At 47.1% G+C, this 71,706-nt stretch overlaps 1 protein-coding gene across 1 annotated transcript; it reads right to left on the bottom strand.

The window, feature by feature from the left end:
• Positions 1 to 18,545: 18,545 nt before the first annotated feature.
• Positions 18,546 to 66,794, bottom strand: LOC102932174. The gene is made up of 18 exons (XM_043548985.1): positions 66,243 to 66,794; positions 63,187 to 63,435; positions 62,038 to 62,286; positions 60,566 to 60,772; positions 47,581 to 47,823; positions 46,424 to 46,672; positions 44,943 to 45,149; positions 42,373 to 42,502; positions 42,062 to 42,288; positions 40,004 to 40,080; positions 37,926 to 37,987; positions 34,165 to 34,385; positions 33,307 to 33,351; positions 29,376 to 29,635; positions 25,513 to 25,638; positions 24,976 to 25,117; positions 19,853 to 19,894; positions 18,546 to 19,310 (listed from the first exon to the last, which is right to left on the bottom strand). The coding sequence occupies exons 1-18, from the start codon at positions 66,523 to 66,525 to the stop codon at positions 19,015 to 19,017; spliced, it is 3,315 nt and encodes a 1,104-aa protein (XP_043404920.1). The 5' UTR covers positions 66,526 to 66,794; the 3' UTR covers positions 18,546 to 19,014.
• Positions 66,795 to 71,706: the final 4,912 nt, after the last annotated feature.

Genomic DNA, 71,706 nt, shown 5'->3' with positions numbered 1-71,706 from the left:
CAGCTCCGCAATGGGATCCCCCGTCGCTACTAAGGCCTGGGCTGGGACCCGGTGGAACAGGGTGGGCCTGGGGCCCCCAACACCTGGCCCCACACAGTTAGCCCTGTCGGAGCCCCTTGCATGCTGTTGTGGCCGAGGCTGGACGAAGCAGCCACGGACACTGCACAGCCAGCTCACAGCAAAGGGTTGGGTCCCTCTAGGGCAGACTGGTTTGGGGCAGCATGCGGGGACACGGTTCCCTGCCCAAGGTCGAGGGCAATGTGGGGTGGAGGCTGCCAGTCTGACCCCCAGCAGAGCTACACTAGTCAGGCGCACAGGACGCCATGGGGCTGAAATGCTCAAAGGTTTTTCTTCACGGACACATAGCAGAGCGGGCTTGACAGAGCTGGGCCGGGAGAGGGGAAGGCTGCACGGTAGGTGACAGGCGTCGCAGCGAAGCAGGCTCTGGAGAGACAGCAGGGTCGGGTGTCTCGTGCACATCAGGATGCCCTTGGAGAGACTCTCTCATCGGCACGGGCTGTGGGCTGGACACAGAGGGCAGTGGGAGGTGGCTTGGGGAGTTCTTGCGTCTTCTCGTAGCTCGATGAGGAGAGAAGCAGCACGTGTCCTTACGCTCTGTCATCAACGCCTCATGATGTCCATCTAGGATGACATTTTGCATACATTAGCATATTTGCATAAATTCTCACACACCAGAAGCACATTTGCATCCCCAATGTATAGTAACTCTGTGACAAACTTACAACTGGGGAGACAGCTGCTTTCCTCTGCAGGGAGCCTCGTCTGTGCAATGGATGCATGTGAATAACTATTTCACGTTTCTATGCCATACATCCAGTATTGTTCCTGTCCTCCAGGATGACCTGTGTTGTGTGTTTTTACACACACACACACACATAAACTTTGTGTATCTATGTTATTTAAATAACAAAATCCTGCATAAATAGAATGATCTCCCAAAATTATAATCATGGCCAATGATCAGCTTATGTGTAACATCCATTTATCCCACTGTTATCAGTGTAGACTGGGGTTCTCAGATTGTGGGTCGGGACCCCAAAGTGGGTCACTACCCCATTTTAATGGGGTCACCGTGGCTGGTGTTAGACTTGCTGGGGTGCAGGGCCGAAGCCGAAGCCTGAGCCCAACCATCTGGGGCCAAAGCTGAAGCCCAAGGGCTTCAGCCCTGAGTAGGGAAGTTAAAGTTACATGCCCCCAACCCAGGGCAGAAGCCCTTGGGCAGCTTTGGCTCCCCTGCCCAGGGCGGTGGGGCTTGGGCTTCGGTCCCCCATCCTGGGATCATGTAGAATCATAGAAGATTAGGGTTGGAAGAGACCTCAGGAGGTCATCTAGTCAAACCCCCTGCTCAAAGCAGGACCAACCCCAACTAGTAATTTTTGTTGTCAGAAGGGGGTCACAGTGCAATGAAGTTTGAGAACCGCTGGTGTAGATTGTGAACACCATGGGGCAGGGACTGTCTTTCACTACGGGTATGTCTCCACTGCATGGTAAACCCAGGTCTCTGGGACCCAGGCTTTCAGACTCAGGGTGTTCAAGCCTGCACTTGAGCATCCACACTGCACTGAAAACCTGGGTTTACAATTGCTGACTGCACAGCTGTGCTAATGTGTCCATACTGTGCTACACAGATCCTCTGACTCACATCTACAGCTTGACCTGTGTCCACCCTGCAGTATGACAGGGCTTGGATCCAAGTCACAGCAGGACTCGGGCTATGACCCACCCATCTAGCAGGGTCCTGGGACCCAGCCCGGAGTGCTTGCTGACCTGAGTCAGACTGATGAGTGTGGGGATGGAAGGGGGGCTTAGGCTCAAACCTGAGTCCGAGCCTGGGCTTAGCATGCAGTGCAGATGTACCCTGTGTGTCTGTGCAGTGCCTGGCACAACAGGGTCCCTATTTTCAGTTGCAGCCCCTATGTGCTAATGTAATTAAATAACAATGTTAGGGCCAGTTCTGAACGCACTGATCACTTTCTGCTTTCACAGGAAACCCTCCCACCCTGAGCCTGGCCTCTGAAATGCCAGGAGACTTGATAAATTTCTCCTGCAAACCTGTCAAAAGGGCAAACCATCATCAGCTAACAGGACAGCTCATGAGATTCGGTGGCTTGATTTCAGACAACAACACGTCTTACACAGCTGAAGACCAAGGGTAGGTACAAAAGTCCCAAACCAAATAGCCGGTGAATGTTCTCAGGTAGCTGGTGTCTGTGTATTTCACACACCCAGGCAGACTTACCCCAGGAGAACTTTGGGTAAGTCAGGAATGAGATACAGGCCTTTCATCTCTAGGATACTGGATCCAGCCCAGGCACCAGGGCAGGGGACTGGTCGGCTCAGGGTGGTGGGAAACAGAATACAGGACCTTTCCTAGCTAGGGGGTGCCGGCTCCATCCAGCTTTCCATCTAAGCAAGTTATTCCATAATCACCTCACAGGGGGCTCTCGGAAGCAGCTGGTGCTGGCCCCGTTGCTGGTTTATGGATCACAGGTGTGATCTGGTCTGGCAATTTCTATGTTCCTACATTATCTCTGGTCAGAAATGTGGCTGGGAAACCATTTAATTCTAACCTGGGGTCCATGCAGTCACACAAGGGATGGACTTGGCTCCTGGTCTCCCACCTGCCCCCACGGACCTGCTGTATATTGCAGCCCCCTAGCACCTGCAGGTGCCTCTGGGCTCTCTCTAACCTGGAGAATCTCTGAGCAGAGATCCCTGTAAATTGGGCTCTGCTGCAGCTGCCACCTCTCTCCAGAGAGAATGGCAGGGCCCTGCCCGGGAACAATTAACTAGCCAAAAAGCAGGTAAAGATGCTGAGCCCCCAAAGAAAGAGGGAATCTACTCACCAGCTCGGCTTATACACGAGTGTCTGAAGCTTTGCAACCAGGTCGTTGTGGTTGATTCCTCTGAGGACGTTCATGGCCACCTGAAGAGCCGCCCCCGTGGTGTAGTAATTCACGATCAGGTCACACACCGCGAGGCAGTTTGCCTCCTCCAGCTTCCCCTTGGGGATTCTGCTACAGCCCTGGGGCACCTCCGGAAGGTTGTTTAGTTCGGACTTGAATTGCTTAAACTCCTCTTTCCCCAGCTCATCCAAAGCCTCCTGCAGGGCATCTTTCAAGGTCTTGGGCATCGTGTCTTGGCTATTTGCTGAAAGTGGAACTGAGCTCTTCACTGAGTCTCACTTTTTATCTCATTCTCTTGCCCCTTCCCTTTTGTCCTCTTTCCTGTATTTTTCCACTTCACTCATCTGTGTCCTTGCCCTCCCCACTCTGGACTTTTCCCCTCTGGTTCCCCCTCCGACCCCTGCCCCACATCCTCCCTGCCTCTCCCCATGGTCTCAGACTCCTGGGACTCAGAGTTGAGTAGAGCAATGAGAGCTTGTGGCTACAAAAGTCAACCCACTTCCTAGAATCATGGAACTGATTGGGACAGATCAGGCTACTGACAGTCTGTGGATGCATCAACACACTTTAATCACAGAGGGAGAGGAGAGAAGCACTTTTAGCAAACTTTCAAATTATTGTAGGAAATCCTCCCTTCTCCTTTCATTTCTTCTCTCTTCCTCTTCTCCCCCACAAGTCCCTGGCACATACACGCACACGTTTCCCTCTCCCCCCCTCCAGAAATCCCCAGCATGTACACACACATGCATGCTCACACACTTCTCCATCCAACTTCCTAACTATTTCACTGATTTATTTAGATATAGATGAGCAGAAATAAAAGAAAGGCTCATCCAGCATCCCTGGTACTTCTGCCAATTTTTTAAAAGATACACTAAAATACCCAGTTCCCTGACACCAACTCTAATACTGAGTGGTAATATAAATGTCTGAAATTAATCAACCACACACACAATCCCCAGAATCCCACACCCAGTCTGGGCCAGTGTCTATCACCTCACAAACTAGGGAGAAAAAATATTTCTTGAAGCATGCCCCATGTTACGTGCATGGCACACACACACAGCAAAGTTACATAAAAATATGCAGTACTCTTGCTGGAAGGCTGCAATGTAGCATGACTTTATTTCTTAAAATTCAGAATAATAACACACAGAACCAAAACCAGAGAGAGACAAAGCAGACTGCTCCCTAAGGCAGAGGAGTACAACACACTGCATCTTGATCTAGGCTGGCTTTGTGCAGGCTGACTCAGATGTCATGGTACCCTCCAGAGCCCCCTGCCTGCAAGCAGGACCAGAAAAACCCTTGAAACTTAGCGCACGACTTCACTACTGCGGTAAATTGGCACCACTGCCATCAATGTAGTGGCATCGATTTAGTGGGTCTGGTGAAGACGTGCTAAATCGATGGGAGAGCGTCTCCCTTTAACGTCTGTAATCCACCTTTACAAGAGGCAGAAGCTGTGAAACCAGGACAGTGTCTCCCACTGTCATAGCATGGCATGGACACTGCTGCTGGTCAATCTAAGGTACGTCAATTTACATTACGTTATTTACATAACTGAAGTAACATACCTTAGATTGGCCTACAGTGGTAGCATAGACCAGGCCTCGGTGTGACAGCTTATAATTTTAATATGGTTTTCAATACACCACATCCTGCAGTCTAACAAACTTGAGCTGTTAACAGACCTTGCTTCCTCCTTAGTCTTTTTCATATTAAAGGTGCCTCCGCTGACAGCAATTGCAAATATTTTTTCTGCGGCAATCCTGTGAACACTGAGCACTTTCAGAGCATGGTAGCAGGGTCCACGTGGCCAGCTAGTTTGTGGCAGGCTACTGCATAATAGATCTACACCCCAGTTTGCCACACACTAACTGTGTGTCCAGGCAAGCCCTGGGAGTATGTAGCACTAATTTAAGGGTAAAAAGGAAATCCCTGGAATCATGGTGTGGCAGGGTGCTGCTGGAGAAGCCCTAAATCCGCTCCTGGCACTCCAGCCCCAATCAGGGAGAATGGATTGGGGCTGGGTGAACTGCCCTATGTGTGCCTGGTAACTGACCACACCTGCCAGCCTCATTAGCAGGAGCTATAAGGCTGGAATAAGGAAGGGAGAGAAAGGGGGGTGGAGACTAAGAGTGGGAGGTCAGGCTCAGAGGGAGTAGGGGACCCCTAGTCTGTTGCTGGTGAGGCCTTTGGTAGGCCAAGCAGTTGTAAAGCTTCTATATAGTTGGAAACTGGTAATGGGAAACTGATCACGAATAAAGAACACGGGTGTTGCACCAGACTGAAGTGTCCCTGATTCAAGGAGGAGAGGGGCCCAGGGGCCGAATCCGGAGTGGCGCAGCTTGCACCCCATTACAAATGGAAAGATCTGTTGAAGGAGTGATCAGAGAAATAGAAGAGGACACTATCAGAAAGCCCTGTGAGGGTGAGATATCAAAAAGAGGATGCCAGTTTTTAAAGCCGCAGAGGCTGAGGTGGTATGAGACTGACATAAAGGTCCTAAGATTTGGCTAAGAAGACCTCATTAGAGACCCCAGTGAGCAGTTTCAATGGGGAGGAGACATCAGAAGCCAGATTGGAAGAGATTCAAGGTTGGACCCATCTCTCCATCTTTTTAACACTGACAAGAAGCCACTGATACATCCTTAATAAAATGCCAGCATTGCACCAAAATAACCCGTCTCTTTTACCCTCCACACCAATAGCAGCATCTCCCAACTAGCCTCAACCTGGCTAACGCCAGCTCTTGGATGAAAGGCAGATGAACTGTGGAAAAGATGAAGTGGTAATGGCAGGAAGAGGCAAATATGTTGAATACCTAGTAACCTCATTGTGATGGAATACATCCTGTATTCACCCCCTTCACGCTATTATAATAAGCTTTAGGCAAGGTATGCCTTGTAAGGTGTCAGTTGGAAATTCATAATTTGCTGATCAGTATTGTCCTGAAAAAATAAGTGTGGCAACATTGTATTTAAGATTATAATATTCCTCTGTATGTTGTTAAAAATATGTGTTCAGACTCATGTAGCACCAAACTGGTCAAACGGACCAGGATATGTGCTTGCCTTAATTTGCATTTAAGCAGTAAACAGAGTCATCAAGCAGGAAGGGAAAACAAGGCAATTCAAACAGGTGGAAAAAAACATGCTTCCACATAGACTCTTTGTCTCCTCATTCTCAGCTGGAAATGTTTTTCCAGATGGGGCCGGAACTATAAAAAGGAAGGACAAAACACCTAAAGAGACCCCTCTTTCTCTTTCCATACCCACTGCTTTCTCTGCACCTGAAAAGACAAAAGGAAACAGCCATTAGATTTTGGGGGAGGGGGTTCCTGCCCTGAAGAGTTTGTTCAGTAACCTTGCTGGAAGAATGTGGTGAGAAATTTTGCCTGAATCTAATATAGTTTGTTGTTAGTCACAAGTAAGCATTTTATATTTATTTTTCTTGTAACCATTTCTGTCTTCTATGCCTCATTACTTGTACTCACTTAAAATCTCCCTCTTTGTAGTTAATAAACTTGTTTTATTGTTTTATCTAATCCATGTGTTTAAGTTAAGTGTCTGGCAAACTCTCTATTTAAAATAAGAAGCTGGTATGTTATTCCCTTAAAGGAATAATGGACTTGAAATATTTGTACTGTCCAGGAGAGGGCTGGGCAGAACAAGGATGTACATTTCTGGAGGGAAATCTGGGACTGGGGGTGTGTTGGGGTCACACTGCAGGATAACTCAGGCTGGTGAGAGTCAGAATGTAGCTGGCAGGCTGCAGTTACACACAGACACTCAGGGTGTGGCTTGCATGCTGGAAGACTGTGAGCGGCCCAGGTGGGAGCTACTTCAATGAGGCATTGTAAGGCACTCAAAGTTGCTGGGCAGGGTGACAGCCCCCTACCCCCACTAGTCTGGATTGTACCTCACTATATCAAACCCATCACTTCACTATCACTGAAATCACTCAACAGCCTGGCTAGGCTTTTGCACATTCAGGGAGCAACAGCCACAGACATTTCTCTCTGGCCTCTGGGACTCACCAAAAGTCTGTGCACCCATCTGACCAGGCACAGACCTGGCCACAATGTTTGATAGAGACACAATCTTGTCCATGCTGCCAGGCATAGAAGGAGCAGGCACTTAGACAGAGATTCCTTGGAGTTGTGTGCAGAAGGGTCAGATTCATATCAAACTTGCCAAGGGGAACTGAACATGAAAGAGAGAGCAGAGAATTACCAGCACAAAGAACATGAGTGAAATACAGTTTAGAGAGAGAGATTTAGATAATGATATCAGGCTGGAGTCCCATGAACTCCAGATCACCACTTGTGACACCATGTACTAATCTCTAGATACCTCTAACAACAAAGAGAAAGAACGGTCACACTGGTTATTGCTTTCATTTTCTGCTAGTTTATTGCATTGTTATTCCTTTGTTGATTGCTGTGTGCTGGTTCAGCAATCACATTTCCCGTATGAGACCCATTTAGCTTTTATCCTGATCTGATAACCAGTTTCCTTCAACCCAGCAATTTAGTTATTTCAGTGAAACTATCTGTGATGAGCTCAATAGGGTCAGGCATAAAGGCCTCCCTTGGCACTAAGAATCTGCCATGGAGAACTCATCTAATCAAAGGCTAGGTACAGATCCATCCCGTGGGCCCCCTAACACCCTGTGAGATCCAGACTACCCTGGAGATGTGGGAGAAGTTGCCCATCACAGCTGTCTCTCTCTCCTCATCTGAGCTAGAGAAATATGCCAGGCTAAACCGCTATGCGGGCTCCCTACAGCATGTGTAACATGCTGTGTGTCCATGTACAAAAGTGGCCCTAATGGTTCACAGGCATTAAATCCACTCCTTGGATAAAACTTGTTTTGACAAGCCAATCACTGTGCAGTCCTGCAACGTGGTGCAGTGCCAGGGCAGAGGGAGGTTCTAGTGTAATAACCATAACATTGCAAACAGCCCTCCCACGACCATTGCACCATGCACTGAGCATTGCTTAGGCGACCTCTCTGGCTTACTCTCTGCACTCCACTGCATAGGGACATGATGGCCACAAGCCATTTAAATGTGCAAACAGAGCTGCACATGCCACCGAGCTCATCTGTGTGCAATTTTTTACAGCCAATTTCCTCTTCTTCTAGCATTGGGGTGATGGTCTTATTGTATTGGTGGCATGTCTGAGAGGAAGTGTCTGAATCAGCCAGTTTGGCAATTTTAGAGCTGTGTCTACATCGGATTAATTCTGATACAACTTCCTAATGTTGATCTTGAAATTGCTGTACCATGGAAAGCCTCTGTATGTGCATCCACCATGAGCTAGGAAGGTTGTGTCATGTCTTCCCCAGACCAGGGACAACGTGGAATACTTAACAGTAGCAATGGTGATTTGAATGGACCACAGGTAAGAATATAAGAGCTTCCATCCTGGGTCAGACCATGGCCCATCTTGCCCAATGTCCTGTCTCCAACAGTGGAGCTTCAGGGGAGTGTACAGAACAGGGCAATTATAGAGTGAGCCACCCCAGTCTTTCACTTCTGGCTTCTGCTAGTCAAAGGTTTAGGGTCACCCTAAGCATGTTGTTGCCTCCCCAAACATCTTGGCTAATAGCCATTGATGGGCCTATCTGATGGGATATCCTCCCCACATTTGCCCAGAAGTTGTCTACTACGAAGGGAAAGGTGCTGGTGGTGTGGAAGAGGTGAACCTCTCCATGACCCTTGGGCATATGCAGAGACAGCAGATCAAGGAGCTGTGCACTAGCTACTCGCCGATGTTCTCAGCCACCCCAGGACTGACTGAACGGGCATACCACTCCATTGACACAGGTAATGCTCACCCAATTAAAGTCCAACCTTACCGGGTGTCTCCTCAAGCTAAAACTGCTATAGAACAGGAGATCCAGGATATGTTACAGATGGGTGTAATCTGCCCCTCTAACAGTGCATGGGCATCTCCAGTGGTTCTAGTTCCCAAACCAGATGGAGAGATATGTTTTCGCGTGGACTACCGTAAGCTAAATGCTGTAACTCGCCCAGACAACTATCCAATGCCATGCACAGATGAACTATTGGAGAAACTGGGACGGGCCCAGTTCATCTCTACCTTGGACTTAACCAAGGGGTACTGGCAAGTACCGCTAGATGAATCCGCCAAGGAAAGGTCAGCCTTCACCACCCATGTTGGGCTGTATGAATTTAATGTACTCCCTTTCGGGCTGCGGAATGCACCCGCCACCTTTCAAAGACTTGTAAATTGCCTCCTAGAGGGGTTAGGAGAATATGCAGTCACCTACCTTGACGATGTGGCCATATTTTTGGATTCCTGGACAGAACACCTGGAACATCTACAAAAAGTCTTCGAGCGCATAAGGCAGGCAGGACTAACTGTTAAGGCTAAGAAGTGTCAAATAGGCCTAAACAGAGTGACTTCCCTTGGACACCAGGTGGTCAAGGAACTATCAACCTCCTACAGGCCAAAGTGGATGCTATCCAAAAGTGGCCTGTCCCAAAGTCAAAGAAACAGGTTCAATCCTTCTTAGGCTTGGTCTGTTATTACAGACGATTTGTACCGCAATACAGCCAAATCGCTGCCCCACTGACAGCCCTAACCAAAAAGAAACAGCCAAATGCCGTTCAGTGGACCAAAGAGTATCAGAAGGCCTTTAACCAGCTTCATAGAATCATAGAATACCAGGGTTGGAAGGGACCTCAGGAGGTCATCTAGTCCAACCCCCTGCTCAAAGCAGGACAATCCCCAATTTTTGCCCCAGATCCCAAATGGCCCCCTCAAGGATTGAACTCACTACCCTGGGTTTAGCAGGCCAGTGATCAAACCTCTGAGCTATCCCTCCCCCCCCCGAGCTATCCCTCACTTAAAGTGACACTCATGTCTGACCCTGTCCTAAGGGCCCCAGACTTTGACAAACTGTTCCTAGTAACCACGGATGCGTCCGAGCGTGGTGTGGGAGCAGTTTTAATGCAGGAAGGACCGGATCAAGAATTCCACCCTGTAGTCTTTCTCAGAAAAAGCTGTCTGAGAGGGAAAGCAACTGGTCAGTCAGTGAAAAAGAATGTTACGCCTTTGTCTACGCTCTGGAAAAGCTTTGCCCATATGTTTGGGGACGGCATTTCCACCTGCAAACCGACCATGCTGCACTACAGTGGCTTCATACCGCCACGGGAAATAACAAAAAACTTATTCGGTGGAGTTTAGCTCTCCAAGATTTTGATTTCTACATCCAACACATCTCAGGAGCTTCTAACAAAGTGGCTGATGCACTCTCCCATGAAAGTTTCCCAGAATCAACTGGTTAAAATCGTCCTTGAGATGTGGAAAATATTGTTAGTCTTTATATACTTGGTAATATATTTAGAGGTGCATGTGTCTTATTAACTCTGTTTTTTCCTAGAGCTCCAGGAAGAAATCCCAGCCAGCGTTTCACCCTATCTGTGATTTGGGGGGCGTGTCATAAATATAAAGGGAAGGGTAAACCCCTTTAAAATCCCTCCTGGCCAGAGGAAAAATCCTCTCACCTGTAAAGGGTTAAGAAGCTAAAGGTAACCTCGCTGGCACCTGACCAAAATGACCAATAAGGAGAAAAGATACTTTCAAAAGCTGGGAGGAGGGAGAAAAACAAAGGATCTGGGTCTGTCTGTGTGATGCTTTTGCCGGAGACAGAACAGGGATGGAGTCTTAGAACTTAGTAAGTAATCTAGCTAGGTATGTGTTAGATTATGGTTTCTTTAAATGGCTGAGAAAATAGCTGTGCTGAATAGAATGACTATTCCTGTCTGTGTGTCTTTTTTGTAACTTAAGGTTTTGCCTAGAGGGATTCTCTATGTTTTGAATCTAATTACCCTCTAAGGTATTTACCATCCTGATTTTACAGAGGTGATTCTTTTTTCTTTCTTCTATTAAAAGTCTTCTTGTAAGGAAACTGAATGTTTTTTTTCATTGTTCTAAGATCCAACGGTTTGGGTCTGTGGTCACCTCTGCAAATTGGTGAAGATTTTTACCAAACCTTCCCCAGGAAGTGGGGTGCAAGGGTTGGGAGGATTTTGGGGGGAAAGACGTGTCCAAACTATGTTTTCCCAGTAAACCCAGATAAAGTTTGGTGGTGGCAGTGGAAATCCAAGAGTAAAATAATTTTGTACCTTGGGGAAGTTTTAACCTAAGCTGGTAAAAGTAAGCTTAGGAGGTTTTCATGCAGGTCCCCACATCTGTACCCTAGAGTTCAGAGTGGGGAAGGAATCTTGACAGGGTATGTTTCTAGTGGGGTCCTGCAGGTAGCAGTTCTTGGTCCTACGCTATTTAATATTTTTATCAGTGACTTGGAAGACAACATAAAATCATCTCTGATAAAATTTGCAGGTGACACAAAAAGTGGGGGAGTGGTACATCATGAAGAGGACAGATCATTGATACAGAGCACTTTGGACTGATTGGTAAATTGGGCTTAAGCAAACTATGCATTTTAATATGGGTTCCTGGTGCAGCACTGTGGCCAAAAGAGATAATACGGAATGCATATCTATGGGAATCTTGAGCAGGGTTAGAAAGGTTATTTTATCTCTATCATTGGCACTGGTGTGAGCTCTGCTGAAATAGTGTCCAGTTCTGGTGCCCATAATTCAAGAAGGAGGCTGCTATATTGGAAAGGGCTCAGAGAAGATCCATGAGAATGATTAAGGTATTAGACAACCTGCCTGCTAATGTTCAATCTATTTAGCTTAATAAAGAGAAGGTTAAGAAGTGACTTGATTACAGTCTATAAGTATCTACATTGGGAACAAATATTTAATAATGGGCTGTTCAGCCTAGCAGGGGGAGAGCATTATCTAACATGACCCAATGGCTGCAAGTTGAAGCTAAACAAATTCAGACTGGAAATAAGGCATACATTTGTAACCATTAGAACCACTTACCAATGGCATGATGTTTTCCCCACCTTTATTCAAGGAAACTTGTGTATCCTGTCAACAAAGAAAACACACTAGAAAATCCCTTATTTAGCAACAATTTCTCTTTCAGTGAGAAATTGACAGGAGAGACCCCCCAAATCTGTGGCTGCTTGCCTAGGAAGCCACAGGGGCTAAGAGTGTGAGGGAATGGCTACTAATTGGTGTTGGGGTCTGAACTATTGTAGTGTGTGGCTGAGGGATAACATGGGATGGATAGAAAGCTGGCTAGATTGTCAGTCTTAATGGGTAGTGAACAATGGCTCTGTGTCTAGTTGGCAGCCAGTATCAAGTGGAGTGCCCGAAGGGTCAGTCCTGGGGTCGGTTTTGTTCAATATCTTCATTGAGCTGGAGGATGGCATGGATTCACCCTCAGCAAGTTTGCAGATGACAGTAAACTGAGAGGAGTGGTAGATATGCTGGAGGGTAGGGATAGGATACAGAGGGACCTAGACAAATTGGAGAATTGGGCCAAAAGAAATCTGATGAGGTTCAACAAGGACAAGTGCAGAGTCCTGCACTTAGGATGGAAGAATCCCATGCACTGCTACAGACTAGGGACCGAGTGGCTAGTCAGCAGTTCTGCAGAAAAGGACCTAGGGGTTACAGTGGATGAGAAGCTGGATATGAGTCAACAGTGTGCCCTTGTTGCCAAGAAGGCCAATGATATTTTGGGCTGTATAAGTAGGAGCATTGCCAGCAGATCAAGGGACGTTATCGTTCCCCTCTATTAGGCATAGGCATCTGGAGTACTGTGTCCAGTTTTGGGCCCCACACTACAAGAAGGATGGAAAGAGTCCAGCGAAGGGGAACAAAAATGATTAGGGGACTGGAACACATGACTTATGAGGAGAGGCTAAGGGAACTGGGCTTGTTTAGTCTGCGGAAGAGAAGAATGAGGGGGGATTTGATAGCTGCTTTCAACTACCTGAAAGGGGGTTCCAAAGAGGATGGCTCTAGACTGTTCTCAGTGGTACCAGATGACAGAAGAAGGAGTAATGGTCTCAAGTTGCAGTGGGGGGAGGTTTAGGTTGGATATTAGGAAAAACTTTTTCACTAGGAGGGTGGTGAAGCACTGGAATGCGTTACCTAGGGAGGTGGTGGAATCTCCTTCCTTTCTCCCAGTCTTCTGGAACTTCCCAGTGCTCCAAGACTGATTTAACGCCACCTCTGCACACCGCCATCCTGCTGCGCATGCATGAGTTTAGATGGGGGCAGACCCCCTGCAATATTTGCATTGTGAGTGTGCTCCCCGCCCCCCACACACTTCCCCCGGTTCATTATTCTGGGGGTATAAGGAGCAGAAACCATGGAGTTTTCCAGGGGATGGAAAGGCTGCTGTGTCGGGAATCTTTGAGCATTTAGCTACATAATCCTTGGCAACATTTACATCCTTTGTCAATATCAGTGATGGGGGTGGTTGGGTGAAGGGAACTCCCGTGCACACATCGTGAGGATTGCCCACCAGTTGAGTGAGTTTTTGACTGTTAAGGGCATTGATAGAAGTTTGTTTAGATTGTGTCTTCTAGGGACGTATACTGTTCTCTCAGCCATCCTTGAAGACAACACATGTGGATTCTCACACGCCTTACAACAAAGGTGCGCGCCCCTAGGTGCCTCAGTAGTTGGAGACAGGTTCTGGCCTTCATGTCCTGATGCACTTCCTGCTGCACCTCTCAGTCCCTTTGCCTCTCCTCCAGCATCCGACATCTCCATCCTTGTCCTTCACTCAGCTTTTGGTCATCCAACCCCCTCCAATCCCTGTGTTCCCAGTCACAAGCTGCAGTGGACTGGAGAATCTTGGAACATCTCCCTGGACTGCTTCTTTCGTCACATGAGCTGGGTCAGGTGTTCATCGGGCGTGGAGGGGGCACCTCTCAAGGGCACCATGGCAAAGGCTGCCGATAAAAACAGACAGAATCATCATTAGATTTACAGTCAGAGCAGCAGAGGGAAGATAAACCTCAAAACTCCCTTACGATATTCTCACAAAGATCTTTATTTAAAAATGCAAATTGTCACTTTAGCTTTGGGACAGCCCATCACAGTGCACCTCTGCAACTCAAGCCATAGTGAGTACGGAGGAGTATGGGAAGATGGGAACCTATTACATGGGAGGTTTATATGCTGGGAGCCCCTGGGCATGAGTATAGGGAAAATGCAACGAACTGAATATTGCCACTATTTTCACAGGCTGTCATAAATATAAAGGGAAGGGTAACAACATTTATGTATGCAGTAACATCAAATCCCTCCTGGCCAGAGGTACAGAATCACTTACCTGTAAGGGGTTAATCAGTTCCATTAACATAGTTGGCACCTGACCAGAAGGACCAATGGGGAAAGAAGGTACTTTCAAATCGGGGTGGGAGGAGTTTTTGTGTGTGCTCTCTTTGTGTTCCCTCTTGAGACAAAGAGAGAGACCAAGCAGGTAATCCAGCTCCTACTGAAATGATACATCTAAATTACAGAAATTGTAAGTAATAGCAAGGAAATGTGTTAGATTATCTTTTGTTTTAGCTTGTGAATTTTCCCTATGGCAAGAGGGAGGTTTATTCCTGTTTTGTAATTTTGATGTTGAGCCTAGAGGGAGTTCCTCTGTGTTTTAAATCTTTTTATTACCCTGTAAAATTACCTTCCATCCTGATTTTACAGAGGTGCTTCTTTTACTTTTTGTTTTGTTTTGTTTTTTATAATAATGTTCTTCTTTTAAGAACCTGATTGGTTTTTAGTGTCCTAAAAACCCAAGGTCTGTGCTCACCTTGTTAAAGGGGGTAAAGGTGCTTGGGGGGATATTTTGGGGGGGGGATAGGGCTCCAAGTGGCCCCTCCCTGAATGTTTGTTTAAATCACTTGGTGGTGGCAACAATACCATCCAAGGACAAGGAAAGGAATTTGTGCCTTGGGGAAGTTTTTAACCTAAGCTGGTGGAATGTAAGCGTAGGGGGTCTTTCAGGCAGGTCTTCACATCTGTACCCCAGAATTCAGAGTGGGGAGGGAACCCCGACACAGGCAGTCGTGATTTTAGCTGATATCTTGCTCCTGAGAGTGACCAAAGCTTCAGAGAATGCAGCTGCTGGTAGCACCCGAACCTGTATGCTGCTAGCCCGTTTACTGCAGTGTGCCGGTGGACCTCCCATGCTGAGTGGCCTGGGAATCTCTCCTATCGTGGCGGAAGAAAGAAGGCTTCCATTCCTCTAAACGTTTGGTGGAGGATTGCACAGTATCTCCATGGAAGTTTCATTGAGATCACTCAAGGATAAAATGGCCCTCGCTGTATAGATGAGCATAGTACTCTACACGGAAAGAATTGTGGTTCCCCAGGCCTAGCAAAACCAGGAAAAGAAAGAAATAGCGAACACCGCCTCCAGCTCTTCTTTCTACCTCGCTCTGCGCACAGGCCAGTGATCTGTTGCGGACTGTGTAATTAGGGCTGCTACGATAACCTTTTTGAATTCATTTCCAAGCATATAGTAGTTGAGTGAAGTGGCAGCTCTAATACATTCCAGAACGTTAATTCTAATTGTGTTCCCAGTGCTCTTTTTAAAAGTAAAGTGATGGGTAAAAAGTTGATGCCTTTCTTCTCTAAATGCAAGGATGGGTGCTGTTTTTATATAGGGGAGTAGAGAGGGGGGAGGGGAGCTTTCAGGCACCAAAATGCGGGGGACGGGAGGACAAGCTTATAAGGAGTAAAGCACCAGTACACGTACCTGAGCTCCCTTCACCTTCATCCCCGGGCTCATCTGTGCTCGCGTGGTGGGACTGGCTCAATTCTGGCAGAGTTTCAAGCAGCTCCTAGCAGTTTTTGGATTCCCCTCAGCTTCTCCCCCATCCTCCTCCTCTTCCTCGAGGTGCATTGGCCAGCTCTTGCAAAGTGTCCCTGGTCCGATTTGGGGTGCTGGTGGGCTCCCAGCCAAGTATGGCGTGCAGTTCATTGTAGAAGTGGCATGTCTGCCACTCCTTGGCTGGGCTTGCACAGCCTCTTCTCCCTTGAGGCCGAGGAGGTGCAGGGCTTCTGTCCTGGCCCAGGCCAGTGCGTAGCTAGTAGCTCTATTTGTGCTGAGCTGGCATGATGGGATGCTTGTAAAGGTGGGCTAGCAGGTGGGCTTGTCAAGGTGAGCAATCAGGAAAAGGCATTTCCAAAAAGACTCTGAGGTTTTTCAAAGGGACAGAGGAGGGCTTCTGCTCTCTGTGACCCCTGGACAATGGATTTCACAATGGTGACCAGAATGGCCACTGTCATGGGGAGAACTAGGGCATTGTGGGACAGCTTCTGGAGGATGGTTCCAGTCAACATAGGTAATGCAGTATCTACACTAGCACTATGTCAATGGAAATAGGTCAGCTCTGGCTCTGTCATCTGGGGAGGTGGTGTTATTGCATCAATGAAATTGGGTGCCTATGGTAGCAGGAGACAAATGCAGGTGTGGACACATGTAAAACTAAGCCAAAACAAGCTGACTTACGTTGACATAACTTTGTAGTGTAGACCAGGTCTATGTATCTTACATCTACACTATTACCTTTACCAGCCAAACTTGTAATCTCATGAAAATAGGTATCAAGTTAGTTCGACAGGACCTATATTTCACAAACCCAGTGTGATTAGCATTAATTTTATTACCTTAATTTAATTTTTTATTTATCAAGTCCCATATCAGCAGCACCATTATCTTGCCCAGGATCGAAGTCTGGCTGATCAGCCTATATTTACTTGGGTCACCCCATTTACCCTTTTAAAATACTGGCACAACATTCTCTTTCTTCAAGTCTTCTGGAACTTCCCAAGGGTTCCTTAGCCAGCTCTTTTAAAATTCTTGGATGCAAGTTATCTGGACCTGCTGATTTTAAAATGTCTGACTTTAGTAGTTGCTGTTTAATTCTCTGTTCCCCCTTCCCTTAAACTCTTTTCAGCCTCCACTCCCATCTACAACTTGCAGTTTAATCAGTCATTGATTTTATTATCCCTCTTCCTACCTGAATACATTTTATCTCTATTTATCATTCCACTAGTGTTAGGGGGCTTATTCCTTCACCCACTTACTTCCCTGGTCCTTCTCGCATGAACAGAGAGCAACAATACCCGAAGTCCAAAGGTGCAAACAATTTGATGTTTATTGGGGTGAACTTCCAGCAAGCATGATTCCAGTTTCCTTCCTTAGTATCCTCCTTCCCAGCTCTGACACCACAGAGCCTTACACCTGTGTCCCTGTTCCCATTTCCCCCTTTAGCCAAACAGGATTCCAGTTTCCCCACTCCCATTCCCTGTTCCCATCTCCCCCTTTAGCAAAACATGATTCCAATTTCCTTACCCCCATTCCCTGTTCCCATCTCTCACACACCCACTCACCCCCTCCCACCCACGCCCACTCACTTCCTCATTGACTACAGATTATATAGTAAAACTTGAGTTCTGCTTAGCTATACCTTAACCAATCATTTTCCTGAAATTTAACTAACCAGTCCTAACATATTGTAACATGATTATGTAACCAATTATATCCCACCACGTTAATTACTTTACACCCAGCAAAATTAATTATACAGCAGACAGGAACAATCACAGAACCAGACAGAGATTATACAGACAAACAATAACAAAGTGGGAACTATAATGACAAAACAATACAGAAGTGAGGATTTCACATCCCAGTATTGATAAGTGAGTTCGTGCCAGACAGGATGCTGTTTCCTTTTACATTTTCTAGGCACTTCCCTTTCTCTGGAGGTGATAGGCATTATCAGGACAGGATTGTATTCCTAACAGCCCAATAGCACCTTCTTTCAATGTGACTAGTTTGGAATGTGAGGATGTGACCGGTCGCTTCCTAGCTTATGGCTGCCTCTGCTGCTTAGCCAAAGGCCTTAGCCTAAGCACAGGGCCTCAGACTGTCACAGTAAGAAAAGGCCCTTACACCGACAGACAGTGATTTTGATTCTTTCTTTTATACCTCTAGAACTAGCCAAGTGATAAGAATACACCTAAATTCTTAGAGTACAGGCCTTTACAGACAGGCCTGAATATCTATATCCTAACAACTAGTAGCTCTGCAGGGTGTTAAAGTGAAATCTGAGCCTGAAGGGTCAGAAAAATTTGAACTTGGAAAGGAATTGGGTTTGTATCCAGTTCCCAGGGGCTCCAATTTATGAAGAGAGAGGAGTTTATCCTCTGATCCTGGCTGGGATTGTGTTTAGAATGGGGAGACCAGGGATGTCAAGGTTCCCCCACACACACTCTGAACTCTGGGGTACAGATGTGGGGACCCGCAAGAAAGACCCCCAAGCTTATTTCTACCAGCTTAGGTTAAAACTTCCCCAAGGCACAAATCCTTCCTTGTCCTTGGACGGTATCGCTGCCACCATCAAGTGATTTACACAAAAATTCAGGGAATGGTCACTTGGAATCCCTATCCCCCCAAAACCCCTTCACCCCCTTTCCTGTGGAGGCTTGAGAATAATATACCAACCAAATGCCTTAACAATGTGAGCACAGACCAGACCCTTTGTCTTCAGGACACTGAAATCAATCAGGTTTTTAAAAGAAGAACTTTATTTATAAAGAAAAAAATAAAAGAATCACACCTGCAAAATCAGGATGGAAGGTAACTTTACAGGTTAATAAAAAAATTTTAAACACAGAGGATTCCCCTTTAGGCTCAGCTTCACAGTTACAAAAACAGGAATAAAACTACCTCTTAGCATAGGAAAATTCACAAGCCAAAACAAAAGATAACCTAATGCATTTCCTTGCCCTACTTACAATTTCTGTGGTTTTAGATGGATTATTACAGGTATATTTTCAAGAGATGTTATACCTGCTTGGCTTCTCCCTCCATCTGGAGAGCGAACAAAAAAAGAGACCAACAACCAAATCCTTCCCCCCCAGATTTGAAAGTATTTTCTTTCCTCACTGGTCCTTCTTGTCAGGTGCCAACTCGGTTATTTGAACTGCTTAACCCCTTACAGGTAAGGCAAGTCAGTATAGCTGACAAGGAGGGATTTTATGCTTGTGCATACATAAAGGTTGCTACCCTTCCCCTCTATTTATGACAAGGGAGGATGCAGAGATGGAGACACAGTGGGATCCCCTGTAGAGGGGAGGCTGATCTTCCCCCCCGGCTCATTCCTGACTAGCCCTTGTTGCCCTGCGAAGTCTCTCTGCCAGGTCTCTCTGGTTGATGGCGTTCAGCACCATCAGGGTCACCTTCACCCCATAGTGCTCTTTATAGCGACGGATCAGTAGGTCGGTGATCTCCACAGGCTCTGCTTTCTCTAGGTCACATTGATGTATATGGGTGTATCCCTCCTCCAGCTCAATGTCAGTCAGTTTGCTCTTGAACTCCTTCAGCTCTCCCTTTCGGAGGTTTTTCAGGGTGTCCAGGAGGCGATCTCTCATTGTCTTCCCTGTGCCACCTCCTAGAACATGGGCCAGCAAAGTATGGTCCAGCCACTCCCCACCCAGGTACCATTCCCCGCTCTCTTTCCTCCCTGGCTCTCTCCCTCCCATCCTGCATCTACCAGTAATCCTTGGTATCTCCCCTCAATCCCCATGCTCTCGGCTCTGCACTCGGTGTCTCACAGCCACCGGTCAAGTCTGTGTGGCTCCCCTTTGCTCACCCCTCCCCACGCCGCTGCTGTCCCCTCCCACAGAGACCTCCCTAACTCAGTTACCTTGACTGTCTTCCCCTCCTCGCTGGAATAGCTTCCAATGCCCAAGCCTCTCTTCTTTCCTGTCAGAATCCCCCTCCGCCCCCCACACACACAACTTGATGTCCACCCACTCCCTGCACCTGCTCTGAATTAGAATCCTGGATCGGGGCAGAAGTACTGCCTAGTGGTTACAGTATGGGGGGTGGGTAGGAGTCCTGGTTCTGCCACTGACTCGCTATGTCTTTTTTCTTCTGTAATTTCTGTCCTACTAAAATGAGGCCTCTGTATATCAGGGGAGATGAACTGACCTGTGTGGTGTTCTGTTGATGGTGAACGGTGCTCAATGTCACCTGGAAGGGAGGAGGAAAGAAGAGTGAAACAAACTTTTTATCATAATTTTCTGTTTACTCTGCTCGCCTCACACCACACAGGCACTTGCAGATCTGATTGGCTAAGCCATGGCAGTGTGATTATCGTTACAGTTGAGAGAATGATACACCAGTTAATGAGTTATTCAGATTCCCCTGAAGGATCTGTTACTGGCCACGGTCAGAGACTGTACCCAGATATCAGACTCAACGGGTGTGGCAATGCCTGTGTTCTTAGACCGCTGCTCTGTGTCCCCCCCACAGAACATCAAATAGCAGAAATTTACACACTTAACACACTCCCTCTCACACACACTGCTCTGGCATCTGGTGAGTGCAAGTTGCCGTGTGCACCCAGTGACATGTCTCTGTACAACAGCATTATGTCACCGATAACTGTGCCCAAGGTGTCCGCTAGGCTCGGGTTTTTTAAATCTTTTTCCTTACTACTTTTTCAAGAAATCTACGAACAAACCCACTGTAACAACGCATGTATTGTAATTAAAACAGCAATAAGTGATCTCAAGATGACAAGCACACACAGCTATTGCTTCAGGCGTTTAGTGTCTGGTTATTATTATTGATACGTCAAATGCCCAGTCCAGGATGATAAGCTCAGTGCATTGTAAATGTCTGTAATACTGTTGGTCCTTTGGCTGAGCAGAAAGCTGTAATTTTGGGCCCTGCAGGGTAGTTTCAGTTTGGTTGAGTGATCAGTGATAGAAGTCCGGTTTATTTTTCCTGTCATCTCTTTATTCCCAGAAACAGACACCGCGTCCTGCTTCCCTGACCAGCAGGAGGAACGTACAATTCATGGGCTTTAGCAGACATCCCCAACCAGACACTCAGCCTGGTGCCCAATAAGCAGCTGGCTCGTCTGCCTCTGCTTCTTTACAGGGTCACCCCGCAACTGCCTCTCTAATGGCTAACTCACTACGACCCCTGAACATCCAGCACCAGGTCGGCTTCCAACTCAGAGTGTCAGCGCTTTGGGACAGGGACAACACCTAGCACAGTGCAGTCCTGGTCCCTGAATAGGGCTCCTCGGCACTTCCTTAATACACCTATAAATTAATGTACTGCACCTAGCACAATTGGGTTCTGGGCCATGACTGTGGGTCTCAGGCAACACAACGAATAATAATGGGTTTGCCCTGCAAGCTCCCGTCTGCGCTACAAAACATTCTCAGTTGCTCCTGCTATTAGGTAAGAAGGCAAATGCTTAGCTGCCCCAATGGTCTCTGATGGTCCTGCACCCCTGATGGCAGCCATTAGCATCACTCAGCACCACAGTAAGTTTTAGAAATGATGTGTGAAATCCATTGTACCACAAACATAGTAATGCCTTGCGGGGACACCCAATTTCAGTGTATTTCCCCCATTTTAGTATTTGTATGCTGTTAGCACGTAGGAGTCAGATGGATGAATATCTTCAATACCAGGCAAATTGGTTGAAACTACAGTAAAGAACAGAATTATCAGACACACAGATGAACACGATTTGTTGAGGAACAGTCAACATGGTTTTTGTAAAGAGAAATCATGCCTCACCACTCTACTAGAATTCTTTGAGGGGGCAAAAAGCATGTGGACAAGGGGGATCCAGTGGATATAGTGCACTTAGATTTTCAGAAAGCCTTTGACAAGTTCCCTCACCAAAGGCTCTTAAGCAGAGTAAGCCGTCGTGGGATAACATGGATCAGTAAACTGGTTAAAGGATAGGAAACAAAGGGTAGGTATAAATGGTCAGTTTTCAGAATGGAGAGAGGTAAATAGTGGTGTCCCCCTGGGATCTGTACTGGGACCAGTGCTATTCAACATATTCATAAATGATCTGGAAAAAGGGGTAAACAGTGAGGTGGCAAAGTTTGCAAATGATGCAAAATTACTCAGGGAGTCCAAAGGTCGCTGCAAAAAATTACAAAGGGATCTCACCAAACTGTGTGGAAGGCAGATGAAAACAACAAAATGGCAGATGAAATTCAGTGTTGATAAAAGCAAAGTAATGCACATTGGAAAACATAATTCCAATTATACAAACAAAGTGATGGGCTCTCAATTACTTCTTCTCACCCAAGAAAGAGATCAGGGGTTCCTTGTGGAGAGTTCTCTGAAAACATCTGCTCAATGTGCAGAGGCAGTCAAAAAAGTGAACAGAACGTTAGGAACCATTAGAAGAGAGAGAGAAAAGAAGACAGAAAATATCATAATGCCACTATATAAATCCACATTATGCCAACACCTGGAACACTGCATGCAGTTCTGGTCACCCCATCTCAAAAAAGATATATTAAAATTGGAAAAAGTACAGAGAAGGGCAACAAAAATGATTAGGGGTATGGAACAGCTTCCATCCGAGGGGAGATTAAAAAGACTGGAATTACTCATCTTAGAAAAGAGACGACTAAGGGGGGATATGATAGAGGTCTATAAAATTATAAATATTGTGGAGAAAGTGAATAAGGAAGTTTTTTTTTAGCCCTTCACATAACACAAGAACCAGGAGTCACCCAATGAAATTAATAACAGGTTTAAAACAAACAAAAGGAAATACTTCTTCATGCAACGCACAGTCAACCCTGTGGAACTCCTTGCCCGGGGATGTTGTTGTGAAGGCCAAAACTAGGGTTCAAACTGGGTTCAAAAAAGAATTTGATAAGTTCATGGAGGATAGGTCTATCAATGGTTATTAGCCAAGATGGTCAGGGATGTGACTGGGTGTCCCTAAGCCTCTGACTGCCTGATGCTGGGACTGGACAACAGGGGATGGATCACCTGATAATTGCTGTTCTGTTTATTCCCTTTGAAACATCTGGCACTAGCCATGGTCAGAAGACAGAATATTGGGCTAGATGGACCGTTCTTAAGTTCTTACAAATTGAATTTGAGTCAACAATGTGGTGCAGTTGCAAAAAAGCATGCCGGGGCATATTAACCAGAATGCCATCTGTAAGATACAGGAGGTAATTGTCCCACTCTACTTGGCCTTGTGAGGCCTCCGCTGGAGCCCTGTGTCCAATTCTGGGTGCTGCACTTTAGGAAACATGTGAACAAATTGAAAAGAGTCCAAAGGAGAGCAACAAAACCTGAGCTGTTAGGAAAGGTTAAAAAAAACTGGGCACGTCTAGTCTTGAGAAAAGGAGGTGGGGGGACTGACAACAGTCTTGAAATATGTTAGAGGCTGTTATAAAGCGGACAGGGATCAATTGTTCTCCATGTCCACTGAAGGTAGGACAAGAAGTAATGGGCTTAATCTGTAGCAAGGCAGATTTAGGTTAGATATGAGGAAACAATTTCTAACTCTAAGGGTAGTTAAGCTCTAGGATAGGCTTCCGAGGGAGTCTGTGGAATCCCCGTCACTGGAGGTTTTTAAGAACAGGTTGGATGAACCTGTCAGGGATGGTCTAGGATTCCTGGGCCCTGTTTCAGTGCAGGGGGGCTGGACGTTATCACTTCTCAAGGTTCCTTCCAGCCCTACATTTCTATGATCATCCCCGGAAGCGGCAGTTGTCTTGTCAGTAGCAACGACTGGATGATTTTAAAGCTTTTCCAGAGCTTTTCAACAGGATGCCTGAGCTTCTCAAGATTTCTCTGGAAATGGTCCAGGACAAAATTTATAAACTTTGATATTGTGCAACTGGCTGCTCAAAACAGAGCACCTCTCTCACCTAAACGCTAGCTCCTGTTCCTTTAGGTTTGTAGAAGTCACAGTTTCAGGGCTAGCTGCACCTCTGTCCCCTTTCTGGCTGCTCAGTGCATCCTTCTTAGGGCTTGTGCCTTCACCTTTCTTGGGATGGAATCATGTGATCCTTCCATGCTTAGGCCAGGCCCTGGTCTACAGCACCCTATGTCTCCACCATTATTGCCCTGCTGGGCTTCCCTTCAGGAGCCTATGACTCATGGTTTATAGCGACCAGAGAGTCTTCTTAAAACAAGTATCAGAGGGGTAGCTGTGTTCGTCTGTATCCACAAAAACAGTGCGGAGTCCGGTGGCACCTTAAAGACTAACAGATTTATCTGGGCATAAGCTTTCGTGAGTAAAAAAAGTGTTTTTTTACCCACGAAAGCTTATGCCCAAATAAATCTGTTAGTCTTTAAGATGCCACCGGACTCCTTGTTGTTTTCTTAAAACAAAAGTACTGTTTGTTTATTTAGTAGGAACGAAAGTTTCACTGAAAAGGATTTTAAAACTACGTGTAGCCTACAGGCATGTCTATTTTACCTCAGAAGCATGTCTCTTTCAACAAGACAACTTGGTCCAATAGTAGATATTACCTCACCCACATTGTCTCTGTCTTTTACCTAGAGTCCTACTAACCCATAATGGTTACCTAGGCAGGCCTAACTTCTCCAGACAACCCCAGCAGACCCTGGGGTCTCTGTTTACCTCTCACTCTCCTCCTGAGAGAATGTCTCTCTTTGAACCTTCCAGGGTCTGTGTTCTCCTCTCTTTGCAGGGCAAAGGCTATTCTGTGTAATCTGGTCTGATAGGCTCAGCTCTTGACATAGCCAGTATTATCGAAGCTAACAGTTGTGCCTTTGAAGTCGTTAAGTGTTTGCTGAGAAGTAGTTTTCAGGAGCCATCCTCCTCTACCTGAGTGCCTTTCCTGGATAAACTAAGTCAATATATAAAAACAACGAGGAGAAGTCCGGTGGCACCTTAAAGACTAACAGATTTATTTGTGCATAAGCTTTCGTGGGTAAAAAACCCACTTCTTCAGAAGCATGTGGGTTTTTAAAATAAATTTGTTAGTCTTAAAGGTGCCACCAGACTCCTTGTTGTTTTTATGGATACAGACTAACACGGCTACCCCTCTGATACTTTAAGTCAATATATGGTTTCAGCAAACACCACAATAACCAAGCCACCATACTGTATCAATACAATATTACAAGGCAGCTCCAAGTCCATCACAATAGGACACGGCTGGGATGCATCCCCCCCACCCCCCGCTTTGGTCTGCACCTGAGTTTTGCACTGACCATCATCAGAAAGTGCCGAGAGGGGTTGTCTTACACAAACCTCTCACCCCTGCCAAGATCTTCTGCTGAGCTGAACCTACCTGGTCTCAAAAAGGCTTTCCAGATCAGTTGCTTATCACTTTGGTTCACCAAGCTGAGGTCCAGTCTGTCCACAAAGCCCTGGGTGTAAATCTCCATGTATGGATGTTCATCCTGGGGATCTACATAACAGAACTCCAGCTCCTGCAGTGAAGACAAGGTGCTCCATTAGGGGTGACCCTGCCAGAGCCAGCAGAGCTGGGAATCAACAGTGCAAAGGATATCCCAGTTACCAGTAGAACCTAGCTCCAAGCTTCAGTCATCTCTTGCCTTGATTATCGAAACTTCCTCACCTCTCTCCTCCAGTGCATCCAAACGTTGCTGCAAAATTCCTTGAGCACCATATCCTGCAGCACTATACAGGGGCGCTGGGGCCAGCACGGACTGTGAGGGGAGAGCGCCCCCTACTATACCTCCCACCCTGCTCCCCGCAGCACAGCGCCCCCTAGTGCCATGACTAAGTTGCAATGATGACTTCAGGAGAGGGCCCTGATATTTTTAGGCCTTCACTGAAGCACAGAAGATAATTTTCCACTCACCTCAGGTGTTATCTCTACCCTTGATGTGCTGGATACAGTATAATGGGAGCCACAGGTCAATGGCTTGGTTTTAGGAGGTTTGCGCACACGTATTGATTTGTACCTCCTTTCATTATCATCAATTACCTGTAAAGAACAAGCAGAGTCATTTCTGAGATCCAGGCAGACAGGGCCACAGAAGACACATTGTGTAGGGACTACCACAGGGGCAGGAGAGTGCAGGGTCCTGATTCCCATTTTCCTCTACACAGCAGTCCTCGGAAAGAAGAGCCTATTGTTATGACGACAAGGGAAAACAGTGCCATGAGAACGGCCACTGAGGAGCAATCTTGGTACAATGTTAATTGTTTATAATTAAGGCTAGAATTTTGGCACAGGTATTTTTATTAAAAGTCTCAGACATGACGTGGGCAATAAACAATAAATCATGGAAATGGAGCTGACGCCCAATACCAAGGCCCAGCCCTGCTGCCTGGGGTTGAACCAAAGCAGACATCTCTTAAAATCATGGTCTCTGTGACCAATTCATAGCCTTATTTCTAATTAGGCTTGGCAAAATTCATTTTTTAATTTTGACAGATAATATCAATATTTATTTTTAAGCATTTTTTTTCTATTTTTATCTACTTAAAGTTTCACAGTTGCGGGACATTATGGGGACATCATGGGGATATCAGGCAATGACGGGGCTGGCCAGACAATAATTATTTAATGACAGTAGAGGCTGATTTTCAAAAATGTAAAGCTTTGTAAGTGGTAAAACACAAAGTGCTCACCTCACATGTCCAAATATACAAAGTCAATAGCCTCAAATCAAACTCTGAAAAATTCAGAATCAGCATTTCTCTTACTTTGCCTATCTGTAATTTTTGATTATCATCAATGGAAGCATTTTTTGTCAGTTTGTGTTTATATGATGAAATCAACGTTTACTGACATATATACTGATGAAAATCGAATCCTCCCAAGCCTAGTTATGTTTGCTCTCCCTGATATGAAGAGATGGATCTGTTCCCACCTGCCCAACTGCTTCTTTGTTCAGTTAATGTCTGCATCCATAGAAAATTTAAATGAGGGCAAACTTTTGACAAGCACCTAGGTGACCGAGGAGCCTAAGTAACATTTTCAAGAGTGAGTTGGGCAGTTAGGGCCAAATTTACACAGGTGTTTAGGTGCCTAGACAAAAGTGCCAGGTGGGACTTTCAAAAGGGACAAAGCAGGTTAGGCTCTTTACTGCTATGGAGTTAATCTTCAGTCTAGCAGACAAAGGTCTGATATGATCCACTGGCTGGAAGTTGAAACTAGACAAATCCAGACTGGAAATAAGGTATACATTTTTACCAGTGAGAGATATTTAACCACTGGAACAATTTAGCAAGGGTTGTGATAGATTCTCCATCACAGGGCATTTTTCGTTCAAGATTGGGTGTTTGTTTGTTTAAAGATGTGCTCTGGTTCAACCAGGAATTATTCTGGGGAAGTTCTCTGGCCTGTGTTGTACTGGTGATCAGACTAGATTATCACAATGATACCTTCTGGCCTTGGAATCTATGAAAGTCAATGGGAGTTAGGCACTTTGATAAATCCCACAAGGCACCTAAGTGAGTTAGGCACCTATCTGCATCTTTAGGTGACTTTTGTAAATCTGGCCCTAAGCCTGGTCTTTTTGCAAGTGGGACATAGGTTCCTGTCACAGGGGGACAAAGCTCCATTAAAGAGAGTCTCAGTTCTCCCATGACTGAACAGGAATGCCCTGGCTAGGCCTGATTAGCAGTTGGTAAGCACCTGGGGTCAGGTGATAGAGAGGGAGGCTTGGGAGCCAGGAAGGAGGGAGGCCGACCAGAAGTAGTGAGCTCTGAGTGGTGGAGACTCAAGCCAGAGGAAGGCCCAGGGGAGCTCCCTCTTTTGCCACCGTTCTGCATAAGGAGAAGTGACCTGGGAGAGAACCCAGGAGGAATGGGTACTTTCTATAGGCCCAGGGTGGGCAAACATTGTTTGTGTTAGCCCTTTGTTTGGGCCCTTCGGACTCTAGCATGGGACTCCTGGGGTAAGAGTGAGAGCCCTCCAGTCTGAAGGAAGGTGTAGATTCATAAAGAGCCTGGAGTCACAGAAGGTGGTAGAGCTGGAGCCAATGGTATTGAACTTTATTTTGTGATTTGAGGCATCCATATTAATAAGTTGCCCCGTGCTGTGGGTGTTACTAGCCTCAGAGAATGCTGGAGAAGTATTCTGAGAAGGGGAAACTGAGGTGGGGTGCCTGCAGGACCAACCTATGCCATGAGGGGGTGCTCTGAGATGGGGACCCTACGACAATTCCTAAGCCTCTTGAGTGCTTCTGAAAACTTTACCCCCAGTCCTTACTCCTTTGGGGTTTACATCATCTTAATTTTTTCCCCTTTCCAGCTAAAATTCTGGTTAGAGAATGAACCCGCAAATCTCCAACAGATATGATGTCATCTGATTTTTCCCTAATTATTTTACAGCTGGATGTTACATTAAAGGTGTAAGACAGGTCTCAAATTCCAGGAAAGAGTTGTCTCCGTCTGTTCTTCAGTTATGAACAGCACAATACCAGCTGTAGGCTCCTGTCTTTCAATTTGTTATCCTCGACTTTCATTTCTTTGATTATGCTGTCTGGTCTTAATCTGAGGTGCCCTTAATATGTCCTCCTGAAGGAAGAAGACAGAAAAATTCTAAAGCATATGTGAATGTGTCAGATTGAAACATTACAGCTCTAAACGCGTGAAAAAAATTATTTCAAAATGGGACTGATGTTTAAGAATCAATATGTACAAAACAAGCCATTTTTGAAGTTCTAAGTTTAAACATTTTAGTGTTATTGGAATACAAGGTCTGCAGGCATAATTCATTCATTCCATTTTTTTATTCAAGGTGACCTGCAAATGGAGGGGGGAAAAATAGCTCTATTTTTTGCCTCCCCCCACCCTTTATGATTGCTAACAAAGGCCTGAAATGGTTTATTTAAAATTCTATTTGTTTGGGTTTTTTATTCTGTGATGACTGGACAGCAAGTGTAGGTGATGACATCAGTGTGAAAGATGAGCTGTTGACAAAAAATTTACCCAGATACATTTTTAAAAATAAATAAATAAATAAAAAGGGTTTACTTTGAATGACTAATTTTTTGAGTAACCCTGTGTTAACGGTTTCAGAGTAGCAGCCGTGTTAGTCTGTATCCGCAAAAAGAAAAGGAGTACTTGTGGCATCTTAGAGACTAACCAATTTATTTCAGCATAAGCTTTCGTGAGCTACAGCTCACTTCATCGGATGCATTCAGTGGATGCATCTGATGAAGTGAGCTGTAGCTCACGAAAGCTTATGCTGAACTAAAATTTGTTAGTCTCTAAGGTGCCACAAGTCCTCCTTTTTTTCCTGTGTTAAAGATTCAACACACTCCTCTTTTCACTTAAGATCATAGCAGCTAACAACAAGCCCAGCTTAAACCTCCCAGTGATCCTCCAGCAAAACCAGTGAAGACCAGACTTGACATTTCTGAAATATGTAAGTTATAAAACAAACAGGAAAAAAACTGATAGTAAATGGTCTTATAAGAATTCTTTATATGTCATTAAACACCTCCCCCTGCCCCCCTAAATTTAAAAAAAAAATCCCTCACAGGTCACCTTTAACAGTCCACCCATATCACTTCCTAGGTAGAATATCATTTTTCAGAGAGTAAAAAGCATATAGAATCCCATGGAATTTAGAAACAACCTTGGCTACCCTTCTCTTTGTGCAGCTATCTCACAACCATGCATGTTACAGGACGTTCTGAGTTATTCCAGGTTATGTGCTGTACATTAAATGGTGAATCTGGCTCCCTCTTGTTGAGTCTCAGTTACCTTTTTCAATGCAAGGATGTCAGGTATCAAGTAGAGGTGGAGAGTTATATTTTCAGCCCTGAGTGCCCGGTAGAGCAGTGTGACACTGTGGATTGGACTAGATAACAGAGATATTCCTTTTCTGAAAACAGCTCCCACCCAGGAGAAGCTGGGGTTCTCCAGCACGGCGTGGAAAGGCATCACTCGCGTTGGCTTCTCCAGTGTCATCCTCCCATCAACGAAATGGGCGATTCGCATCTGGGAGACGTCAGCCTCTCCCCCTGCAAATGGATGTCAAATTGAATGAGGTTCTGTTTTACCTGTTACATGACAGCACTGCCCAAGGTTTAGAGCAAGGGACGAAATCCTAGGCTCTCTTCTCAGTTATGTGGGGGAAGGGAGCGGGAGACTAGGAGTCAGGACTCTTGTCTGTTGTATAACTACTCATTGGTGCATAGTTACTACAATCAAACATATTGTAAAGGGCCTCCACTGCCTTTCCAGGAGGGGACTGAGCTGCTGATGGCCGGGTCAGCTGGCTTACAGGAGAAGTGATCTGCACGGAGTATAGTACTTCCCCCCTTCTGCCCACCATGGAGCAAGGGGGGAGGAGAGGGACTGAACAGTGACTGAGTCCCAGTCTGCTTCCTGATCTTGCCCTGGGGCAGCACAATGACACGCTGCCCTTTTATTCAGGGCTGGTAACTCCATGATCTGGCCCTCGATAAGTCCATGCCCTGCATTTTTTTTTTAACAGGGGTAGTGAATAAGAATTGGGTAGCATCTCTTTAAACCAGAGGTGGGCAAACTACGGCCCTTGAGCTCCTGGCCGGGGAGGCTAGCCCCCAGCCCCTCCCCTGCTGTTCCCCCTGCCCCGCTGCCACGTGGGCAGCAGGGCTGCGAGCTCCTGCCGCTCTGAGCAGCATGGTAAGGGGGAGGGGGAACAGCAGGGGAGGGGCTGGGGGCTAGCCTCCCCGGCCAGGAGCTCAAGGGCTGGGCAGGATGGTCCCATGGGCCAGATGTGGCCCGTGGGCCGTAGTTTGCCCACCTCTGGTTTAAAGAGATGCTACCCAATTCCTATTGGCGCAACGGTTGGGTAGGGGGCCCCCCGGGGGCAGTCAGGGGACAGGGAGCGGTTGGATAGGGCGGAGGTTCTGGGGCGGGGCGATCAGGAGTTGGGGAACTGGGGCGGTTGGATAGGGCATGGGAGTCCTGGGGGGCCTGTCAGGGGCGGGGGAGTGGATAGGGGCTGGGGGACAGTCAGGGGACAGGGAGAAGAAGGGACTGGATAGGGGATGGGGTCCCATGGGGCGGTTAGGGGTGGGGGTCCCAGGAGGGGGCGATCCGGGGACAAGGAGCAGGGTTGGATGGGTCGGAAGTTCTGAGGGGGGCAGTCAGGGGACGGGAAGAAGGAGGGGGCGGATGGGGGTGGGGGCCAGGCTCTTTGGGGGGCACAGACTTCCCTACCCAGCCTTCCATACAGTTTTGCAACCCCGATGTGGCCCTCGGGCCAAAAAGTTTGCCCATCCCTGCTTTAAACCATCCGCGAGCCACACAGTTCTCCTCCTCTCCTCTTTTGCCGAAGCAACCAGAACCTGACACAGTAACCGTGCATGCACATAGCTGGGCTTTGTATAGTTATTTATATAAACAGACAGAGCCTAGCTGCACACGCTCACTGGACACTCTGTTGCTGTGTTAGGTTCTGGTGACTTCTGCAGCAGAAGAGTGGAGGCCAGGTGGTTGGCTCTCCAACTATTTAAAGGGATAAAACCCAGTTATATCCAAGCTGTATCCAAACAAACCCAGCTGTGCCCATGTGGTTTCCTTATATTCTCAATGTTGTGTAAAGAGCAGACACAAACAGGAAATAAATGTCGTTCGGGGTTTCTGACTCCCACTTTTAAGAGAGAGATCAATGACTTTCTAATGAGAGAAGCAGAGCAGAAGATACAGCCTTTGGAACCCGCGCGTTCACCTCCCTTAATTAACTATCCCCCTCCATCCCCAGCAGTCTAGCCCTCCGCACATCAGTTACTTGGTTGCCCCCCTTAAATTTAAGCATTTCCATTGTGCTCTCTAATTCTCAAGTTCTTAAAAGCAGAGGAGAGAGAGAGAACTGCTCCCACCAGCCACCCAGCTGGCTGCAGTTCTCCGAAGGGTAATACAGTGAGGCTCTGCCTCTGCAAAGGTAGCCCCAGGCTTTTACACTGAAGATTGGGGATGGGGGTGGGTGAAGGCCACAAACATGGGGAGCAGGAAGTAATTTGTGGGGCTTATCTGCATCTCTGCACACGTGCAGGCAGCAGGCACAGGGTGCAGTGCAGTGTCTGGAAACACCCAGAAGAGGGGTGTGGTGGTTACCGAGCAGCCTCTGGACCTCTTCTTGGGGGTGGTACAGAAAGCCACCGTTTATGGGGAGGCAGTTATGCATGTCTCACATACCCTCACTCTGAGAGCTGAGCCCATCAGAGTGATGGGGAACATCATCACCTCAGCTCCCCATGGCTGCAGTTCACCAGTCCCGGCCAATGGGAGCGCGGGAAGCGGCTCCTGCAGGTGAAGGGGCCGCAGGGACCTGCTGGCCGCTGCTTCCCACAGCTCCCATTGGCCGGGATTGGTGAACCGCAGCCACTGAGAGCTGTGGGGGGTGGGGCCGTGCCTGTGGATGGTCAACGCCAGCAAAATGTCTCACGGCCCACAATCAGATTACCCTGATGGGCCGAATGCGGCCCGTGGACCGCAGGTTGTCCACCACTGCCCTAGAGGCTCGGAATTGAGGCCGTCGAGGGCGACGGTGCTGTGAAGAAAGCGGTGTGTCTGATTACGAACGGAAAATGTGAACCCGGAGTCGCACCCTGTGCATGGCAGCAGTGGGAGGCGAGAGTAGCTCTGGCTGCTGCATTGCCCGCTTCCCTGCCGGGCTGTGGCAGCCTCAGGCAGAGCCAGACAAGAGCCAGGCTGGCACACTCTGAGCCGAGGGGAATGGCCCTTTGACAGTCTTCAGATAACGGGTGCAGCCCTCAGGCTGAGTATGCTGGACACTGTGGTGCGATGTCCACCCCACCCAAGGCCCGCACAGGTCAAACAGGGCAATTAACCTTACAGGCTGCACCTGAAGGAGAGCCAGGGACTCTGAAGAGGCCTCATGGTTGATGAAGCCAAGCTGGGGAGGAGCTGGGTTAGGCCTATGAAGACAGAGGAGGGCAGCAGGGAGGAGCTCTGCAGTCAGTCTGTAGACAGGAGCGGAGCTGGCCAGGTATGAGGAGTTCTCGGGGGAGAGTAGACATGGGACTACAGACTCTGGCAATAAGCTGAGAGGGGAGACATGGGGAGCAGAGGAAGTTCCAGGGGAACACAGAGGACGGCCAGCACAGAAAGGTAGGAAACAGCCTAGGGAAACAGCAACAGGGTCAGAGCTTGGGCAGACCATGCCTGCTGAGCAATGGGGCCCATGTTGAGAGTTCAAGTCTTCTCAGGCCATGGTTTCTAGCAGCACTTACTGCAGAGAAGGTCTGGGGCAATCTGAAAACTCCCTGCTAGTTGGCATTATCCAGCTTTTTCTTTTTTTCAGTAGTGCTTTCTCACATCCAAGCAGCCACTTACTTATGCTGTATGGTCCATGTGATGTGAGTGGGAATTGCCTTTAATATTTTTATGAATGACATGGTGTGATAATCAAACTATTTGGCATGGCATTGCTACCCAGTGAGTGCAGAGTGTTAAAACGTTCCTCCTGGGGCAGAGCAGGAGACACGAGGTGTTTGTGTCATGTAGCTGTCTGGGGTGGCATGAATGAGCCAGCAGGACTGGCTGGAACAGTCACATATCAGGCAAGGATCTGGGAAGCCAAGGGGAACCCCAGTGACTGAACGATTAACACTTAGGCTCAAGCAGGTGGAACATGTGAACTTGGGGTTTTGTTGCAGCTGAGGACAGTGGAGTCACGCACCTGTGCTAGGAGCAGGGCTCAGGGACCCAGCAGCACTCACCTGGGCTGAGACAAAGGAACAGAGACGGGGAAAGGAAGTGAAGAAGGTTCCTGCAGCACCACGGCTCAAAGGGCAGCCCTGGCTTTGGCCAGTCTGGACTATGTCTTCACTTTTGCAACTCTGTACTAACTCAAGGACTTCCCCATGCTGTGTTCCACTGGACTATTTCAACCTACTCTGTTGTGAACAGGCTGCCTAGTGTCACTGCAGATACTTGCTGACATGCACTGGTCCCTGAAGAGGGTAAAGGTCCCTGAACAGGTGTCCACCTCAGTGGGACTCGCCAGGCAGAGCTCACAGTGAGGAACAGGAGGGCTGGAGCCCAGAGGCCCAGTTTTGGAGGCACTGGGGCCCCATGGCCTACCCTTTTGGAAAAGTATGAGCCCTGGGGGTCTGGCACACTGACGGGGTTCCTCTAAGGGACAGTTTACAGGCCAGGGCATAGCACAGACCATATTGGTGACAGTCCATATACACTAACTCCTGGTAAATGGGAGCACAGTACAGTCCATAACAACAGAGCTAAATCGAACCACCTCATCCAATTCTTTGTGAAGTGTCAGACACGGCTTTAGTGCATGATCACGTTGGACCCAGCAATTATAGTAGCTTGTTATCTACCAAGAACCAAAGGACTCAGTCCTTCAGCTCTTTGACTCTTGCCCTAGGTTCTTTTTCCCTCAGGTGCTGGACGTCTTGGATTCAGTCTCTGCTGATACTTATGGTGTTTGTGAGCATTTGCAGCCATGGTTTTGTTACAAGATCACAGAGATCTATGGGTTTATAGAGCTTTTATAGTCATCATTTGTCTGCCATACCTGCGAGGCACATGAAGTGGGGGAGGTGCACAGCTGCCACAGCCCCGGCCGGTTCCGCCCAGATGTTGAACAAAGGGCCGGCGATCATCCACTGCTGCATATCCAGTTCAGTCTGATAACGCCAGGATTCATATTCGTATTGGACAGTCACTGCTGCCCTCACCTCGAACCCCAGTTCAGTTTCAGAGCATCTGAAGGAGCCTGCCTGGTGGAAGCGAACCCTGCACATCAAAGGGAGAGGGAAGAAGAGGGTTAAACAACACTAAATGTAATGTGCCCATCAGTTTTATCATTCCCATGGTGTGATGGGCTGGGAAACAGAGGCACAGAGACTACAGGCCCCGCAGAGTGAGTGGTTGTGCGGGGACAGGATAAAAGGGGCTATTTGCCCTATTTTTTTTTAAAGAAATATTTATTTTGCTATCCAACTGAGGTGCCCCCAGTATGGGTACAGGGCTCATGAACTGTAATGCTCCACACACACTGAATTTTTATTTGAGAGAAAGGTGACTTAAATCACATTGCTGGGTATAGAATGCAGGAGTCCCAACTCCCAGCCCCCCACTATAACCACTAGACCCTAAACCACAGAGCCAGGGACAGAGCGTAGGACTCCCCCTCCAATCCTACCCACTAGACCCTCCTACACTGATTGTCTAAAAGTTAACTTAGAAAAGACACTGATTTTAGCTTCTAACAAGTCCAATGGCAGAATCAGATCTAGACAATGTACAGCTAAACATAAAAAGAAAAGGAGTACTTGTGGCACCTTAGAGACTAACCAATTTATTTGAGCATGAGCTTTCGTGAGCTACAGCTCACTTCATCGGATGCATACTGTGGAAATTGCAGAATATCATTATTATATATACAGACACCATGAAACAATACCTCCTCCCACCCCACTCTCCTGCTGGTAATAGCTTATCTAAAGTGATCATCAAGATGGGCCATTTCCAGCACAAATCCAGGTTTTCTCACTCTCCGCCCCCCCACAGACAAACTCACTCTCTTGCTGGTAATAGCCCATCCAAAGTGACCACTCTCACACAATGTGTATGATAATCAAGGTGGGCCATTTCCTGCAGAAATCCAGGTTCTCTCACCCCCCTCCAAAAAGCACACACACAAACTCACTCTCCTGCTGGTAATAGCCTATCCAAAGTGACCACTCTCCTTACAACATGCATGAAAATCAAGGTGGGCCATTTCCAGCACAAATACAGGTTTTCTCACCCCCCCACCCCCATACACACACAAACTCACTCTCCTGCTGGTAATAGCCTATCCAAAGTGACCACTCTCCTTACAACATGCATGAAAATCAAGGTGGGCCATTTCCAGCACAAATCCAGGTTCTCTCACCCCCCCCCGCCCCAAAAAAAAAAAACAAACAAACAAACAAAAAACCACACACACAAACTCTCTCTCCTGCTGGCAATAGCTCATCCAAACTGACCACTCTCCCCACAATGTGCATGACAATCAAGGTGGGCCACTTCCAGCATAAATCCAAGTTTAACCAGAAGACCGGGGGGGGGGGGGGGGGGGGAGTTGGAAAAAACAAGGGGAAATAGGCTACCTGGCATAATGACTTAGCCACTCCCAGTCTCTATTTAAGCCTAAATTAATAGTATCCAATTTGCAAATGAATTCCAATTCAGCAGTTTCTCGCTGGACTCTGGATTTGAAGTTTTTTTGTTGTAAGATAGCGACCTTCATGTCTCCACAGGATCCATCGTCTACAGCCAAGCTCTGCGATACAACTGCATTTGCTCCAACCCCTCAGACAGAGACAAACACCTACAAGATCTCTATCAAGCATTCTTACAACTACAATATCCACCTGCGGAAGTGAAGAAACAGATTGATAGAGCCAGAAGAGTTCCCAGAAGTCACCTACTACAGGACAGGCCTAACAAAGAAAATAACAGAACGCCGCTAGCCGTCACCTTCAGCCCCCAACTAAAACCCCTCCAACGCATTATTAAGGATCTACAACCTATCCTGAAGGATGACCCAACTCTCTCACAAATCTTGGGAGACAGGCCCGTCCTTGCCTACAGACAGCCCCCCAACCTGAAGCGAATACTCACCAACAACCACATACCACACAACAGAATCACTAACCCAGGAACCTATCCTTGCAACAAAGCCCGTTGCCAACTGTGCCCACACATCTATTCAGGGGACACCATCACAGGGCCTAATAACATCAGCCACACTATCAGAGGCTCGTTCACCTGCACATCTACCAATGTGATATATGCCATCATGTGCCAGCAATGCCCCTCTGCCATGTCCATTGGTCAAACTGGACAGTCTCTACGTAAAAGAATAAATGGACACAAATCAGATGTCAAGAATTATAACATTCATAAGCCAGTCGGAGAACACTTCAATCTCTCTGGTCACGCAATCAGAGACATGAAGGTCGCTATCTTACAACAAAAAAAACTTCAAATCCAGAGTCCAGCGAGAAACTGCTGAATTGGAATTCATTTGCAAATTGGATACTATTAATTTAGGCTTAAATAGAGACTGGGAGTGGCTAAGTCATTATGCCAGGTAGCCTATTTCCCCTTGTTTTTTCCAACCCCCCCCCCCCCCCCCCCGGTCTTCTGGTTAAACTTGGATTTATGCTGGAAGTGGCCCACCTTGATTGTCATGCACATTGTGGGGAGAGTGGTCAGTTTGGATGAGCTATTGCCAGCAGGAGAGTGAGTTTGTGTGTGGGGGGTTTTTTTTGTTTGGTTGGTTTTTTTGGGGGGGGGGGGGTGAGAAAACCTGGATTTGTGCTGGAAATGGCCCACCTTGATTTTCATGCATGTTGTAAGCAGAGTGGTCACTTTGGATAGGCTATTACCAGCAGGAGAGTGAGTTTGTGTGTGTGCTTTTTGGAGGGGGGGTGAGAGAACCTGGATTTCTGCAGGAAATGGCCCACCTTGATTATCATACACATTGTGTGAGAGTGGTCACTTTGGATGGGCTATTACCAGCAAGAGAGTGAGTTTGTCTGTGGGGGGGCGGAGAGTGAGAAAACCTGGATTTGTGCTGGAAATGGCCCATCTTGATGATCACTTTAGATAAGCTATTACCAGCAGGAGAGTGGGGTGGGAGGAGGTATTGTTTCATGGTGTCTGTATATATAATAATGATATTCTGCAATTTCCACAGTATGCATCCGATGAAGTGAGCTGTAGCTCACGAAAGCTCATGCTCAAATAAATTGGTTAGTCTCTAAGGTGCCACAAGTACTCCTTTTCTTTTTGCAAATACAGACTAACACGGCTGTTACTCTGAAACCAGCTAAACATAGTAATGCTTCCATGACCATTTTGACAGTCTTTAGTGTATTATGGGTTTGAAACATCTCCTAAAGTTTTTATAAATCTAAACAGACCCTCCCCCCAGAAAGCATGTGCTTGTAACTTGGGCCAAATTTAGGTGGGTTTTCAAAGGAACAGCAAAAACCCCTTACCAAATTTCAAATCCCTGCTCTAAAGCATGGAGGTGCTAGAGCTTCTCAGGGAAACGGTAAGAATTTTTCAGCATGGGCTAAACAACATTTCCCCCTACTTTTATTTTCAGAAACAACTGAACCATTTAGCTGAAATTTTCCCCCAAAATGTATGCTTCAGTTTAAACTTTGGCAAAATTCTAAGCAACTGAAAACAGGGTCTCATAATGGAGAGTGTCAGGCAACCTTAATTCTAGGTGTCACGATCAGCTCCACTTAAATAATGCCCCCAAGCTCTGACCTGTACGTTTTCTGATTCTCCTCCGGGTCTGGCAAAATCTCTGGTTGTACTTCTGCAAAACCCTAAAACAGAGACACTTGTATTAACTTGACTCCAATAAGGATTTTCAGCTGGATAGTTCTTGTGACAGGAAGAACTTGTTAGCTAGACATGGAGTCCTGTACAAAACCTTCAGCATGCGACCTGCCCATGCTACCAAAACTCTCTTCTAAGCTTGGATCATCTTGCATCTTGATTGCTGTGAGCTCATTCCCTCCAGTCCATTCAAAGAGCTGCTACCAAGTACTGCATTTTCCTGTCTATCAGGGCCAGCATTTGCTATGGGGCACTGGGGGCAGTTGGCCCCCTGACTTTTCATCAGACTATAGGCTTCATTCTGGTTTCCTCCCCCTGTTCTCAATGAGAGGCTGTCATAAATATAAAGGGAAGGGTACACACCTCTAAAATCCCTCCTGGCCAGAGGAAAAATCCTTTCACCTGTGAAGGGTTAAGAAGCTAAAGGTAACCTCGCTGGCACCTGGCCAAAATGACCAATGAGGAGACAAGATACTTTCAAAAGCTGGGAAGAGGGAGAACATCAAAGGGTCTGTGTCCGTCTGGGTGAGGCTTTTACCGGGGACAGAACAGGAATGGAGTCTTAGAACTTAGTAAGTATCTAGCTAGGTATGTGTTAGATTCTGATTTCTTTAAATGGCTGAGAAAATAAGTTGTGCTGAATAGAATGAATATTCCTGCCTGTGTGTCTTTTTGTAACCTAAGGTTTTGCCTAGAGGGATTCTCTATGTTTTGAATTGAATTACCCTGTAAGGTATTTGTCATCCTGATCTTACAGAGGTGATCCTTTTCTTTTTACTGTTTCTTCTATTAAAATGTTTCTTTTCAAGAACTGAATGCTTTTTTCATTGTTCTAAGATCCAAGGGCTTGCGTCTGTGGTCACCTATGCAAATTGGTGAGGATTTTTACCAAACCTTCCCCAGGAAGTGGGGTGCAAGGGTTGGGAGGATTTTGGGGGGGAAAGACGTTTCCAAACAACGTTTTCTCAGGAACCCAGAGAAATGTTTGGTGGTGGCAGTGGAAAACCAAGGGCAAGGGGTAAAATAGTTTGTACCTTGGGGAAGTTTTAACCTAAGCTGGTAAAAGTAAGCTTAGGAGGTTTTCATGCAGGTCCCCACATTTGTACCCTAGAGTTCAAAGTGGGGAAGGAAACTTGACAGAGGCTATGGATTGTCCTTGAGCAAAGACACCCTCTTTTAAGATAGCCACCACCTTCCATTGTTCCCAGTGGGAATGAAGACAAGCTGTCCTTATAGAAGATGGTGACAGCAATCTGCAGTAAGAAGATGTGTCTTTAAAATCAATTAGGTTCAATCTAGAAATATAAACTCTGCTTAACTAATCACAATTGTATTGGTATTGTGTGGCATCACTCCAGGGCACAGTTAAAATTATTTGGGTGCCTTAACTGTGCATTTCCAAATCTTAATATATTTGGCTTTCTTGTAGATATAACCTTAACTCTGAATGCCCTGGGTTTGCAGTGCTTGGCTTTGGAATAGTTACATGTCTGTCTGGGTTTTTTTACCCTTAAGTTACTGACACATACTTAACATTAATTCCATCTTAATGCAGTTTTTGTCTGGGGAATTTTCTGTGGGGTTTCACTGATTGGCAATTTAATAACAATTTCATGTCAGTTCTGTTGAGGATAGACTCCTTCTTGCTCTCTTTTCACTGTATTGACTTTACGGGTTAACAGGAGCAAAAACTCGTTGTTACACCAGTCAGCAGTTCTGGCTTTGAGACACATGGGGACCTGCCCTGTCAAGGAAGAAAGGGCCATTTTTACATAGTCTTGAGGAGAAGCGCAGCTAAGTCATTTGTAACCTCTCAGATTATTCTTCCATTTCCTCATCCCTTGTCCCCAGCATATAAACACAGGCAATGTAGTTTCCTCTGAGTTAAACAATGTCCCATTTGGGGGCATCCACATAGCACAGACACACTGACAGTGTGAGCTAGTGCCCAGACACCACAATGATGGGGACAGAACACACAGAGAACAAACACAATCCCCTACCTTCTCTCTGCGACAGAAGTCACATTTGTCCTTTCCCCAGGAGCCTGAAGTGGCATCTTCACTCCTGCGTCTCACTCCTGCAGAAGGGAATGTATGAAGTCAGGGCAATACATCCTGAAGGCAAGACTGTCCCCAGCTCTGGAGAGATGTGTGGGGGCAGGCCAGGCACAACAGAATCCTTACGCTCTTAGATGCCTAAAAACCGAGGTTAGCACCACCACAATGTTACCCATCACTCCATAGTTACCCCTCCTCTGGTCCTTTCCATTCCACAACTAATCCCTCGCCCGTCTACTTCCCCCTGTCTCCAATGCCAGTTTCTGCTCAGCAAGCTTGTCTCACACTGTCTGATCCTGGGGAACATACACAGAGCATGGGGGATGCGCCGACACCACCACCAACAACCATAATAATGGTCCTGGGTCACTGGAATTGACTTCTGCAATTCAGTTCCTAATCTCCATGTCTGGAAGTCTTATGAGGCCATGAAAAGTATTTAAGAGGTGAGTTAAAGCCCATTTCACCAGCCCAGTCCGTGTAGTAGCATATTATATACACACACACATAGACAGACAGATGGGCAAGGGTGACTAATGTTAAAATAATGGCCAAATCTGTGATGGCATGAGACACTTGAGACCTTTTTTATTTCAGCTCAGATGGAAGCTAATCCCATATTTATCACAAATATAATATTACTCATGGAGGAATTCTGTGCCACTGTGCAGGCACGGAATTCATGACTGCTGCAGAATTTTTATCCACAGAAAGTACATTCTGCTCAAGAAGTTCTGCCTTTCGCCCACCAGAGGTAGCTGTGGTGCCAGAACAGCTGGCTGCATTCCTTAGAGTAGCCTGCCCATGCAGCCAGGTTGGGAAGCAGAGTGTGTGTGGGGGGGTGTCACATACTGGGGTTCAGAAGGGTTAGTGGGGGGAACAGACTGGGGCATGGACTCAGGAGCTAGTGGGGTGACAGCACCGAGACAGGGGCTGAATGGCAGGGGGTCTCCAGGCCACATGGGAACAGGAGGTAGAGAACGCCAGGGCCCCAAGGGGATGGGGGGTGCAGGGATACAAAGGGACAATGGCAGATGTGCCTGACTGAATGGGAGAGGCTCGGGGTCAGCCAGGGTCTGCATGAGGGATGCTCCCCAACTCCTTAACAATCCCCCCCACCCCAAAATGAAACTGTTCCATACTTCTCCCATCCACACCCAACAAGCCTCCAGATTCACTCCCAGGCTCCTTCCCTCTCCCTCAGCTCCTCCTTTACCCCTGACTCTCCCAAGCCTTTGCACTGCTTCTGAGGGGTGTGGGAAATATGTTTCTGTATTGTAGTTTAAATGAATTACTCAAAGTTCTGTATTAATATGCCTAGTAAGGAATCTATTTGTCAAAAAAAATTCTGAAAATTTTGATTCAGAAAAGGTGAAATGTTTTATTTTGGAATTTTCAACTGAAACTAAACATTTGAATGTTCTCGAATCAAAATGTTTGATATTGTTTTGTTGAATTGACCCAAAACACTTTGTTTGGAGTCAGTTCAATGTCAAACTGCATTTCCCTGGGGTGGTGCACCGCTTCATTAAAGCTAGTTATCTAATGTCCTCATTTTCCCCTTTGGGTTGGGATCCCTAAGCAGGCTACATCTGGAATGATGCGGTAGCCATGTGACTCCCATAATGCAGCAAGCTGCAGGATAAGCAGGAAGATGGTGTGGCATCATGGTAGATGTAGCCTGGCCAGGGAGCCCAAACCATAGTATGAATGGGGGCCCGAGCTACCACTAAGGTAATGTGCTATAACCAGGAAATACAGCTTCATGTTGAACTGACTCAAAACATTTTGGGTCAGTTCTACAAACCAAAATATATTGATTCAGGTCCAGCCAAACCAAAATATTTTGTTTCAATTTTCCCAATGGAAAAATCAAAACATATCAGGAAATTCAAAATGTTTCCCATGGAAACTTTTCAACAGAAAATGAAGTTTCTGCAAAATCATAAATAATTCTGATGGAAAATTTCCAATCGGGTCCCATATATAAAGGTTTCTTACTCTTGTGGATTCTCTCATGTTCTGCAAAACTGGAGCTGTCGCTGAAGCTCTTCCCATATTTGGGGCAATCATTGGGCTTCTCTCCTGTGTGGATTCTTTGATGGCAGATGAGGTTTGATTTCACACTGAAGCTCTTCCCACACTCACGACAGTTGTAAGGCTTCAGTCCCAGGTGGAGTCCCTCATGTCGAGCGAGGTTGGAGCTGTAATTGAAGCTCTTCCCACATTTGGAGCATATATAGGGCTTTTCTCCTGTGTGGAATCTCTGATGGCGAGCGAGGCTGGATCTGTCACTGAAGCTCTTCTCACATTCACCACATTTGTAGAGTTTCTCTCTAGTGTGGATTCTCTGATGGCGAGCAAGGTTGGAGCTGTCATTGAATCTTTTCCCACATTTGGGGCAATCATAGGGCTTCTCTCCTGTGTGGATTCTTTGATGGCCTGGCTAGAGACATGGGAGCTCAGCACCATGGGGCCATGATGCTGTTGCCCCCACATAGCTCCCCAATACAGAGGACAATGTGGAGGAAGAGAGAGGAGGGGATAAGGCAGTGGCATCTGTGATGTGCTGTCCTGTCCTCCAGTTTGCCCAGTGCCTTGGCTGCCCTTCCTCTGGAATGTAGCTTGGCCCTTGGAAGGATGAAACAGGGGGTCCCGGTGCTTCACGGGGCCTAGCTAGAGCAAGCAAAAAAGAGCACAACCCCGAGGGCCTAGATCCCCCAATCCTATAGGCCAGTGCGAGTGACTCCTGCTAGGCTCTGTGCGGGACAGTGGGGAACAAGACCTTGCTGTGGGAGGGGGGACACTAGAGGGCACTGTCCCATGGGCCCTACCCTTGGATCCCGACACCTTTGTCATGGATTAACTCAGAGACACTGTTACAAGATACGCGTCCCTGGGGAACTGGGACCAGAACTGGGTAAGACCAACTAGCCTGGGATCCCACCCGCTGCCTGCCACCCCAGATCGGACTCATGGGCCCAACTAGCCCAGTATCTGCTCTCCCCACACAACAACCCAGACCAGAACAATCGGCCACTGGTCAATCAGCGAAAAGGAATGCTACGCCATTGTGTACGCTCTGAAAAAGCTACGCCCATACGTTTGGGGACAACGTTTCCACCTGCAAACCGACCATGCTGCGCTGAAGTGGCTTCATACCGTCAAGGACAATAACAAAAACCTTCTTCAGTGGAGTTTAGCTCTCCAAGATTTTGATTTTGAAATACAACACATTTCAGGAGCTTCTAACAAAGTGGCTGATGCACTCTCCCATGAAAGTTTCCCAGAATCAACTGGTTAAAATCATCCTTGAAATGTGGAAAATATTGTTAGTTTTTATATAATCAGTACTATATGTAGAGGTGCATGTGTCTTATTAATTCTGTTTTCTCCTAGAGCTCCAGGATGAAATCATAGCCAGTGTGGAGCAGGCTGTCCAGCACCGTCTGTGATTTGGGGGGCGTGTCATAAACATACAGCTATGGGTAGCATAAAATCCCTCCTTTACCTGTAATGGGTTAAGAAGCTCAAATACTCTGGTTGGCACCTGACCAAAAGGACCAATAAGGAAAGAAGATACTTTCAAATCTGTGGGGGAAGGTTTTTGTTTGTGCTCTCTTTGTTGTTCTCTCCGGGACAGAGAGGGACCAGGGCAGGAAAAATACATCTTCTAAAGCCATATCTGAAATAAGCAGCTAAGATTACAAATTGTAAGTAATAGCAAGGAAATGCGTTAGGTTATCTTTTATTTTAGCTTGTGAGTTTTCCCTATGCTAAGAGGGAGGTTTATTCCTGTTTTTTGTAACTTTAAAGTTTTGCCGAGAGGGGAATCCTCTTTGTTTTAAATCTTATTACCCTGTAAAATTACCTTCCATCCTGATTTTACAGAGGAGCTGCTTATACTTTTTCTTTATACTAAAGTTCTGTTTTTAAGAACCTGACTGGTTTTTAGTGTCCTACAAACCCCAAGGTCTGGTCTGTGCTCACCTTGTTTACCTATTTGGTTGGTATATTATTCTCAAGCCTCACCAGGAAAGGGGGTGAAGGGGCTTGGGGGGATATTTTGGGGAAACAGGAACTCCAAGTGGTCCTTTTCCTGAATCTTTGTCTAACTCACTTGGTGGTGGCAGCGATACCGTCCAAGGACAAGGAGGAATTTGTGCCTTGGGGAAGTTTTTAACCTAAGCTTGTAGAAATAAGCTCAGGGAGTCTTTCATGTGGGACCCCACATCTGTACCCTAGAGTTCAGAGTGGGGAGGGAACCCTGACACATCCACTTGCTTTAAACCTAGTGCTGAAATGCAGCCACTTCTGGGATGGGACGTGGCAGCTGGCAAACAGCCTCACTGAGACACTGCAGAACAAGGAACTGGGGACAGAGAGTGAAAGCCAATCATGAAGTGACTAAGCTTTCAGGCCGAGCACAACCCTCATTAGTTCTGTGGAACTGCGGTTGCGAATAAAGAGCAAATACGGTGGCCCCATCAGTATAGTGAGGACAGAAGCTGCTGAACAGAGTTTCCTGCTGTCCCTGGACCTTGAGCGCAGCCCCATCTGCTTGCCCTGCGCAGGCTCTTTCCAGCAGAGGACAGGGCTCTGTGCCCTGGAGCTGTGGTGAAGGGCTTGATGGGGTCTCGGGCTCTTTTCAGAGTCACTATGGCCAGTGAAAAGTTAAAGCTACTGGGCGATTTATAGCCCACCTGCAGCTCCTGCCCTGGCACTATCCTGCTGCTTTAAAATCTGCGTGCAGGCCCCTGTACCACAGTGATGGCTGAGGTATAAAAACCCGGAGAGCAGAGCTAGTGATCCTGTCGGGAGGGGCTTGGGGTGCAGCCCTCTGGGAGTGCAGGGGGAAGTTATGGCCCATATTTGATTTTACCCTCTAACTCTTCACTGAGGCTTTTGTTTGCTGCCTTCAGCACCGGGTAGGGTCGGTTCTGGTGCCACGTACCATAGATCGTTATCGGTTCACCTTGCTTCTGCAGTTCATGTTGCAGCTTGACCCTATGAAGCACATCTAGGACTGCGTCAACGGAGGAGGTGCGTTGAATCAGCTGCTCCCGGTGCCGATCCACAAAATGTTCCCCTGAGCAGAGGGACATAAAAACACCCCACTGAAACACGGGGTTTGGGTGCCAGGCTCTTTCAGCTTGTTCCTAGTGTTGTTGAGACAGAGCCCTGAGCTGGGGTTGGGGCAAAGCTGCCCTGCCCCAAGGGGAGCTCCTGGACAATCTGTGCCTCGAGGTGGAGGGGGGGCTGAATTCCTGAATTCCTGGTCAGCCAGGGCCAGGGTGCACAAAAAGGAATCTGGGACAGGAAGTGAAAGTGAATCATGAATCTACTGTTGTGGAACTGCAGTTGGGAATAAAGAGCAAATACAGTGGCCCATTGGTACGGTGAGAGAAGAAGGACCTTTGGCTGCAATGGGCCAATACACATTTCAAAGGGTTTGTCCAGATGGCCAGTCAGTGTGTGGCAAACAGGCATAAACCTACAGCACACTAGCCTGCAACTCTCTAACATAGAGGTTCCCAAAATTTTTAAGATGAACCCCTTTCTGGAGATTCATGTCACATGCATGCCCCCCTTTTTCTAAGGGGAGAGGGGTGCCCTGTACCCACAAGGGGTGTCTGGTACCTGCCAGGGTTGGGTACTCACCATGTGGCAGTTGAGGAAGCCTTCTGCTCCCTGCAGTGGTAGGGTGGCCTTGGATGCCTGGACCCAGATCCCTGCCTGTCCCCCCACCCAGCACTCTGTGCATGGGAAACAAACAGGGCTGAGCTGAAAGGCCAGGTTCAGGAGGGGAGCAGACAGCTGCACCCACTGAGTACTGGCCCCTTGTGGAACAGAGTTCCCTGCTGTCCCCGGCCCTTGAGCGCAGCCCCATCTGCTTGCCCTGCGCAGGCTCTTTCCAGCAGAGGACAGGGCTCTGTGCCCTGGATCTCCAGTGAAGGGCCGGGGTCGGCAAGGGGCTCTGGTGGCAGGACAGTCACTAGTCCTCTGGTGCCACTTTCCACTTGCAGAGTCCCTGGTGGCCTCCCCAGAAGAGAAGGGTAACTGCAGCTGCTACGGCAGGGCCAATGCCTGCCCCTCCCCTGTTGGGTTCTCAGGGTGGCCAGCGCTGGACGAGGAGGCTGCCGGGAGCAGAAATAGGTGCGGTAATGGCAGATGTTGACACTAACCCACAGGCTCGGTGGCCCGCTGAGGTGAGTCAGTGTGGGGCTGGCATCAGCCACCTGGTGTGGCCACTCACCCCCTGAATGTTCCTGCACTCCCTCCCAAGGCGGGGGGGGGGGGGGGGGGAAATGTGCCCCACAGTTTGAAAACTCTGCCCTGAGGAAAGAGATTATAGTTATCTACCTTCAAGCTCAGCAACAAGGGCTCTGTTTGTTATCCACAGCACCTGCTGGAGCTGGTCCTTGTGCTCCCTCCCCCAGCTCAGCACCAGCTCGTACAGCTTCTGCATTTTCTCCACATTGGACCTCCCGGTGCTGATGCTCTGGTATTGCTCAGGGGTTAGCGTGTGCCCCCGAAGTAGCTTCAGGACTCTGTCCACTTCTGGGACTTGCTGGATCAGCTGCTCTCGGTGCCGGTCAACAAAGTGTCCCCCTGGAGAGAGACATTTTGTTAAAATAAATGGCAATTGCTGATTTTAGTGCTCCACAGAGAAGTGGGGGGCATGCGGGGCCATGGCTCCACCTCCTCCCTGCCCCTGAAAACCTCTCCCAGGGTGAATTGTCCCCCAGAGTCACACAGAGAGTGATTCTGTGATTCCCTATCCCTGGGCGGGCCCTTCCCCTCTCTCTGGGACCAAGGGTTCCTTCTCTCCCCTCAACTCCTTCTTCACCACAAGGAATCCAGATCCTGAAAGAGACATGAGCAGGGATGGGGGGAAATGTCACTTACCCAACAAAGAAGGTAGGAGGTCCCAGTTAGAGAGGAGGGGGAAGGTAAATACAACCCCACCACTTACTCTAGACACCACCCACCACTGCCTGATTTAATTCACACCCCGGCTCTCTTTAGTTAAAGAGATTGGATCTGAGGTTTTGGTCTGGACCAAACTTCACCCCCTCCCATATTCTGGAGGGGTTAGAATCTGACTGAATGTTACAAATAGCCCCAACCCACATAACAAGCCAAAGCAACCCCCAGGGGCCCAGTCCCCCAATCAGGAGTGTGTGTGTAGTTCCCATGGATGGGAAGGGGAGCTACCTGCTGAATTGAGCAATGTGCAGCCCAGCTCTGCACTGCGCAACGAGAGCCGGCTCTGTCTGGAATGGACCCCACAGCAACAAATACTGAAATAATCTCAGCCCCGGGGCGAACGCTGCCACAGGCTCACAGCACATTATAGTGTCATGGGGGTGGTGTAATAACCCGTACCCAGCTCTGATGCTGCAGTAATGGGCACAGGATAAACAGCCAGAGACATGATCTAGTGTCGCCCTTGGGATGGGATCAGGGTTCATGATGGGAAGCATGCAGAGCTGATTTCCCTGATGTCATTTATTTACCCTCCAGCTCTTCAACCAGGTCTTTGTTTGTTTCCTTCAGCGCCCAGTAGAGCTTGTCCTTCTGCCCTTTGTCCCATCTCAGCACCAGCTCGTACAGCTTCCTCATCTTCTCCTGACTGGTTTTCTCAGCTCTGATTGTCTGGTATTGCTCATTGTCCAGTGTGAACAGCCGATCCCAAAGGAATCTTCCCCTGCCAGTAGGTGGCGCCAATTCTTGTTGAGGGCAATTGAGATATTGTTGCTCTGAAATGTCATTGAAAATAAATCCTGAACTAATGTTTTTTGGGATCATGTGTTTCTTGGCACAGGGAAATGGGTGGGGTGGTCACCTTCGCCCTCCGCACTTATCCCCCACCTCCACAACTCTGCCTTCTCTGTGGCTGGGGAGGAAACAATTAAAATAGTTTTCCCCATAAAGCACGCCCCCCCTCCTGCAGTGAATCCCCACTTAGTGCCCAACTGGACCAAACCGGTGCTAGCTCTTGGGATGTGGCAGGCAGCATAGATCCTGCAGAGGAGGGGGAAGCCCAGGAACTGTAGCCCTGCCTCCTCCGGATGGGTGGGCACAAAGCAGGGAGGAGACCAAGAGCTCCCCCCCCACACACAAATCACACAGACATGCACACATTTAAAGGGTACTTTGAGGAGTGAGGGACGTCTCCAGTGGATACTTGTTGCTCTGTGTGCCCCCAAAACTCTGTCAGTCCAAATATGACTCCTCTGGTTCCTGGTCCATCCCCACCCTCACCTTTTTTTGGTCGTTTTTGGTGCTGTTTGGCCACAGCCTTAAGCAGGGCTTGGGGTAAAACTGCCCTGGCCCAAGGGGGAGCTCCAAGACGGATCCTGCCTCGAGGAGTTACCATCACTTCCCCAGCTCCTCAGTGCACAGAGGGACATGCTGGGCACACTGTCTGTGTTGAGAGTGAGGTGTGTGTGGCATTTGGTTGAGGAAGGGCAGTAGGAATGTGGGAGGATCGAGGAAGTGGTGAGTAGGTCTGTGGTAGGGTGGATGGGTGTGGATAGAGGAGGCAGCGGAGACAGAGGAGGGAGAGGCCTAGGTTAGGAGAGAGAGAGAGAGAGAGAGAGTTTGAGAAGGAGGGGAACAAAGAGCTGGGAATGAGGCAGTGATCACTGGGGATGGGGAGGGAGAACCTGAAATAGTGCAGAGATACTAGGTGACTTTTGCTCTGTGAATATCTGAGAGGGACAGAAAAGATGGGTAAGGAGGGAGAGAACTACAGCAAAGGGAAAGACAGAATAAGGGGAATGAAGGGAGACAGGCAGAAAGAGGGAAGATACGGTTACTAACCTTGTTGTAACTGTTGTTCTTGGACATATGTTGCCCAAGTCCTTCCACTGTAGGTTTATGTGCATCCAGCACACAGCTGTCAGAAATTCTTCCCTCAGGGGTACCCCTCAGGAGAGCATGAGCACCCTGTGTAGTCTCACACCACTATGTGCAGTTCAAAGGGTGGAGTTGCCCCCAACCTCCCTCAGTTACTTCTTTCTGGAAAGATTCCTGTAGAGAGGGGAAGGAGGGCAGATCGTGGAATGGCCATGGGCAACACATCTCAAAGATCAACAGGTATGAGTCGGTTAGTAACCATTTCTTCTTCCTCAAGTGACAGTACATGTCCATTCCACTGTAGGTGACTTGCAAGCAGTTCAAACTGGATGTAAGCTCGGAGTCTACTTGAACAGGGATTGGAGAATCACACGGTCCAATCTGGCATCGTCCCTGGATTGCTGAGAGATGTCATAGGTAGAAACTTAAGTATGGACTTATAACCAAGCTTCCACCTTACAGATGTCCAAGATAGGCACATGAGTGAGAAAGGCTGCAGAAGCTGCATGAGACTGGGTGCTTGAGCTAATACCCTACTCAGGGGAGTCACATTAGCCAAATGGTAGCATGAAAAAATGCTAGCTGAAACCAAGGAAGAGATTAAATGGGAAGACATTGGATTGCCCTTCATTGTGTCTTCAACCGCAATGAACAGTTGCAAGGTTGATCTAAATGCCTTAGTTAGATCAAGATAAAAATCCAAAGCTCTTCCAATATCCAAATATTCCCCATCTTTATGTTTATGAGGCTTTAGAAAGAAAGCAGGTAAGTAAACTGCTTGATTAATATGAAAATTGGAAAGTACCTTAGTAAGGAACTTTGGTGATGGTAAAGGTAACTTTGTCTTTAGGGCAGTTCAGATATCAGAGCCCATAATTCCCCAACTCTCCTAGCTGAAATAATCACTATCAAACAGGCCACTTTAATTCAAAGGTTTAGCAGCAAACAGGACACCAGTGGCTCAAAGGGGGGATCCATCAGGTTTGCTAGTACTACGTTCAAGCCCCATGGGCAAATTGTGTCCTTTACCTGTGGATATGACCTGTCCAGACCTGTTGAAAACCTGATAGACGTTGGGTTGGAAAAAGTAGGAGGGTTTTACCCACAGCAGGGTGGAAAGCCAAGATAGCCGCTCGATGAACCCTGATGGAACTAACAGTCAACCTTGTTGTTTCAGGAACCAGATGGAGAATATTTTCCATTTTCCCAGGTAAGTTCTCCTAGTGAAAGGCTTTCTACTATTTAGAAGCACTTCCTGGACCTCTTTCGAGCAACATCTTTCCAAAGGCATCAAGTATGAAGCATCCAGGCAGTCAGGTGGATAGCATGCATCTTGGGGTGGAGGAGGTGCGCGTTGTCCTGGGAAATGACATCTGAATCCAGTGGGAGAGACAGTGGAGGTCTGACCGATAGGCTTAGCAGTGCTAAGAACCAGTGCTCCTGGGGCTATGCTCGGGCTATATGAATGAGATGAGTGTGGCCTCCTTTGAACAAAACTCTGGGCAAGAGTGGAATTGGAGGGAAGACAGACAGCAGGCTGTTTGGCCAGGGTAGCAGGAAGGCATCACTCAAGGAACCCAGGCTGCATCATGCTCAGGAACAAAACTGATAGCATCTTCTGTTGGCCCTTGTTGCAAACAGGTCCCCTTGGGGAATCCCCCATAGTTGAAAGATGGAACTGGCCATGTCTGGACAAAGTGACCACTCATGGTGCTCAGTGAATGACCTACTCAGCTGATCTACCAGTGTATTCTGCACCCCTACAAAGTAAGCAGCTCTCTGGTGAATGGAGCTGGTTACGCAAAACTCCCAAAGGAGAATTGCCTCTTGGCATAGTCAAGTGGACCAGGCACCTCCTGTTAGCACCAGTAGATTCCTTCTCTCGACTTGTAGAAGGAAGGCCAAGTAAGCTAGCCAGATAGTCCCTAATTCCCTGACATTTATATGAATTTTCAATCTTGGGTCAACCAAACACCTTGTGTTTAACGGGATGCAAACTGAGGTTCCCAACTCAGACCAGAGGCATCCATAACTAAGGTGAGGACTGGCTATGGCAGAGCAAAGGGGATTCCCACACAACCTTCTGGGGGGTCTGTCCACAAAATGTCCACTGGTATATGATCCACCATGTCTAAATGATGACAGACCAGTGGATGCTTGCCACCTCTGAAATTTCTTAAGGTGGAGCTTGGGGTTCTGTTTTATATAGTGCACGTTGCCATGTGACCCAGGAGCTAAAGGCAGTTTTGCACAGTGGTGACAGGATATGTCTGTAGATCTATAGCAATAGCTTGCAATGCTGGGAATCTCGAGGGTGGCGGGAAAGCCTTGGCCTTCGTTGAATCCAGGTCCGCTCCAGTGAATATTATTTTTTTGTACAGGATTCAGGATCAATTTCTCCAATTTGACTAGCAGCCCCAATGCATCAAAGATGGACTAGATAACAGCTACGCTCGACAGTACCTGAGACCTGGTCCAGCCTCTGAACAGCCAGTCATCCAAGTAAGGGAACACGTCTACTCAGGACCCTCACAGGAGCATCGCAAGGAGCTACTGACAGGCCAAAGGGTAGCAATGTGCATTAGTAGTGAGATCCACTCACCATGAACCTGAGGAACTTCTGCTGGCTTTCTTGATCACCACATAAAAGTATGTGTCCTTTAAGTTGAGGGCAGCACCCCAATCCTCTCAGTCTGGAGAAGGAAAAGTGACCATCCTGAATTTTATTTTCTTTAGGCACTGGTTTAGCTCTCTTAGATTTAAAATAGGTCTGAGACTCTCTTTTCAGTTTCAGAAAAAGGAAGTAACAGGAATTAAATTATTTCCCCCAAGCAACAGGGGAACTTCCTGCATGGATCCCACTGTGATGTTGGCAAACCAGAGGCTACTCATGACTGTTGTCAGTTGTTGCCTGCATGTGTGTTCTCTGTGTGTGCTGCACCGGCACTGGGCAGGTAGCCAGCATGGCTGACCTCGGTCAAACTGACCAGGAAGACCGCAGGCTCGGTTCAGTTGCAAACGCTCTTGGTCAGGTTTATTGTCAACAAAGCACGGTAACAACACCCTATAGATTCCACAGGGATATTAAAACACGTATGCCCATTACAATGGACCAGCTCAGTGAGTGGCAGGACTATCCTCTCCCCACTAGGCCAGACAAAGGATTAAGGACAGACATCCCAACTTTTATAGACTGAGACAAACAACCTCGGATATACAACTAGTCGGGGTGTCCTTGTGCTAGCGTGCTGGAATGTGTTTACATATTCAGTGTGTTTTAGGACTGCTAGCAGTATCAATGCCAAGTTCATGTACCAGACACTGAACTTGCAGGCGAGCATCTGTTTTTGACAGGGCCTGACCTTTGCTCGAGCATAACTTTTGCTGACTTTGGTTCAGGCTTCAGGTCTTGAACCAGCCCCATGCTTCAGGCTCTCTCTTTCTACTACAATGCTGAAGTCCCAGGCCTCACTGAACGCTTACAAATGCATAGCTGGAAGCCAGGCCAATTGACCTGTGTATTAGTATAGATCAAAATAATTGTTAAATGTATGTTAATGTGTATGGTGTCTAAGCTTTATAAAGTTAATGAGATTTTGCATGCATTGTTTTCACTTGCCTGCATTTTGTTAATATTTTGCATTGTAGATGACCCCCAATATCTAAATAACCCTCCCAATGTGAAAGAAGTCTTGTGTACTGCAAATGAAGGGTTCTTATCAGCAAGGCAATGCATCGTGGGCACTTCAAAGGGAGTGATCATTGTTTAGGGCATTCAAGTTCAAAGAGTCCAAAAGCATCCCTCTTTCACGGCCATCAAAGAAGAAACCGTGAGTTAGCTGTCCTGTCAGATTGTTCTAAGAGAACAAATATAAAATATGGATACAAAGGAAAATCCTTCATCTTTGCACTGCTTGAATTCTAACAGGGCAGAATAATTGAATGGGAAAGTAGAGGTCCCCAGAGCTATTCGGGGTAGCCCTGAGAGACTTTTGGGAAACTGGCCGATTACTACATCTCTGCTACCATTTGGAATAACATATTGTAACTGATCTGTACATAAATTTTCCCTGATTTAACATCTCAATCATTCTCCTCTCTTAGCTAATAAACCTTTAGTTAGTTTACTATAGAATTGGCTACCAGCATTGTCTATGGTATGAGAGCTCAGCCTGGGTGAGTGACTGGTCTCTTAGAACAGGGAGTAACCTGGCAACCATTGATCTTTACACAGTGTTCTGTATTCTTGACCCATTTTACCTTCTAATTTCATGTGTGCCCTCCTCGCCATCAGATTCACAGTTTTCTCAATGATCCTCTGCTTGCATCCCATCGTTTTCAATGTCTTTGCCTTCTTAGCTGTTGAGATTATCTGCGAGATAAACTCTTCGTAGTTGTCATCAATGTCCTTGTTGACCTTATAATCAAGGTACATTTCACTCACTTCCTGTGCGTATGCCTCTTCCTTGAAGTACCATTTTCGCTTCGTTTCTGGCTTCTCTTGATTCAGTCTTCGCAGGCATTGTCAACGCATAGTTTTGAGCGCAACATATGATGGTCTGAGCCTGTGCAAATGATTTGTTCTCCTATTGTTTCTACATCATTGAAGATTCTTCTGGTATCCATCAATACAAAATCAATCTGATTCAGTGTGACTCTATCTGGGCTTTTTAGCTGAAAAGAAGGAGAGTCTGAAGAAGGTAGAAAGAGAAACAGGTTATCCCAGCAGCACTGAAAGATGAAAACGGTGAAAGGACATCAGAAAGGAGCAAGATGAATTAAATATGTACAAAATTCTACAATGATCTCTATTCCTCGCATGTCAATGTCCAGCGTACACCGTCAAGGCTACAGAAGAAGTTCCCAACATTACATGGGATGAAATCAAATATGCAGTTCATAACATAAAGAGGGAAGAGCCCGGGAGTGGACAATGTTTAGCTGGAATATCTCAAAGCAGGGGAAGATACTCTCTTCAAAGCATTGTCGCAATGGTTCACCACCTACATCAATAGCCAGCGTGTTCCAGAGGCATGGAAGAAATCGAAAACAATACTATTGATGAAGAAAGGCGATCCAGAATAATTGAGCAACTATCATCCAGTGACACTCCTCTCACAAGTGTATAAGGTCTTCACCCATGTCATACTCAAATCAAATTAAGAAGGATCTTGAAATGCATGAAAGTAGAGAACAAGCTGGTTTCTGCTCAGGGTATTCGACAATTGATCTCATCCACTCCGTTCGGCAGCTCATCGAAAAATGCAAGGAATACAAAGTACCATTGTGTCTTGCATTTGTTGACTACAAAAAAACATTCGACTCAGTGGAGATTCACGCTGTACTCAACACGCTCAACGAAATCTGAATTGACCCTAAGTACATTGACCTGCTGGAAGAAATTAATCGCAGTTGTTTGACAGATATAACATTATTCAATGTCCTGTGCAGCACTATTATTATACATAGAGAACATAAGAACCTAAGAATGGCCATATTGGGTCTGACCAAAGGTCCATCTAGCCCAGTATCCTGTCTTTCGACAGTGGACAGTGCCAGGTGCCCCAGAGAGAATGAACAGAACACGTAATCATCAAGTGATCCATCCCCTGTCGCTCATTCCCAGCTTCTGGCAAACAGAAGCTAGGGGCACCATCCCTGCCCATCCTGGCTAATAGGCATTGATGGACTTATCCTCCATGAATTCATCTAATTCTTTTTTGATCACTGTTATAGTCTTGGCCTTCACAACATCCTCTGGCAAGGAGTTCCACAGGTTGACTGTGTGTTGTGTGAAGAAATACTTTCTTTTATTTGTCTTAAACCTGCTGCCTATTAATTTCATTTGGTGACCCCTAGTTCTTGTGTTATGAGAAATAGTAAACAACACTTCCTTGTCTACTTTCTCCACACCAGTCATGATTAGAGGAGTCAGAGAAGGTGACACAATTTCACTGAAGCTGTTTGCAGCAGTACTCTAGTCACTGTTCAAGAAGTTGACTTGGGAAGAAGGAATTAGAATTGAAAGAGAACAGTTAACACATCTTCTCTTTGCTGATGATTGTGTAATACTGGAAAAGGACACAGTAGAACTGAAGAACATATCGCAGCAACTGTAAACACTTTCACAGGATATCAGGTTGGAAGTGAACACATCGAAGATGAAGTGGATGCAGAATGAACATTGTGCAGCAGGAATCATCACTGTAAATGGGAAAGTAATTGAGGAGGTTGACAAATATATTTACCTGGGTCAGCAGCTGAATAAAGACAACTCATTCGAAGGGGAATGCAGTCGAAGGAGAAAGGTGGGGTACGCAAGTTTCAACAAAATAAAGACTTCTCTAAAGGATGATGAACTGCCCATGAAGAAAAGGAAACAACTGTTTAACTCCACTGTTCTGCCAGGAAAGCTATATGGAGTAGAAAGCTGATCAATGACAAAAGCGGAGGAAGAAAAATTCGCTGTTACCCAGAGAGCAATGGAAAGACGAATGTGTAAGATATCACTTCATGATCACATACCCATTGAGGAGATCAGAAGGCATACAGAGGTGACCAATGTAGTGCAGGCAATGTACGACACAAAGTGGAGATGGTCGACTCTTGTAGTCTGCAGGCAATACAATAGGTGGACAACCTGCATTATTGACTTGATCCCCAGAGAACACAATCGACCGCTGGGCAGACCGAAAATGCGCTGGGCTAATGACAAAACCCTTTGGCCAGAAATGGAAAGAATGTGACTGCAACAAAATGGAATGGTGTGATGTCGACTTGCGTTCGTGGAGGGACGGACAAGGACAAGCTGGACAAAGGTGACCCATTGATCACAAAGTCCAGCTCGTCTGGGGCAAGACAGATTGAAATATCTAAGGCGACTGTCTGTGACTCCATTATAAGACTACTGTAGTACTTTGGGAATTCACATTTGGTTCTGGGTTGGTGAGATCTAATTATAGAACATACAACCAGTTTGGAGTGTCTGCTCTCCTTTTGACAGTTTGCCCTGAGGTAGGCACTCTCGGTCATGAGCCCCACCAGATATCATGACACCCGTGTGAAGGAAAGCTTGCACTTCTTGCAGTAGAATGAAGTCACGAGGGTGGCCCCCAAAGAGGGACAGGGAAGGAAGGTAAGAAGTGGGGTAGAAACAAACTGAACAGTGTATCCTATTTCCACCTTTCTTAAGACCAATGACCTCTGGTGATGTGGCACCAAGCACATAGGAAGCAGGATAAATGATTGGCAAAAGGGAAGTAGAGGATGGTGCTCTGGGGACTGGTAGTCTGTCCTCAACCAACACATGAAAACAATTGTGTAGAAAAGCCAAATCAGTCTAGGTAAACTGGCCTCTGCAGATGGGGAGGGAGGAGTCAGATACCTCTTGTAAATTCTATCCCTCTTTCTCAACAGGTCTTGGGAATGAGGAATAAAAGATGGATATCAATGGATTCCTGCGAGCAAAACTGCTTTCTTTTTGTGGCAGCCATGTAGATATCAAGAGACTTAAGCGTCACTCTCAAATCCTTAAGGCTATGGAGCCTACTGTCCATTTTCTCTGAAGAGAGCAAAGGGCCTTCAAAAGGGAGGTCTTGAATAGTTTGCTCTAGCACTGGATGAAGACTGGAGGCCTGCAGCCAAAAACACCACAGCATGGTGATGGCAGCAGAAATGGCCCGAACTGCAAAGTCAGGCACATCTAGATTGGTTGCTGAGCCATTCAGGCAACTAATTTGCCCTCATCCACCACTGTAGTGAATTCTTGCCCAGCTTCTTTGCCTCTTTTCCTTTTGACATTGACACCTAGTGCCTCTGTCTCTGTCTCTCTCTCTCTCTCCCTCTCCCTCATTAGCAGCTATGACTATCAAGGAGCCTGGAGGGAGATGGTTATCAAAATGGTCAAAACCATGCAAGGGTATATAGTATCTCCTTTCCACTTTTTCACTGTATGGGGAAGGGAAGAGGGGGATCTTCCAAAGCACACTAATAGGTAGAGCTTCCTCTGTTTCCAGCCAGGGCAGATCCTGAGAGGGAATTTCCTCTTGTACAATACCAGGCTGGTATTGAAGGTGGGCAGAGTGTCCTTGGTGCAGATGCCCCCGAAACCTAGTCAAAGGCACGGTATGAAGAGTGTAGAGACTATCTAGATTGCAGAAGGAAACCCGAAGGGCTCCAAAAAGGCCACTGATATGGCACTGGGACCCAGTTATGCCTGAGCCATTGGTGCTTGTGAATCAGGCAACGTTGAGGCTCCATCCAGGACCATGGTGGGTAGGCAGCCACTGTGGGCTGCTGTACATGCTTGGGCTGGACAAAGCCAACCTGAGATCCCAAGGAAGGGCAGATCCCGTTGTTACTGGGGAGCTACGGACAGAGCTTTGAGATGGAGGTACAGGTGATATCCTGGTTGGTTTCCCTCTACCGTTCTGAGAGGCACATTAGCTGAAGACTCCGATGGTATTGCATGGCCAGTCAGAGCCGGAGTAGGAGAAATCAACATTGACACCTTACACACAGGAAATGGATGGGAGACCGGGACAGCCGGGGAAAGGGCACTGACAGGTTTAACAACTCCCAAGCTACAACAGGCACCTTGGGAGTTGACTGCACCAGGAAAAACTCTTGCTCCTGCAGTACCGGAAGTTGGGCTGATGAGGATGGGGCAAACACTTCAGAGGACAGTCTTGACAGGCCCATCTTAGGCTCTGGAGAAAATGACACCCCTTCACTCAAGGACTGTCCCAAGGAGTACCTCTTCTTCAAGCAAACCTCCATGCCCTTGTTTCGGCCGAGGATCTTGACCTCTGGGCCGAGGATCTTGAGCTCTCCGGTACTGAGTCCTTAGTAATCCTTAGTCCCACCCACATGCAACCTGCAGGGACAGGACACAATCTAATTCTTTATAGCAAAACATCCCCCTGGTGCCTTTTATCCAGATCAATGCCCAAGTGCTTTACCAGCTGTAGAGATGAGGTTCACGTGGCCTGCACCCAGGTGAGACACAGCTCTCAAGGTGGGAGGGGGAATTTGTGCCCTACCTGGGGATCCCCAGAGCCCACATGCCTTGAGGGATGTTCTCGGAGTAAGGCTACCCATGGGGAAGCATCGTCTGTCCCAGCACCTCCTGCTGGCTCTCCCCAGGCCCACATTGGTGTTGTTGGTTAAACTCAGACAAAGCCCCTGGCATTTCCCAAGGCCTGGCTAGAGACATGGGAGCTCAGCACCATGCGGCCATGATGCTGTTGCCCCCACATAGCTCCCCAATACAGAGGACAATGTGGAGGAAGAGAGAGGAGGGGATAAGGCAGTGGCATCTGTGATGTGCTGTCCTGTCCTCCAGTTCGCCCAGTGCCTTGGCTGCCCTTCCTCAGGAATGTAGCTTGGGCCTTGGAAGGATGAAACACGGGGTCCCGGTGCTTCACGGGGCCTAGCTAGAGCAAGCGAAAAAGAGCACAACCCCGAGGGCCTAGATCCCCCAATCCTATAGGCCAGTGCGAGTGACTTCTGCTAGGCTCTGTGCGGGACAGTGGGGAACAAGACCTTGCTGTGGGAGGGGAGACACTAGAGGGCACTGTCCCACGGGCCCTACCCTCGGATCCCGACACCTTTGTCATGGATTAACTCAGAGACACTGTTACAAGATACGCATCCCTGGGGAACTGGGACTAGAACTGGGTAAGACCATCTAGCCTGGGATCCCACCCGCTGCCTGCCACCCCAGATCGGACTCATGGGCCCAACTAGCCCAGTATCTGCTCTCCCCACACAACAACCCAGACCAGAACAATCGGCCACTGGTCAATCAGCGAAAAGGAATGCTACGCCATTGTGTACGCTCTGAAAAAGCTACGCCCATACGTTTGGGGACAACGTTTCCACCTGCAAACCGACCATGCTGCGCTGAAGTGGCTTCATACCGTCAAGGACAATAACAAAAACCTTCTTCAGTGGAGTTTAGCTCTCCAAGATTTTGATTTTGAAATACAACACATTTCAGGAGCTTCTAACAAAGTGGCTGATGCACTCTCCCATGAAAGTTTCCCAGAATCAACTGGTTAAAATCATCCTTGAAATGTGGAAAATATTGTTAGTTTTTATATAATCAGTACTATATGTAGAGGTGCATGTGTCTTATTAATTCTGTTTTCTCCTAGAGCTCCAGGATGAAATCACAGCCAGTGTGGAGCAGGCTGTCCAGCACCGTCTGTGATTTGGGGGGCGTGTCATAAACATACAGCTATGGGTAGCATAAAATCCCTCCTTTACCTGTAATGGGTTAAGAAGCTCAAATACTCTGGTTGGCACCTGACCAAAAGGACCAATAAGGAAAGAAGATACTTTCAAATCTGTGGGGGAAGGTTTTTGTTTGTGCTCTCTTTGTTGTTCTCTCTGGGACAGAGAGGGACCAGGGCAGGAAAAATACATCTTCTAAAGCCATATCTGAAATAAGCAGCTAAGATCACAAATTGTAAGTAATAGCAAGGAAATGCGTTAGGTTATCTTTTGTTTTACCTCGTGAATTTTCCCTATGCTAAGAGGGAGGTTTATTCCTGTTTTTTGTAACTTTAAAGTTTTGCAGAGAGGGGAATCCTCTGTGTTTTAAATCTTATTACCCTGTAAAATTACCTTCCATCCTGATTTTACAGAGGAGCTGCTTATACTTTTTCTTTATAATAAAGTTCTGTTTTTAAGAACCTGACTGGTTTTTAGTGTCCTACAAACCCCAAGGTCTGGTCTGTGCTCACCTTGTTTACCTATTTGGTTGGTATATTATTCTCAAGCCTCCCCAGGAAAGGGGGTGAAGGGGCTTGGGGGGATATTTTGGGGAAACAGGAACTCCAAGTGGTCCTTTTCCTGAATCTTTGTCTAACTCACTTGGTGGTGGCAGCGATACCGTCCAAGGACAAGGAAGAATTTGTGCCTTGGGGAAGTTTTTAACCTAAGCTTGTAGAAATAAGCTCAGGGAGTCTTTCATGAGGGACCCCACATCTGTACCCTAGAGTTCAGAGTGGGGAGGGAACCCTGACACATCCACTTGCTTTAAACCTAGTGCTGAAATGCAGCCACTTCTGGGATGGGACGTGGCAGCTGGCAAACAGCCTCACGGAGACACTGCAGAACAAGGAATTGGGGACAGAGAGTGAAAGCCAATCATGAAGTGACTAAGCTTTCAGGCCGAGCACAACCCTCATTAGTTCTGTGGAACTGCGGTTGCGAATAAAGAGCAAATACAGTGGCCCCATCAGTATAGTGAGGACAGAAGCTGCTGAACAGAGTTTCCTGCTGTCCCTGGACCTTGAGCGCAGCCCCATCTGCTTGCCCTGCGCAGGCTCTTTCCAGCAGAGGACAGGGCTCTGTGCCCTGGAGCTGTGGTGAAGGGCTTGATGGAGTCTCGGGCTCTTTTCAGAGTCACTATGGCCAGTGAAGAGTTAAAGCTACTGGGCGATTTATAGCCCACCTGCAGCTCCTGCCCTGGCGCTACCCTGCTGCTTTAAAATCTGCGTGCAGGCCCCTGTACCACAGTGATGGCTGAGGTATAAAAACCCGGAGAGCAGAGCTAGTGATCCTGTCGGGAGGGGCTTGGGGTGCAGCCCTCTGGGAGTGCAGGGGGAAGTTATGGCCCATATTTGATTTTACCCTCTAACTCTTCACTGAGGCTTTTGTTTGCTGCCTTCAGCACCGGGTAGGGTCGGTTCTGGTGCCACGTACAACAGCTCCTCATCGGTTCACCTTGCTTCTGCAGTTCATGTTGCAGCTTGACCCTATGAAGCACATCTAGGACTGCGTCAACGGAGGAGGTGCGTTGAATCAGCTGCTCCCGGTGCCGATCCACAAAATGTTCCCCTGAGCAGAGGGACATAAAAACACCCCACTGAAACATGGGGTTTGGGTGCCAGGCTCTTTCAGCTTGTTCCTAGTGTTGTTGAGACAGAGCCCTGAGCTGGGGTTGGGGCAAAGCTGCCCTGCCCCAAGGGGAGCTCCTGGACAATCTGTGCCTCGAGGTGGAGGGGGGGCTGAATTCCTGAATTCCTGGTCAGCCAGGGCCAGGGTGCACAAAAAGGAATCGGGACAGGAAGTGAAAGTGAATCATGAATCTACTGTTGTGGAACTGCAGTTGGGAATAAAGAGCAAATACAGTGGCCCATTGGTACGGTGAGAGAAGAAGGACCTTTGGCTGCAATGGGCCAATACACATTTCAAAGGGTTTGTCCAGATGGCCAGTCAGTGTGTGGCAAACAGGCATAAACCTACATCACACTAGCCTGCAACTCTCTAACATAGAGGTTCCCAAAATTTTTAAGATGAACCCCTTTCTGGAGATTCATGTCACATGCATGCCCCCCTTTTTCTAAGGGGAGAGGGGTGCCCTGTACCCACAAGGGGTGTCTGGTACCTGCCAGGGGTGGGTACTCACCATGTGGCAGTTGAGGAAGCCTTCTGCTCCCTGCAGTGGTAGGGTGGCCTTGGATGCCTGGACCCAGATCCCTGCCTGTCCCCCCACCCAGCACTCTGTGCATGGGAAACAAACAGGGCTGAGCTGAAAGGCCAGGTTCAGGAGGGGAGCAGACAGCTGCACCCACTGAGTACTGGCCCCTTGTGGAACAGAGTTCCCTGCTGTCCCCGGCCCTTGAGCGCAGCCCCATCTGCTTGCCCTGCGCAGGCTCTTTCCAGCAGAGGACAGGGCTCTGTGCCCTGGATCTCCAGTGAAGGGCCGGGGTCGGCAAGGGGCTCTGGTGGCAGGACAGTCACTAGTCCTCTGGTGCCGCTTTCCACTTGCAGAGTCCCTGGTGGCCTCCCCAGAAGAGAAGGGTAACTGCAGCTGCTACGGCAGGGCCAATGCCTGCCCCTCCCCTGTTGGGTTCTCAGGGTGGCCAGCGCTGGACGAGGAGGCTGCCGGGAGCAGAAATAGGTGCGGTAATGGCAGATGTTGACACCAACCCACAGGCTCGGTGGCCCGCTGGAGTGAGTCAGTGTGGGGCTGGCATCTGCCACCTGGTGTGGCCACTCACCCCCTGAATATTCCTTCACGCCCTCCCAAGGTGGGGGGGGGGGAATGTGCCCCACAGTCTGAAAACTCTGCCCTGAGGAAAGAGATTATAGTTATCTACCTTCAAGCTCAGCAACAAGATCTCTGTTTGTTATCCACAGCACCAGGTGGAGCTGGTCCTTGTGCTCCCTCCCCCAGCTCGGCACCAGCTCGTACAGCTTCTGCATTTGCTCCACATTGGATCTCCCGGTGCTGATGCTCTGGTATTGCTCAGGGGTTAGCGTGTGCCCCCGAAGTAGCTTCAGGACTCTGTCCACTTCTGGGACTTGCTGGATCAGCTGCTCTCGGTGCCGGTCAACAAAGTGTCCCCCTGGAGAGAGACATTTTGTTAAAATAAATGGCAATTGCTGATTTTAGTGCTCCACAGAGAAGTGGGGGGCATGCGGGGCCATGGCTCCACCTCCTCCCTGCCCCTGAAAACCTCTCCCAGGGTGAATTGTCCCCCAGAGTCACACAGAGAGTGATTCTGTGATTCCCTATCCCTGGGCGGGCCCTTCCCCTCTCTCTGGGACCAAGGGTTCCTTCTCTCCCCTCAACTCCTTCTTCACCACAAGGAATCCAGACCCTGAAAGAGACATGAGCAGGGATGGGGGGAAATGTCACTTACCCAACAAAGAAGGTAGGAGGTCCGAGTTAGAGAGGAGGGGGAAGGTAAATACAACCCCACCACTTACTCTAGACACCACCCACCACTGCCTGATTTAATTCACACCCCGGCTCTCTTTGGTTAAAGAGATTGGATCTGAGGTTTTGGTCTGGACCAAACTTCACCCCCTCCCATATTCTGGAGGGGTTAGAATCTGACTGAGTGTTACAAATAGCCCCAACCCACATAACAAGCCAAAGCAACCCCCAGGGGCCCAGTCCCCCAATCAGGAGTGCGTGTGTAGTTCCCATGGGTGGGAAGGGGAGCTGCCTGCTGAACTGAGCAATGTGCAGCCCAGCTCTGCACTGCGCACCCAGAGACGGCTCTGTCTGGAATGGACCCGACAGCACCAAATAATCTCAGCCCGGGGGCAAACGCTGCCACAGGCTCACAGCACATTATAGTGTCATGGGGGTGGTGTAATAATCCGTGCCCAGCTCTGATGCTGCAGTGATGGGCACAGGATAAACAGCCAGTGACATGATCTAGTGTCGCCCTTGGGATGGGATCAGGGTTCATGATGGGAAGCATGCAGAGCTGATTTCCCTGATGTCATTTATTTACCCTCCAGCTCTTCAACCAGGTCTTTGTTTGTTTCCTTCAGCACCCAGTAGAGCTGGTCCTTCTGCCATTTGTCCCATCTCAGCACCAGCTCGTACAGCTTCTGCATCTTCTCCTGGCTGGTTTTCTCAGCTCTGCTTGTCTGGTATTGCTGATCATACATGAAACCTTTTCTCAGGTAAAGAAGGTCCTTCGGCAGCTTTTGGTGCCACTCGAAAACCTCTTTCTCTGAGGAGTCATTAAAAATAAATCCTGAATTAATGATTTTAGGGAACATGTGTTACGTGGCACAGGGCAATGTGTGGGGTAGTCACATCCTCCCAACTTATCACCCCTTCCCCCCCAACTCTGCCTCCTCTGTGGCTGGGGAGGAAACAATTAAAAGACTTTTTCCTCTAAAGCATCCTCCTCCTGTTGTGAATCCCCACTTAATGCTCACCTGGACCAAACCATTGTCTGTTTCCCTCCCCCCACTGCTGGTGCTGGTTCTTGGGATGCGGCAGGCATCAGATCCTGTAGGGGAGGAGGAAGACCAGAGGCTGCAGCGCTGCCTCCTCCTGGTGGGTAGGCACAAGGCAGAGAGGAGACACATATACACACAAACACACACAGAATTAGGCAGACATGCACACTTTTAAGGGGGCCTTTCAGCAGTGAGGGAAGTCCCCTGTGGATCCTTGTTTCTCTTTGTGCCCCTGTCTAGCTTCCAGTGCAAACATGACTCCTCTGGTTCCCGGACCATCCCCACCCTCACCGTTTTTTGGTTGCTTTTGCTGCTGTTTAGCTAGAGACCTGAGCAGAGTTTGGGGGTGGCTCATGCATTGAGGAGTCACCGTGATTCCCCCAGCTCCTGAGCACATAGAGGGACATGTCTGTGTTGAGGGTGAGATGTGTGTGGCATTTGGTTGAGGAGGGCGGTAGGAATGAGGGGGGATTGAGGAAGTGGTGTGTAGGTATTTGGTAGGGTGAATAGATGGGGATAGAGGGGTGAGTGGAGAGAGAGGGAAAGATCAAGGTTGGATGGGAACAAAGGGCTGGGAATGAGGGATTCATTACTGGGGATGGGGAGAGAGAATCTGATAGTGCCAAGATACTAAGTGATTTGTGCTCTGCCAACACCTAAAAGAGACAGAAAAGATGGGGCAGGAGGGAGAGAACATAGCACAGGGAAAGACAGAATAAGGGGAATGAAGAGAGAGAGGCAGAAAGATGGAAGGTTACTAACCTTCTCATAACTGTTGTTCTTGGAGGTGTGTTGCACACGTCCATTCCACTGTACGTTTATGTGCACCCAGCTGTCAAAGATTCTTTCCCTCAGCGGTACCTGTCGGGACAGCGCGAGCACCCTCTGCGGCCTCACACCGCTATGTGCAGGTACAAAGGGTGGAGCCACCCCCGACTCCCTCAGTTACTTCTTCCCAGAGAGATGAGTGTAGAGAGAGGAAGGAGAGCAGGTTGTGGAATGGCCACGGGCAACACACCTCAAAGAGCAACATTTCTTCTTCTTCTGCACATGCCCATGCCACTACGTGTGGCTCACAAGCAGTTCAAACTGGAGGTGGGCTCGGACTCTACTTGAACAGGGACTGGAGAATCACACAACTAATTCTGGCCTCGTCCCTGGACTGCTGAGAGATGGTATAATGAGAGAGAATGTATGGACGAATGACCAAGCTGCCACCTTACAGATGCCCAAGCATGAGCGAGAAAGGCTGCAGAAGATGCACGAGTCCTGGTTGCCTGAGCTAATACCCTACTCAGGGGAGTCACATTAGCCACGTGATAGCATGAACAAATGCAAGCTGAAATCGAAGAAGAGATTCTTTGCGAGAACACTGGACTGCCCTTCACTTTATCTGCAACCACAGTGTACAGTTGCAAGGTAGATCTTAATGGCTTAGTTAGATCAAGATAAAACGAAAAAGCTCTTCCAATATCCAAATGTGGAAGTTTTCCTCATTTTTATGTTTATGAGCTTTAGAAAGGAAGTAGGTTAAGTAAATTGCTTGATGAAAATTGGAACCACCTTAGTAAGGAATTTTGGGTGAGGGTGAAGGTAAACTTTGTCTTTATGGAAAAGCATGTAGACAGCACTCTGTGTAGGTCTTTTCAGGAGACAATCGTTGAAAAGTTTCCCTGACCAAACTCCCTCCTCTTCTAACTCTCTCCAGGCAGAACTCCACCAGCCACGATCAAAACTTACTTTACGAGGGATCTGTCAATACTTTAATTCAACCTGTTAAGATTGCAAATGTTCACAAAAAGGAGAAATTTGCATTTGGCACTTCACCCACCCAGTTTTTGAGAGGGTGGTAGGTAAACCAGGAAGGTTTGGGAGCCGTTACTCTAGCTCAGTGGTGCACAAACTTTTCCAGTCACACTCCCCCCCTTAACATTCACAGAATTTGCCACACACACACACACCCCCGCATTACTTGTAAACTGAAATAATCCCTTATTTGTGTCACTGCTGGCAGCCCCACCTAGGTCTGAAGGCAGTTCCCAGACAGCAGCGGCTGCTGGTTGGGGCGTCCATCTTGTTTGCAGCCCTATTGGGATATTCTTTTAGTCCCGCCCCACAATACCCACTCCAGTTTTATCCCACTCCCGCTATTATGGCAGTAGGTCCTGTGGGACCCATGGGATCCCAGTTTCTTTGTGCCCTCCCTCCCCCAGAACCTCCTTTGCTGAAAGGGCATCCCCACACACACTCACAGTTTGTGCACCATTGCTCTAGCTAATGAGAGAGACAAGGTGGGTGAGTTAATATCTTTTATTGGACCAAATTCTGCTGCCAACTAAGTGAGACAAGCTTTCAAGCTCCGCAGAGCTGTGGGCTGAAGAAGAGCTCCAGGTAGCTCAAAAGCTGGTCTCTGTCATCAAAAGAAGTTGGTCCAATAAAAGATATTACCTCACCCCCACCCTTGTGTCTCTAATACCCTGGCACCAACAGGGTGACAATAGCACTGCAAACAGCTCTAGCTAATATCCCACCTGTAACAGGGAGGCTGCAGGGAAAGAGACAGATGGGGGGCCAGTCTCCCTAGCTCATTCCTTACCATTTCTCATGTCATCAATGAGTCTCTCGATTCTCTTTGCTAGGGCTCCTTGGTCAATGGCTCTCAGCACCTCTGCAGCCACCTCCGCCCCATAGTCCGTCCCATAGAAGAGGAGGAGCAGGTCCGTGAGGGCTGGGGGATCCGCATTTCTTAGGCTCCCAGAGGAGAGATGTTGGTATCCCTCCTTTGGCTGGATTTCACTCAGTTTGTCCTTGAATCGCTGCAGCTCCCCCTCTCCCAGCTTTTCCAGGGTCTCCAGCAGTTCTCTCCCGGCACTCTCCATGCTGCCAGGGCCACTTGAGGTGGCTCATCAAAGAGACAGGAACTGCAGAGACAAAGAAGGGCTGTTTTCAGAGTAACAGCCGTGTTAGTCTGTATTCGCAAAAAGAAAAGGAGGACTTGTGGCACCTTAGAGACTAACCAATTTATTTGAGCATAAGCTTTCGTGAGCTACAGCTCACTTCATCGGATGCATACTGTGGAAAGTATAGAAGGGCTGTTGCATCCGAGACAGAAACCAGCAGCAGGAAATTACTCATTGCTCGGCTCCCTTCTTGGTTTGCTTGAGTGGCCTGAGCATGCCCAGCAACAGCTGCAAACTTCAGGAAATTGCTACTTAAGGGCTTGTCTACGCTTACATTTTATAGCTCTCTAACTTGCTGGCTCAGGGGTGTGAAAAATCATGCCCCTGAGCGCAGCAAGTAAGAGCGCTTTAAAGCGCTCGTGTGGACAGGCTCCGAGCGCTAGGAGCCACGCTGCCCGCGCCTGGAGACAGTCCCCTCGTGGAGGTGGATTACCAGGGGCGCTGGGAGAGCTCTGTGTAGACAGTGTAGCCAGGGGACTCCGCATGCACATGGGAGCTGAGCAGGCTCAGTAACATTTGCTAAAGGCACTACCCTTCACCCTGCCTTCATTTGGCATGAGACTCTGCAGACTGCTTTTTACAGGGGTTAAAAAAGGGCAAAGGGAGCAAATCGGGGGGGGGGGGCAGGGTCTGAGCAGGGGGCAGGAATTCACTGGCTGGGGGGGTCAAGCAGCTGGAGGCAGGGTTAGGATAGTAGCTGAAGGCAAAATCAGGGATGGGGGGGAAGGAGCCAGGGTTAAGCCAAGGGTTGGGCACTGCCAGATGGTGACAGAGGGAAAAACCGGCACAGGCAGGGGCAGAGGGGGTAACAGTTACCCCAGTGGACTGAGACACCAGTGTTTGCAAAAGTGGGAGGAGGGGCAGAGTGGCTTTTTTTATTTCTCCTCAGACAGTACTTCTCAGCATGGGCTTTCCAGGGCTCGGTTCTTAAAGGCACAAATAAGAGGAGTAACACATATCCTGAAGGAATGACTAAAGCAGGCAGACTTAACCTGTGTCGATTTGCTGCAAACTTTTCTTTGGAAGGTGAGCAATTCTTTTCCTCATGTAATAAAGACACACAACACAAAGGAATCTTCAGCCTATACATGATGGTCCTGATCCTCCAACACTGGGATTATTTGAAGTGATAAATTTACCTTCACTGGGACCAGGATTAGGATCCCAATTTTCTTCACATTTCCAAGAAAGTCTCCTTTGCCTACATATGTAGGCACTGTAACAATGTATTTCTCAGTTACCTGACAAAAGCCAATGAAATGTAAATATTACGGAAAAAACCTAAAATGTATCTTTATTTCTCAAGTACGTTATCCAGTGTATCCGACAAACAACAGTCCATATATGTTCATTGAGCAATGACTTGTAGTTTAATTTTTTTTCCAACATCCACTCATACTGTAGTCAGATATTGAAACCCCCGCCCGCTTTACCAAAGGCAGGATGACCCATTCTGTATTCAGACATCTTTCATATGCATATGCCTTATAATGAATCTATGACTTTGAAAATATCTGATCATTGCTTAAGTGCTGCACTTGATGCCTCCCCATCTTCCCTGGTTATCAGAGGGGACACTTTTCCATTCTGCCAAAGGAAGAAAGGTTGTCCTGCGCACCATGAAACAAGCCCTAGAACTCTTTGAACAGTATCATGACAGTCCATGGGGTGGACATCAAGGAACAGTCAAAATGACAATGGCCCTGAGCACAAGATACTATTGGCCTGGGATGACAAAAGCCATCGCCAGTTGGGTCTGTACAGTAATAAAACTAAATCCTGCAATATGTAATTTACATTTTAAATGCAAATTTTACATTTACATTGCAAAGAACAATAATTATACATTTGCTGTAAAATGTACAATCCCTTCCCTTGAAGTAATATTTTCATGCAAGAATCTTAATGTCACCTTATTATGCCATCTAAACTAGGATTCATGATGTCTGCATTGCCAGAAAGTGAGAAAGGAATTAAATCTGGATACCACCTTGACAAGCATAAAGATGAATTTTGGACTCTGAGACATCTACTAAATTTCTTCAGAAATTTCTTTTACCTTCCTTCCAGTGTCAAAGCATTAGGAATGTTCTTTGTGTGGATTGCATATACATGATGTCAAATCTCATTCACTTCCTTTAAAAACTTAAGAAATCTTATAAAGAGACAGTCAAAGATAATTTTGGTTTCAGAGTAGCAGCCGTGTTAGTCTGTATTCGCAAAAAGAAAAGGAGGACTTGTGGCACAATTGGAGAGGAAGATGTCTGTATCTGTACAAGTGTTTTCATGCAGTTGATAGATTTCCACTCCATACGGCTAAACGCAGTGTACTCCACAAGCACTCCTTTTCTTTTCTCAAAGATAATTGTTTATCATTATCCATTTTTATCATTGCTACATAATGCGGCCTTTAATTTGCAATGAATGCAATGCATGTGAGTGGCACAGCGGAGTGCAACAGTGAACTCTATTGCTCCTTGCAGTGGCATATTTCTGCAGGTTTGTTATTGTTTCATTTTTCTTACAAGTATTCCTGTATTACTTTTTGTTGACTTTGTTTATTTCTTTTTGTTCTGTTTTTAAAAATGGAAATTAGATTCTGATAGTGTGTTCGCGGAAACCACATCAGTGTTCAGAATGCTTACTACTTATGGGCTTATTGAGAATATGAAATAAGAGAAATCCAAAGTATGACTCCAACCAACTCTCTTGCATACAGGTCAGTCGGGCCTTTGAATTAGTGGGAATGGATTTAATGGGGCCATTACCACAATGAAGAAGGGATACCAGTATATACTGACAGCCACAGACTCTCTTACAAGATGGGTTGAAGTATTTCCACTTCTAAATAAGTCAGCATCTGTGATGGCAAACGAAATATACAAAATTATAATGCGATTTGGATGTCCACAGTGTATACTGACAGATCGTGGGTCAGAATTCAATAATGAGGTAAATACTTATTTCTGAGGTTGTTTTTGACTATATCTTCAACCACACTTTCAGGTCACAGATAGTTGACAGCAGGGTGGATTTGATTTAAATCACTAGTCAGGAAAACTTGATTTAATCATGGATTTCTACATAAAAGTGCATTCTTGTTGGTTGTTATAACCTTAATACATATTCTTCACAACTCAGAGATAGGTGTAGGTTTCATTTTTAGAAGGTACATGCTATACATTTTTAAAGTGATTTATTCTGAAAACTTTTCAGATTAGTTTTACAGCTATGTGAGAAAATGAATGATTGTGTGGTTATTTCATTTACCAAAGGTAATTGAAGCAGATATTTATGAAGTCACTGGGAGGTGAACTATCTCCAATTCAACAGGTAAATCATTAATATTTGGAGGATTTTCTTGCCATGCTGTATTAGGAGGAGAACATCACCAGACAGACATTTAAATTGTTTTATTTAACTAAAACAACAACGTTATTTATTCTGGATTTTTTTCTTCAACAGCAGACATATAATATTTTAACAAAACAAGCATATGAATTTTTGAATTTAGTTTAACATTCAAAGGTTCTTTTTTAAATCAGGTTTGTTTTTGTTAAAATTGTTTTTAACTAAAATAGTTAAATGAAATATTTTTAAAAAAAAATTTAATCCATGATGTCAGCCAGGTCAACATGAGAAACGTAAACTAGTGGCTTCTGCAAGCTAAATCAGTTGTCTTCATCTTCATTTTCCTGTTTGTTCATAATCTGGAAAAGAAAAACAAGCTTTCCAGCTTTTTCAGGTCCCAAACGATTTCTCAGTTTGGAATGAATTAGTCTAAAGGAAGAAAATATTCTTTCTACACTGGCAGAAGAAGCTACTGCTGTTAAAAGTGAGATGATCACTTCAACAGTCTCTGAATCCAAGTGCTTAAGTGACTTCCATCAGTTCACTGGGGTGACTTTCTTTAAAACATCATCAGCAAACATATATTTGTTGAATGGTTCACCCTTAGCTCTGAAGTTTATTATAATTGGCATTATGGAGGGATGATTGCTGGATGTCCATGTCATCACCAACTCCTCTTCCTCAGCAGTTAAGGTTTGACCCTGGTACCGAGTATTGAGAGTATTTCCAAGAAAATGAACTGGAGATAGTGCTTGTCCCATTCATTTTTTAATGCTTGTAATTTAACTCTGTCATTGCATATTTCTCTTTTTACGATCTCACTCAGTTCCTTCCAAATTTCAACAGTGTCAGCAATAAAACAGCTGTTTCCCTGCATTTTGTTCAAGGCTACGGAAATAGGCTTCAGGGCACTCAGCATGTGTCCAACATTTCTCTTGAGCCCAATGTTGAGAACATTGGCTGTGACGGTGCCATCTATTTTTTCATGATTTTATTCACAAACTGTCATCAGATTAGGCCAGTTCTTGATCTAGTGCTCAAAACAGTCCACTACTGAGTTCCATTGCATGCCTTGTGGGAGTGTTAGCTTGGTTCCTCCCACTTTTTTCAGAGCTGCTGCTGCAAAGTGGTTCTTACAGAAGTATTTTGCAATTTCAACAACATTAGCCTGTATTTCTGGAACACTGAAGTTTTTGGCTAAGAGGTGCATCAAATGAGCACTGCAACTGTACATTATTAGCTTGGGACTCTCTTCACTCTCTTCAGGTAATTTCTTCTCATCTTGGATACATCTGCACCATTGTCTGTGACCAAGCTGCACACTAGACATTTGAATTTTTTTCCCACAGTTTGTTATAGCTTTTACTGCTACTTCTTGTAAGTATTCTGCTGTGTGTGCATTTCCTGATGTATCAGTTGTTTCTGTAAGGAAGACGTTCCCATCTTCTGTTGTCGCACAAGCACGTACAACAGGATCATTGTGGACATTGCTCCACCCATCATGACTCAGATTAACAATTTTACCCTCTAAAGCTTTTGCACACTGCTCAATTTCTCTTTCATACACTTTAATTAAAAATAAATATTGTCAGACATATAGATGAACATAATTTGTTGAGAAAGAGTCAGCATGGTTTTAGTAAATGGAAATCATGCCTCACCAATCTACCAGAATTCTTCGAGGGAGTCAACAAGCATGTGGACCAAGGGGATCCAGTGGATATAGTGTACTTAGATTTTCAGAAAGCC

Source organism: Chelonia mydas, chromosome 6 (assembly GCF_015237465.2).
Source record: "Chelonia mydas isolate rCheMyd1 chromosome 6, rCheMyd1.pri.v2, whole genome shotgun sequence".
NCBI lineage: Eukaryota > Metazoa > Chordata > Testudines > Cheloniidae > Chelonia > Chelonia mydas.
The sequence above is the reverse complement of the archived record's forward strand: the minus strand, read 5'-3'. Positions and strand labels throughout refer to the sequence as shown.

What these genes read in the sequence shown, in the direction of transcription:
- LOC102932174 (XM_043548985.1), bottom strand. Translation starts at nt 66,525, where the DNA reads ATGGAGAGTGCCGGGAGAGAACTGCTGGAGACCCTGGAAAAGCTGGGA. An exon ending in CATTGATGACATGAGAAATG is followed by an intron (nt 63,436 to 66,242) that starts GTAAGGAATGAG and finishes TCATTAATTCAG; the next exon opens with GATTTATTTTTAATGACTCC. An exon ending in CCACTTCATGTGCCTCGCAG is followed by an intron (nt 33,352 to 34,164) that starts GTATGGCAGACA and finishes CCTTTGTCTCAG; the next exon opens with CCCAGGTGAGTGCTGCTGGG.